This window comes from Puma concolor, chromosome F2, assembly GCF_028749965.1.
Source record: "Puma concolor isolate L17-30 chromosome F2, mPumCon1.1.hap2, whole genome shotgun sequence".
NCBI lineage: Eukaryota > Metazoa > Chordata > Mammalia > Carnivora > Felidae > Puma > Puma concolor.
The window spans coordinates 46,161,367-46,233,455 of NC_141684.1; positions in this window are offsets into that span (position 1 = coordinate 46,161,367).

Below are 72,089 nucleotides of genomic sequence, written 5' to 3' on the forward strand. Positions count from 1 at the left end.
TTCAAATCCCATTGGTTCACTGATATACAAGAAAGCGCCTGACTTTTGTATATTGACCTTGAATACTGCAACCTTGCCATTATCACTTATTAGTTCTGGGAGTTTTTGCTGTTGTTGATTCCTTCAGAATCTCTCTATAGATAAGCACGCCATCTATAAACAAAGGCAGTTTTATTTCTTCCTTCCCAATATGTATACCGTTGATTCCCTTAACATGATGATTTGATATGTGTACAGTTGTGAAATGATTACCAGGTTAGTCAACGTAGATCAGGTTAGTCAATGTATCTATCACCTCACAGTTGCTTTTTTGGGTGTCAGGAGAGAATGCTTAAGACCTACTCTTTTAGCAGATTTCAAGTATACAATTCGCTATTACTAACTACAGTCACCATGCTTTACATTAGTTGTTCAAACGTTTTCATCTTATAACTGAAAGTTTGTACTTTTTGATGAACATCTCTCCATTTTCTCCACACCTCAGCCTCTGGCAACCATTATTATACTTTCTGTTTCTATGAGGTTTTTGTTTTTGTTTTTAAGATTCTACATATAAGTGATGTCATACACTATTTGTCTTTCTGTCTGGTTTATTCACTTAGCATAATGCCCTCTAGCTTCATCCATGTTGTTGCATATGGCAAAACTTCCTTTTATTTTGTTATGGCCAAATATATAACAGTCTTAGACTGGAAAAAGAATATCTCTTACAATTAAGAATAAAGGAGGGAGGGTAGTTTTATAGGTTCCCCAGCAGAAAATTGATAAATATTCATTGTGGTGGTATCTAATTTCTCAGTGAAATAGAAGGCAATTTCTACAGAAATCTGGGTTTGAGGAGATAAAGTTTGGAGAGAATAAAAGAAATTCTGAGTTCCAAGGCCCAGTTGGGATTGTTAAGTGGGTATTTACTGTTACTCATCTCAATGATATTAAAATTTTCTTTAGCAGGATTTCACAGTCAAGATTCAGGCAAAGAAGAGGCAAACATTAAGATTGAGCCCTGTTTGGAGTTTGACCAACTAAGTGTAAAAGGATACACAGCCAAGTTTTCTTAATTTGCTTATTAAAAGCAGGAATAATGGATAGACACAAATTTTCTTAATTTACTCAGAAATAGTTGACTATCTTATCCAAGTTCAATTTCTCCCTGATTTTAACACCATAAAATTATGTATTTAATAGATCCCCTTAAGCCTAATGGCAACCAAGAATTGTAGCAGCTGTAAAGCAGATTTAATTAATGGAAGTCTGATTTAGTGAGGAATATGCAGTAGAAACAACCACAGAGTCTCTGGGACTCAACAGAGAAGTTGAATTTGTGTTCATTAAAAAAGAAAGAGAAGCAAGTTTACAAAAGTTTCAGTAGCAGCAGAGAGATTGTGAGAAATTCATGTTGCATGTTGACTTCTTACAAATGAGAGTATATTTTGATTTTGTGGAATCTAAGCCAAACACACTAGATGGATGTGTCCTCATTTGACATGAAAATGAACTCTAATAAATATATTTGGGTTTCAATAAATATAAATAAATATATATTCATATATATATATTTATTGAATATATTCAATAAATAGATTTGGTATACTTATTGAATATATTCAATAAATATATTTGGGATGTGTTTTCTATTTCTGTAGCTGGCTTTAATTCAAAGCAATAAAAAATAAATATATAAATAACACATAAATATATTCTCACTCTAAAACATTGGTTGATATAGAACTATACAAAGTAACAAAGTGTTCATCTTTCTTCTTTTCCCTTCTCTAATGTCATTCTCCATCCCCTACCCCAGAAGTAAAACTGGTGAGACATACCTATATTTGTATATAAATTCTTCCAAACATAGTTTCTGCGATTTGTCTTCTAAAAATACCATACTATTTATATAACCACGAAGAGATTATAAAATTAGTGTATATGGACTTCAACTCTAAATGTTCTTTTTTTAAATTAGACTCCATGTTGGACATGGAATGGGGCTCGAACTCACAACCATGAGATCAAGACCTGAGCTGAGATGAAGAGTCAGACACTCAACCAACTGAACCACCCAGGCACCCCCTAAGTGATCTCTTTTAATTTTTATTAATGTTTTTAATTTTGTCAACCTGATAAGAGAAAATTGTGTGTATTGTTTTTTTTTCCTGAACTAGTAAGATTGAGGATCTTCATTTTCTTTTACAGAGATTTGTATCTCTTCTGCATATAATCTTTGCCTGCTCATATTCATCTTTTCAATTATGATACTTTTATTTTTCCTAAAGATTTATAAAAGATTATGCATTGTAGATGTGAATCTTTACCTTTTAAATAGATAATAATAAATATAGATATGGCAGTTAAATGATAGCCTTAATGAGTTTCACATGGTATTTTTTTTATTTTACTTTGTACATAGTATCATTTATAATCCAGTAGCTTTTAATTTTAATGCATTCAAAGCCTCACTCTTTTCCTTTATGTCTTTTAAATCCAATATAGTAGGAATTTCCCCAAATTATACAACCATTTACTACATTTTCTTCTAATACTTAGACCTTTAATGCATCTTCAATTCATTTCTGTACCTCGGCTGACTTTTTTCCCTTTTTCTCCCTCACTTGGATAGCCAATTGTTTCTATGCTATTTGCTGAAGGCTCTACCTTTTCCCCCACTATTAGTATGAGTGTCCCTTACCATTAATGAAACACCAAAATACAAATGAATTTTTTTTAGATTTCTATTTCACTGCTATGTTTCTAAAATTATATCTTAATGATTTAATATTTTCATCTTTGTAGTATATTTTCATATGGGGTAGAAATCGTTCCTTATTTTTTTCCCCAAAGTTTTCTAGTCTATGCTTGTGTAGTATCTTTCAGAAGACCCTTAGAATTACCTTACATTCTTTGGAAAAACCCTTTTGGAATTTTTAATAGAACCTGTTAAAGTAATAGATAATTTGGTGGCAATTTATAACATGAAAATAGTAAATCTTAGTTTTTATGAACATGGTATTCTCTTTGTTCAGTAAAGTTTTATAGCCTTACTCATAAAAGTTTTGCAAATTTCTTAAGTTCATTTCTAAGTATTTTGTATTGTTATTATAAATATGTTAATTGGCTATTGCTGATATATTGGAATTTAAAAGTTCTTATTTGTAGCTGTTTTTCTTATTGAACTCTCCTGTTAGCTTTGATAGATTCTTATTTATTATCTTTGAATTTCTAAGATAGTGATTGCGCTGTCTGCAAATAACAATATTTAGAAACTTATTTCATTGCATTTTAGGAACTCTGCTTGCATAGTAGTAAAGTAGAAATTCTTGTCTTACTCTGATATCATTAAGAATGTTTCCATGTTGCAACAATATGATACTTGCTGTAGACTTAGGGTAAATACTCTTTATCAAGCTAAGAAAGTGATTTCCCCCCCCTGAGATTGCTAATAGATTTGGATTTTTAAAAATTCAAGCCTAAGTATTGGATTTTACTTATTAAGTAGTTGTTGAACTAAGGCAATTATTATTGTTATTTTTTAATGTACTAACAAATCTAGAGTGTTACATTTAGTTTTTCTTGGGAATTGCCTTTAGAATTTTTCTAATGTCAAATAATTATTTCACATGGGATAGATTCTAACTGTTCTTAATGTTTTATACTTTTCATATATTGATATATTCAATTTACTAATAATTTATTTAGTACGCTTTTTAGTTCCTTTCATAAATGAGTTTTGGCCTCTGGTTTTCTTTCAGTGTTCTTCTTGTCTGGTTTACATATTGGTATTATACCAGCCTTATTGAATTAATTAAAATGTTCTTCTATTGGGTTTTTTTTTTGTCTTTATGCTTTGAACAGTTTACAAAACATGGAAATTTGCCATTATTTGAAGTCTATCTAGACCTGTTGCCTTTTTAAAGAGCAAATCTACATTTTCAAAGAACAGGTTTACTGCTTTTTCTATATTTTCAATTGTTATTAGCACATTTGAATTTTCTATTTATTTTTTATTCAAATTTGTTAATCTATATTTTGTTAGAAAATTATCTGTTCATTTTATATTTCAATTGCTTTAAGTATTAATACTAATATCTGTTCTCCACTGTATAGCCAGCCTCTCTTTATAGATATGAAGAAGACTTTCCTAGGAAACATTTTTCTCTCCTCCAGGCAGACATGACAATTTTTATTTGTTCATTCCAGTGGGTTGATATTGAAGACATCCTACAAATATCAATTAACTCTGCCAACACACAGTAATTTTCTGACAAGATAGAATGGAAGCCAAAGAAAACAAAATAGGAGAGTAAATACAGCCTAAGAAGGTAGTAGAGGTAATGTTTTGTCACTGCAATTTTTTTAATGCTTTGCATGTAAGAAAGGCCATCACAACATTGAAGAAATTAAAGAGAGAAAAGCCACACTTACTGCAAAGCCTAAAATGAAACTAATAATACTGTATTCTATCCTTAATATTCAGGCTCAAATACTTTTAATTAATATCAACACAGGAATGGCATGAGATCTTTAGATCATTAATTATGCAAGAAAGAATTAATAGTTCAAAGCTGTGCTTCCTTTTGTTCTAACATGCTCCCTTCTCCCTAATCTTCCTAGTAGCATACCTCAGAATCACTGGAGAGCTCATTAAAATGAAGATCACTGAATCTCATCCCCAGAGTTTCTGAGTAGTGGTTTTGGGAGAGGGCTGGAAAATTTGCATTTCTGACAAGCTTCCAGGTAATCCTGATGCTGCTGGTCCAAAAACCACACTTTGAGAGCCACTGTTCTAAAGTAATAGCACTTTGATTTGGGTAAATGACCAGCAAAGACTTCCTTACTCAGTGTCCCTCGAAGTTGGTTGTGCCCATGTACCTGGGTTCCAGCCAATGGGTTGCAAGTGAAACAGATGTTTGTGCAATATCTGGAACACATCCTTCAAAGAAAAAGAGCATGTCTTCCCTTCTACTTCTGCCTTCCCACTGGTTGGAATGCAGCCATTGTGGTGATCGTTTTTTGACTCAGAAAAGATGAGAGGTGTCCTGGGGATAATGGAGCCCAAAACACTATCAAATCACTTTATCTATCCTGATTATGACCTGAACTGCTTGTTCAAGCCACTGCCATTTGGGATATCTTATGACTACAACCTAGACTGATTCTAACAAACACAAATATTTTGCTGTTCTAAAGTCTGCTTTCAGTACATCAGCCAGAGTAATCCTTTTAAACCTTAAATCAGACCTCTTCACTCCTCCACTCAAAATCCTTAATGGGTTCTCATTCTAGAATAAAAGCCAAGGTTGTTGTACTGGTCTATGACATTATGTAATCATCAGCAACACACCTCCCAAACCCCTCACCATTGCCTCCTCACCCTTGCTCGCTCTGCTCTACCTATGTGGGTTCTTACTGGTTTATGGCACACCTGTCAGTCATACTTCTATAATACTCCCTCCCTCCCTTCATATCTCACAGTATCTCCTTATTGAGACCTTCCTCAACTACTCCTACTTAAAATGCTATCCAGAAACTTCTTCCCTTCCCTGGCAGTTCCTATATCTTTTCCCTGCTCTATTTTTCTCTGTAGCACCAATCACCCTCTGACACAACATATATTTTATTTATGTTACTTAATGTCTATCCTTTTCCACTAGAATGCAATTCCAAAAGGGTGGGGATTTTTGCCTGTTTTTGGTCACTGCTGTGTCCCAGAACCTATATGTAACCTGCATACATAGTAGGTGCTCAACAAATAATTCTTGAATTAACAAATTCATGTATTATTGAATGCATGCATGCATGAAAAAAATGACACGCGGGGGGCACTGCTACATGTTCAGAAGATAGTAAACTTGTTAATAGCACTGAACTGGGAACGGATTCATGCCAGAACTTCAGCTCTGCTGCTACTAGTTTTTTAACCAAATGACCTTCTTCATCTGTGGAAAAATTTGTATAATTAGAATAAACATAATACCTACTAGCTGTGATTGTTGGGAAGATTGAATGGTGACATCACTAAAGTGTTTACTACAGGACCTGACATATAGTATGAGTTCAGTAAATGCTCAGTGTTATTATTATCTTGAGCCATTTTCCTTCAAAAAAAAATTATGGGAAGGAAAGTCTACAGAGAACAAGTGTGTTTCAAATAAGGGAGAACATGTCAAGAAAGAATTATCCCTCAACTCACCCCAAATAAAATGTTTGAACTCTGTCCTCCTTTCAACATCTTCCCTTTAACCTTTTATTTTTGACCTATGGATGTAAGGATTTTTACCATCCCTGACTCTTCACAAAGCTGGAATTCTTAACATGGGTTTCCAGAATGACCTTTATCAGGATCACCTGATACGCATTGAAAAATTTAGATTCCAGTTCTTGCCAATTTACTGAATGGGACTCTGAAGGGATGGAGTCTAGGAATCTGCATATAATAAGCTCCTTTAGTTACTACTACATACATTAATGCTTGAGGATGTTGAGTTTTGATTAATAGCTCTTCAGGTATTATGGCTAAACAGTCTCATGATGATATGGCCAAGAGCTATCTGAAACAAAGTTTTCTCCAAGCTCATCTGATTTCCTCATTAAGAAATAAGCACTCAAGCCTGAACTCACCATGGGTCTGTATACCACTCTGGAGAAACAGATACCAGACTTTACATGATTATTCATAAATGAAAGCATCTAAGAACATACAGCTATAACCAAGCAAATAAAAAAAGCCCTCCATCCAAGAAGTTACAAATATGAGAAGTTTACAGGAATGGGTGGGTTGGTTGGTGTATGTATGTATGTATGTATGTATTTATGTATTCATTCGTTCGTTCATTCATTCATTCATTCATTCATTCATTCATTTATATAAGCCCTACAACAAATGTGGGGCTTGGACTCACAACCCTGAGATCAAGAGTTGTATACTGTACTGACTGAGACAGCCAGAGATCCCATTTTTTGTTGTTTTCTCCTCAGCAATCCCCAAGACTCTCCATCTATCCTAACTCCTTAGTGAGCAACTCTGATGAGGTGAGAGAGGATAATGGAGTCTCCATTCTACCACCTGGTGCGGTTTTCTGTCCATTCTGTTGCCAAAGGTCAGTTGTCCTCTCTGCTCACAGTCTTCCTTTGATCACCTCCCATCATGTTGGACAATTTACATGGCCTGTCCCTCTGAATAACCAGTTCTAAGTGAGGTCCTGCATTAAAGACATGGACTGCTTCAGGGGCGTCTAGGTGGTTCAGTCATTTAAGCATGCAACTTGGGCTAGGGTCATGATCTCAGGGTTCATGAGTTTGAGCCCCAGTCGTACTCTCTGCTGTCAGCACAGAGTTCACTTCAAATCCTCTGTCCTCCTCTCTCTATGCCCCTCCCCCACTCATTCTCTCTCTTTCAAAATGAATAAATTTTAAAAAAAGGTATTGACTGCTTCAGCCATAATAGTACCTGACCTGATGGATGAATGGGACCTGAAAACTCCATGGCCCACAGTGGAAACCTTTGGATATTAACACAGCCATAGCCTCAAATCAAGAGCAAGATCATTATGTTATTAGGGGTATAGTCTGTAGTTGGCCTACCTGTCCCGTAGCATCTGCTCAACAAAAATATCAGTTTTTTCCAGTCCTTGTTTTACCTCTTTCTGGCTTCCTCTTTCACAACAGACCAAGCCACTGGTATTCCATAGAAATTTTGGCTGAGTCAAGCAGAGTGTGACAAGTTTAACTTAACAAGGGAAAGCTTAGAACTATTGACAAAGAAATGTCAGAACCAGACCTCAGGTGAAGTGGATTAGACTGGAAAAGGCAGAACAAGGGGATTTAAGCAAATGAGGAACTTAAAAAAGTGTTATTTATTTTGAGGCAGTGGGAGGGGCAGAGAGAGGGAGAGAGAGAATCCCAAGCAGTCTCCATGTCATCACCACGGAGCCCAATATAGGGCTCAATCCTAGAAACCATGAAATCATTACCTGAGCCAAAATAGTTGGCTGCTTAACCAATTGAGCCACCCAGGTACCCCAAAGCAGGAACTTTGATAAAAGTAGTAATATATTGGAGTTGTATAGCAAAAGAGAGTTCTTCTTTTTGAGGAATGACAAGGGAGAAATCTAAGTTTGAATACGGACCCAAAACATGAAAGTCAGCTTATGGAGAGAGAGAGCAGCAAGATACCAACATTATTAGCTAAATGTCCAAACTAAGGTCAAGTGGCAGAGTGTCCCCTAGGCCAGAGTGACCTGTTCCTTGGTGGAAATTGACAGGATCAAGACAGATAATGCCAGGAAGCTCTAACATCAGACATCAGGGATGTTGTCTTAAGAATCCTGACCCAAGGATGAAAACATCACAATGAGTAGCACTCAGGAGAATGAAGCAGGGGCTCCACTATAGAGAGCATAGGTAGTAAAATTCATGTGGTAAAGGCAACATGACATGTAAGATGGAACACTGCATACCCCTCAAAGGGTCTGTTTGGTCCCAAACTGGAGTTTGGGGCAAAACCCATGGGGAAATTTGAGTGACCCAACTACAAACGTTTGGGCTACCAAAAGTCCATTTCTAATAATTATATAAAATTAAGCCTTATAAAGACAAACATAGGAATGCAAATCCAATAAACTAGTTTAGCACTTGACTCAGGTAGTTTATAATAGTCCCAATCTAGAAATCTTTGGATAAGTATATGACATTTGGGAATATTGAGATCATAATAGAAAACATTCAAAGTTAGCAGTGCTATTTTTCCTGGAACTTTAGCTTCTCTTCTGTGAAATGTTTAACACATCTTCACAAGCTTGCTATGAGTATCAAATAAAATCATGTATATAAAAGTCTTTATCATCTAGAGGTAGATTATTAAGATGATGATTTTTGCATGTAATTGGTACACTAGTAGATACTGTGGAATGTCTTTTCTGTAAAATCGTAAGGAAAAGTGAGGAGGAGCTAAGGCAGTGGGTCTTGACAATTTATCTTGAATGGGAAGATGATAGTTCACAAAAGGCTACCAATCAATGTTAAAGATGGCAGCCATGGCTAAGATTCATGGACTTGGTTAAAGTGTAAGGACAAGAAATGAGGCAAGTCTATACTTAGGAAAACTATTCAGGAGGTTGGAGATGGTATCAGAAATGAATCAGAAAGCAAACACAAGATAGGTTAAAGTCTTGGTCAAGATAGAAACTAAGAACATCAGGAACCACTTAAAAAATCTTTTTTAATGTTAATTTATTTTTGAGACACAGAGCACAAACAGGAGAGGGGTAGAGAGAGAGGGAGATGCAGAATCCAAAGCAAACTCCAAGCTCTGAGCTGTCCGCACAGAGCCCAAGGTGGGGCTGGAACCCATGAACTGTGAGATCACGACCTGAGCTGAAGTTGGACACCTAACCAACTGAGTCACCCAGGCACCCCAGGAACCACTTTTACGATGCCAGCTCTGTGGTTTTGGGAAGTTCTCCAGATTTATGAGGTCCTATATATTCAGACATGCAGTATAATGAACACCATCTTGGTTGTTCCCAAATGGTACTGGTTTATACTTATTGTTCCAGTGAAATTCTTAATAGGATCTATTTTCACCCTCAAATGTTTTCTGGAAGAAGTGGAATGAGTGGAAAAATGAGAGCAGAGATAGAAGATAGAACACCAAATATGACTGCAAAGAGAGCAAAGAATGCAGGTGTAGCAGGGAAAACCCCAACCCACTGCTTTGGATTTAAGAAATGTTGCGTGATGTTTTACTCCTAAATGGTAATACTTGCCCTAAAGCATGTATTTTCTAGGGTGGAACAAATATTTCCTTCTCATTCCCCTTGATAACCTGCTTGTGGAAATTTGCCAGTCAGCACCAAACAGTGGACTATAAGTTTTGAGAACAAGCAGTACTTTAATATAATTTAAAAACTTGGGGGCTTTTAGTTTGTTTGTTTTTAGTTTTTTCTTTTAATGTAGCCCTACACTCTTTTCACATTGTCTGTTCAGAGGCACTACCCTGCAGTGTTTCTGACAGTTCATTCTTACTGCCTGAGTGTATAGAAAATTTTCCTACAATGCAACCTTTTCTTCCAGAGGCACTTAATCAAGATTTTGCACTATGGGGAGGTCACAGAAAACCAAAACAATAAAAGCAAAGAATGGTTTGGGTTAGAAGGCAGGTTAGGAAAACTGAATTTGCAATGGGAGCAAGACTCCAGGATATGAAAACAGGCTGGAGATCTATATGAGGTTGATTCAGAAGGTGATGCAGAAATGACTAAACGTGAATCAAAAGCAAATAGATACTATGAGCTGCAGTATGTCACAGAGTGTGAGGTCCTGCACTCTGCCCAATAATTTATTTTTCACTTGGATAAGGGCACAGATATCTAAGTCACTTATTTTCCCCTTAATCTTATTCTAATCCTTTGCTTGTGCTTGGCTTTGGGTAATCCAGATGAATTTTGTTAATGTGGTCCTTGAGGTTCACCCTGACCACCTCCTGGGTGCCAGGGGGTTCCACTACCTTGGCATGACACAACCTCAGACACTGGGGCTGCATCTCAGTCTCCTCCAGTCTTGACCCTATCTATCTTATACAGAAGAGCATCAGATGTAAGTGTGTGATCTTTGCAACAGTATGTGAAGATATTTAAAATTGATATTTGGTAGGGAATGCCTTCATTTCTTCCAGTGACATGGTTATCTATTTAGTCTCTCATTTAATTCCATGGGTGAGTCACATATTCCTCTGACCAGTTGTTTCTTGCATTTCCTGAGGGAATGACTCTCAGTTACAATGCTGGCAACTGAAAGGCCCTGCTGTGTTAAGACACAGTATTTGAATGCAACCCTGGGACCAAAGTACATGAAGAGGATGTACCCAGGGATAGAGCCCCAAACTCAACTTGGAGATCCCTCTCTTCTGTTCTTATAATTCCTAACAGGCAACATTCCTTGCTTTCTGGGCACTTTACAGGAAGTCTGAAGCTGAGAGGTAGTTCTCCATTTTGTGGCACCTGAAGAGCTTTCAGGCAGGTGGTAAAGGAGGTTGGAGAGAGAATGTTCTACCATAACTCATCACTAGAGAACTTCATGAGTCTAGGAAAGTGCTTTTCATCTTCTATCCAATTGTATTTCTTTGATAACCCTATAAGAAAACAAGGTAGATGGCACAAAAACAGACACATAGACCAATGGAATAGAATAGAAACCCCGGAACTAGACCCACAAACGTACGGCCAACTCATCTTTGACAAAGCAGGAAAGAACATCCAATGGAAAAAAGACAGTCTCTTTAACAAATGGTGCTGGGAGAACTGGACAGCAACATGCAGAAGGTTGAAACTAGACCACTTTCTCACACCATTCACAAAAATAAACTCAAAATGGATAAAGGACCTGAATGTGAGACAGGAAACCATCAAAACCTTAGAGGAGAAAGCAGGAAAAGACCTCTCTGACCTTAGCCGTAGCAATCTCTTACTCGACACATCCCCAAAGGCAAGGGAATTAAAAGCAAAAGTGAATTCCTGGGACCTTATGAAGATAAAAAGCTTCTGCACAGCAAAGGAAACAACCAAAAAAACTAAAAGGCAACCAACGGAATGGGAAAAGATATTTGCAAATGACATATCGGACAAAGGGCTAGTATCCAAAATCTATAAAGAGCTCACCAAACTCCACACCCGAAAAGCAAATAACCCAGTGAAGAAATGGGCAGAAAACATGAATAGACACTTCTCTAAAGAAGATATCCGGATGGCCAACAGGCACATGAAAAGATGTTCAGCGTCGCTCCTTATCAGGGAAATACAAATCAAAACCACACTCAGATATCACCTCACGCCAGTCAGAGTGGCCAAAATGAACAAATCAGGAGACTATAGATGCTGGAGAGGATGTGGAGAAACGGGAACCCTCTTGCACTGTTGGTGGGAATGCAAATTGGTGCAGCCGCTCTGGAAAGCAGTGTGGAGGTTCCTCAGAAAATTAAAAATAGACCTACCCTATGACCCAGCAATAGCACTGCTAGGAATTTATCCAAGGGACACAGGAGTACTGATGCATAGGGGCACTTGTACCCCAATGTTCATAGCAGCACTCTCAACAATAGCCAAATTATGGAAAGAGCCTAAATGTCCATCAACTGATGAATGGATAAAGAAATTGTGGTTTATATACACAATGGAGTACTACGTGGCAATGAGAAAAAATGAAATATGGCCTTTTGTAGCAACGTGGATGGAACTGGAGAGTGTGATGCTAAGTGAAATAAGCCATACAGAGAAAGACAGATACCATATGTTTTCACTCTTAAGTGGATCCTGAGAAACTTAAGAGAAACCCATGGGGGAGGGGAACAAAAAAAAAAAAAAAAAAGAGGTTAGAGTGGGAGAGAGCCAAAGCATAAGAGACTGTTGAGAACTGAGAACAAACTAAGGGTTGATGGGGGGTGGGAGGGAGGAGAGGGTGGGTGATGGGTACTGAGGAGGGCACCTTTTGGGATGAGCACTGGGTGTTGTATGGAAACCAATTTGACAATAAATTTCATATATAAATAAAAAAAATAAAAAAAAATATAAAAAAAAAAGAAAAAAAAAGAAAAAAAAATAAAATAAAAATACAAATGTCAAAAATGAAAAAAAAAAAAAAAAAAAAAAAAAAAAAAAAGAAAACAAGGTAGATGAAGAAACAGATACAGAAAGCTATGTCACAGGCCACGTGACTTAAATAGGTGTGTCACTTAACTAAGTGACCCATTTAAAGAGAGATCCATGATGAGAAGACTAGACTCCTTTTCTTAAAAAAAAATTTCATTTACATTATTATTTAATTACAAATTTTTGAAACCTAAACTCTGTAAATGCAGTTCCTGGGTCAGTCCCTGTTCCAACCGGGGACGGACATCAGGATGTCCTGAGGGCACTTTTAAAATGGAGATGCTTTGGCCTTACCCCACTCTCCTGAACCTATAGTCTCAAAGAGAGGCCTGGACAGGTGTGTATTTACAGAGCACTCCAGATACTAGAGTTGAGAACCATTAAACTCTGCCATATTGATTTAACAAGAAGAAAATCAGTCAAAATGACTACATGTAGTGACTCTTCTGTCATTTTCTAAGATCAAAAAGGACTTTATGACAAGAAGAGTTTTCCTTCTCTCAGAGATAGCATATTTAATCTTAACTATCCAGAATAATAAATAATTAATATCTTATTCTAGAAACACAATTTAGAAAGACTGAACCCTGGACCTATTAGAGAAAAATACTTACAGAAAATTTAACTTAGATTCACCCCCTCATACATAAACACTCAGGAATGAGCTGGTAGGTTACTTGAATGTGATAGCTTGGACGGTTTATAGCAAGAGAGGTATCTTGTGATAGCATTTTTTTTAACTTGAGGGCCTTTTTTTTGAGGGCCACATTTGAACCAAATATATATCTATATATCTCTATCTATCTCTATTTATATCTATATAAACCTTTGTAGTGGATCCATACATGAAGAGAAAACTCAGAGGTGATACATCAGATGAAATGAGATGTGACATAAGACTTCCACTTGTTCAGTGTCCTTTCTAAGGCTTGATGTTGTCAGTCTTAATTGTAGCCATTCTGGTGGGTATAAAGGATTTCCCACTGCAATTTTATTTGAATTTTCCAGATACTTAGAGGTAGTATTTTTTCATATGTTTATTGGGTGTTCAGATAGCATCCTTTGTGGAATTCTATTCAGATGTTTTTTCCCATTGTTGTGTTAAACTGTCTGCCTTTTCTTACTAATTTACATGAGTTCTTTATATATTTTGAAGATTAGCCTTTTATCTCTTGGGTGCTATCTTTTGATGAATATATTTTCTATTTGTAACCTATCCCAATATATAAATATTCTCCTGTATATTTGGCACTTTTTGTCCTGTTTAAAAAAGTTTTCTTTCTACAAAGAACATGGACTCTGGAGCCAAAGGGCCAGGTCCTGATGTCACTAACGTGTACCTTGAGTACATCACGCAACCTCTGTATACCTCAATTTTTTCTGATTACAATACTTCTATCTCATAGAACTGTTATAGGAATTAAGTCAATTGACATACATAAAATGAAGAAAAAAGTGCCTGGTACATGATAATACTACATTCAGCATTTGCTAAAACTTGCCTGTCTTAGGGCATAATTTCATAGACTCTGTTTGTTAATTTCTAGATTTCAGTATGCAGTTTTGGTTATTCTTATCTGAATAGATGATTTACATACCTATCTTTAATATGAAGACATGTGAACTTGTCACCTTAATTCCAATGGTCTTCCCCCTGACTCAACTGGAGAAAACCAATAAAGGATTTAAAACTGATCCCTAAAGTATCAGTGTGTCTGCTACAGACAGTGACTGAATCAAATTGATTCTCCTTCCCTTCATCTTGACTGTCAGTGACATTATACATTAAATTTAAAGTCTTGATTTCAATTTTCAGGTAATTAAAAGTCACACTCCCAGCTGCCTTTGAGATTAAGATACTCCTAACTTCTCATTAGTGTTCTTAACCTTTGTTAAGAACAAAGGAGAGGCTTTTGTAAGTTGCCTTGCCACCAATTTCATCCTAGGGCCATTGCATTTACTTCTGTTCTAACTTAAGGATGGCAGATCAACCCTTATATGTAGTTCATGTTCAACATGCTACCAAGGTAAGTTCCCTTAGGGAGAAAATTGGGTCTTATGGCATGTATGATTTCCCTGTCACATAGAGAACCATCAGTTAATGATATTGACTTAATGATATATAAACATACTGTGTATGTTTATATACATATATAACTATATTCGTTACTTCATATGCATTATATTACTTTAAAATTATTTTTATTATGTTACTTTATTTATATGCTTTTAGTTGAATGAATAATTAGATAACTCGCTTTTAGTATTTAAATTTCGATTAGGATTCGGTCCACTGTTGGGGGAGATAGGTTGGGAGGCATGGATTCTATGTAGTAAGCTCTTTTGATTCTAGTGTGATTCTAGCCCTGATTCACCTATCTTGACAGTCCAAAAAATAGTCGTTGACCACTTAATACTTCATTGTATTAAATATTAGTGATCACACAAGAAAATAAGAAGGTGTGTTTTTCAGCACTTTAAGGAATGCTAATACAGTTGAATGATACTTGTAGACAAGTACTTATCAAACTTTAGTTTTATAGAAATTGCCTGAAATACTGTTTAAAGTACTCAGGTTCCACCTGCAAAACTTTTGATTTAGTATATCTGAAACTAAATAAGTATGAACTAGATATAAACTAGAAATATGTACTTTAAGCAAACCCTTTGATAATTCTAAGACAGGATGACATAGGGGCCATAGTTTAAGACACACTGCTCTATACTGTAAATACAAACTTCAGAGTAAGGATTCTAACTGTTCAAACCTACTAAAGCCAAGCTGATGGACTCTAGCGGGTACTAAAAAATATCCTGGTCCATCTTGAGATGACAGCGGGCTTTTCAATCTTACTCTTATCTTGAGAATTAGATTGTAGAACAACTGGGGAATTCGAACTCTGACAATCTGATCCACAAGATTATGATGTAAGTACTCCCAGTACCTAAACCTATAAATGGTAGATAAAATATAATACATTTTAATGTATAGCCAAGTCTACCAGAAAGTTAATGGAAATCCACAATTGCCTGAAACAGAGACGAAAGAAAAAGGTAAAGCAACAAGCAAGTGGTCTGATAATGCTTCAGCTCGGTGATGTGGGGGTAACATATAGGCATTTCCTACGTAAGGCCAAGAATTGGAGCTGAGACCTTGCATAAAGCAGGATCTTTAGTAATCCACTAACTGAGGAAAATGAGTAGAAATATTCCCTACCCAGAAACTGGGTAAAAATATCTCTTATGAAAAATTGATGGCCAGGCCTGTGAGTCTTAAGGGTTTGGGATCTCATTTTGTATTATTAATGTAATTCTGGAGTTTCTAAGCCAAAAAGTGAATAAAAGAGTATGGATGACTAGTAGAAGAAAACACAAAACCACTCAGGAGGAACAGTTGCCCAGTCAAGACATAAACATTTCCTAAAGTATAAAACAAGTACCAATAAAGACAAGATCACGATCAAATTTTACAAAACACATGAGGATTAATCTATCATGAATTGAAAATCAGAAAAATGAAAACACAAGAGATTAAACACCTAGGAACTTGAAATAATAGAATGACAATCAGAAATAAAATACAAAATAAGTAAGTTTAAGTAATTAAGAAGAAAGAAGAAACTTGAGAGAATGAAACCAGGTAAAACTTTAAAAGGAAAAGAATGTTGTTGAAATTTAAAACTTAATGATGGCATAAATGGCATATTAGCAATAGCCAAAGAGCAATTAGTAAACGGAAAGATGTTTCTGAGGAAATTACCCATGATGCAGGACAGAGAAAGTAAATGACTGAAAAAATGAATAAGAAACAAAGGATTGGATAGAAAAAAGTCAATATTTACATAACATTTTTTCTAGAAGGAGAGAATAATAATATTTAAAGGTATAGCACCTATAGATTTTCCAGATTTGATGAAACTCACAAATCATTAGTTTGAAAAAACATAAAAAACATATTTTTTTAGAAATCCAAATCAAGTAATTCCATAGGAAAACTTTAGAAATTCCTTTAGTAAAGAAGAAGCCTTAAAAGCAAACTTAAATAAGAAACAAATTACATAGAAACATTTATGATTGCAGCAGACTTTTCAGCAGCAATAAAAGAAGCCAGAAGACAATATAGTAATGTCTTCTAAGTATTCAGGGAGAATAAATTCCAAGTTAGTAGTATAAACCCAGTTAGACCATCATTCCAGAGTGAGAAAGAAATAAAGGCATTTTTCAAATAACTACTAAAAGAATTTACCACCAACAAAACTATTGAAGGATTTTAGTTAGAGAGTAGGAAGCTGAACTTAGAAGAAAGGAGGAGGATGTAGGTGGCAATGTTGAAAAATAATAAAATACTGCATATAGGGATCAATCTCAATAAGCATTGACTAAATATGAAGTAAGTCAGACTGAGAAAGACAAATAACATATGATTTAACTCCTGTGGAATATAAAAAAAATGGATAAACAAACAAAAAGCAGAATCAGACCTTAAATACAGAGAACAACCTGATGGTTGGCTGCTAGAATAAAGGAGGCCAGGGAATGAGAAAAATGGGTGAAAGAGAGTAGGAGGTACAGGCTTCTAGGAACGGAATGAAGAAGTCACGGGAATAAAAGGCACAGTCTAAGAATCTAGTCAATGATACTGTGATAGCATTGTATGGTGACAGATGGTAGCTACCCTTGTGGAAAACATCTTATAATGTATGTTGTATACCTGAAAATACTGTAACATTGTTGTCAACAATACTCAAATTTTTAAAAATTGGAAAAAAAAGAACTGATGAAATAAATTAAAAAGAATTACTAATGTGGTAGATTAGATATAAATATAATAGAATCAAAATATTTAAAATAATTTGGAATGTGGAGATGATTGATCAGAAGTAAAGAATCCTAAGGTTCTTGTAGTATTTGTGAGGTGGATAGAATTTTTAGTAATTTCAGACATAATGAAGTCAAATATTCATGTTAAGTATTTAAAGGTAAAGAGTAAAGAGAGAAAGAAATACACTGTGTAACTTCCAAACTGATAAAGGGCAAAAGATAATAAAAACTTGTTCTTTTCAGGGCACCTAGGTGACTTAGTCTGTTGAGTGTCCTCCTTTGGCTCAGGTCAAGGTCATGATCTCATGGCTCTTGAGTTCAAGCCCCACATTGGACTCTCTCTCTGTCTCAAAAATAAATAAAAATTAGGGGGCAGGAAATTTAGGAAGATGGCAGCATAGGAGGGTGCTGGGCTCCCCTCGTCCTGCTGATCACTTAGAGTCCACCCACACCTGCCTAAATAACACAGAAAACCACCAGAAGACTAGCAGAATGGACTCTCCAGAGCCAAGCATAGACAAGAGGCCCATGGAAGAGGATCCACCTCAGCTAGTATGCCAGATCCCATCAAAGCAGCACCACAAGCCTGGCAGGTTGCAAGTAGCCCAGACAGGGACCACACCACTCCACAGTGAGTCCAGCTCATGGTAGAGGGGAAGATAAGGTACACACCAGTCTGACTGTGGCCCCAGCAGTGGGCTGGGGACAGACATCTGGTCTGACTGCAGCCCCGCCCACCAACACAAATTACTCCAGACAGCACAGGGGAAGTGCCCTGCAGTTCTGCGCCACCCCCAGGGACTACACTACCCAAAATGATGAAACGGAAGAACTCTCCTCAAAAGAAACTCCAGGAAGTAGCAACAGCTAACAAATTGATCAAAAATGATTTAAGCAATATAATGGAACAAAATTTAGAATAATAGTCATAAAATTAATTTCTGGGCTTGAAAAAAGGGTAGAGGGCAGCAGAGAATCTCTTGCTACAGAGATCAAGGGACTAAGAAATAGTCATGAGCACTAAAAAACGCTATAAATGAGGTACAAAATAAAATGGAGGCAACCACAGCTTGGATTGAAGAGACAGAGGAGAGAATAGGTGAATTAGAATATAAAATTATGGAAAAAGAGGAAGCTGAGAAAAAGAGATAAAAAAATCCGGGAGTATGAGGGAAGAATTAGAGAACTAAGTGATACAATCAAACAGAACAATATCCTATAATAGGAATTCCAGAAAAGGAAGAAAGAGAGAAAGCGGATGAAGATGTACTTGAACAAATCATAGTTGAGAACTTCCCTGATCTGGGGAAGGAAAAAGGCATTGAAATCCAAGAGGCACAGAGAACTCCCTTCAGATGTAACTTGAATCGATCTTCTGCACAACATATCATAGTGAAACTGGCAAAATACAAGGATAAAGAGAAAATTCTGAAAGCAGCTAGGGATAAACATGCTCTAACATATAAAGGGAGACCTGTAAGACTAGTGGCAGACCTATCTACTGAAATTTGGCAGGACAGAAGGAATGGCAGGAAATCTTCAATGTGATGAACAGAAAAAATATGCAACTGAGAATCCTTTATCCAGCAAGTCTGTCATTTAGAACAGAAGGAGAGATAAAGGTCTTCCCAAACTAACAAAAACTGAAGGAATTCATCACCACTAAACCAGCCCTACAATAGATTCTAAGGGGGATCCTGTGAGACAAAGTACCAGAGACATCACTACAAGCATGAAACCTACAGACATCACAATGACTCTAAACCCGTATCTTTCTATAATAACAATGAATGTAAATGGATTAAATGCACCAACCAAAAGACATAGGGTATCAGACTGGATAAAAGAAACAAGACCCATCTATTTGCTGTCTACAAGAGACTCAATTTAGACCTGAGAACACCTTCAGATTGAAAGTGAGGGGATGGAGAACTATCTATCATGCTACTGGAAGTCAAAAGAAAGCTGGAGTTGCCACACTTATATCAGACAAACTAGACTTTAAATTAAACGTTGTAACAAGAGATGAAGAAGGACATTATATAATAATTACAGTGTCTATCTATCAGGAAGAGCTAACAATTATAAATGTCTATGCATCGAATATAGGAGCCCCCAAATATATAAAACAATTACTCACAAACATAAGCAACCTTATTGATAAGAATGTGGTAATTGCAGGGGACTTTAATACCCCACTTCCAACAATGGATAGATCATCTAAACACAGGATCAATAAAGGAACAAGGGCCCTGAATGATACATTGGATCAGAGGGACTTGACAGATATATTTAGAACTCTGCATCCCAAAGCAACAGAATATACTTTCTTCTCGAGTGCACATGGAACCTTCTCCAACATAGATCACATACTGGGTCACAAAACAGCCCTTCATAAGTATAAAAAAATTGAGATCATACTATGCACACTTTCAGACCACAATGCTATGAAACTTGAATCAGCCACAGGAAAAAGTCTGGAAAACCTCCAAAAGCATGGAGGTTAAAGAACACCCTACTAAAGAATGAATGGGTCAACCAGGCAATTAGAGAAGAAATTAAAAAATATATGGAAACAAATGAAAATTGGATGTGGCGAAGGCAGACCTGAGAGGAAAATACATTGCAATCCAAATACAAAATCTTACAGGACACCTAAAGGAAATAGAAGCAGAACAGCAAAGACACCCCAAACCCAGCAGAAGAAGAGAAATAATAAAGAGCAGAAAAAAACAATATAGAATCTAAAAAAACTATTAAGCAGATCAATGAAACCAAGACTTGGTTTTTTGAAAAAATAAACAAAATTGATAAACCTCTAGCCAGTCTTCTCAAAAAGAAAAGGGAGATGACCCAAACAGACAAAATCATGAATGAAAATCGAATTATTACAACCAATGCCTCAGAAATACAAGCAATTATCAGGGAATACTATGAAAAATTATATGCCAACAAACTGGGCAACCTGGAAGAAGTGGACAAATTCCTAAGCACCCACACTTTTCCAAAACTCAAATAGGATGAAATAGAAAACTTGAACAGACCCATAACCAGCGAAGAAATTGAATCAGTTATCAAAAATCTCCCAAAAAATAAGAGTCCAGGACCAGATGGATTCCCTGGGGAATTCTACCAGACATTTAAAGCAGAGATAATACCTATCCTTCTCAAGCTGTTCCAAAAATAGAAAGGGAAGGAAAACTTCCACACTCATTCTATGAAGCCAGCATTACTTTGATTCCTAAACCAGACAGGGACCCAACCAAAAAAAAGAGAACTACAGGCCAATATCCCTGACAAATATGGATGCAACAATTCTCAATAAGATACTAGCAAATCGAATTCAACAACATATAAAAAGAATTATTCACCATGATCAAGTGGGATTCATTCCTGAGCTGCAGGGCTGGTTCAACATTCACAAATCAATCAATGTGATACATCACATTAGCAAAAGAAAATATAAGAACATATGATCCTGTCAATAGATGCAGAAAAAGCATTTGACAAAATTCAGCATCCTTTCTTAAAAACCCTTGAGAAAGTCGGGATAGAAGGAACATACTTAAACATCATAAAATCCATTTATGAAAAGCCCACAGCTAACATTATCCTCAATGGGGAAAAACTGAGAGCTTCCCCCCTGAGATCAGGAACATGACAGGGGATGTCCACTCTCACCGCTGTTGTTTAACATAGTGTTGGAAGTCCTAGCATTAGCCATCAGACAACAAAAGGAAATCAAAGGCATTGAAATTGGCAAAGATGAATTCAACCTTTTACTTTTTGCAGATGACATGATATTATACATGGAAAACCCAATAGACTCCACCAAAAGTCTGCTAGAACTGATACATGAATTCAGCAAAGTCTCAGGATACAAAATCAACGTACAAAATCAGTTGCATTCTTACACACTAATAATGAAGCAACAGAAAGACAAATAAAGAAACTGATCCCATTCACAATTGCACCAAGAAGCATAAAATACCTAGGAATCAACCTAACCAAAGATGTAAAAGATCTGTATGCTGAAAACTATAGAAAGCTTATGAAGGAAATTGAAGAATATATAAAGAAATGGAAAAATATTCCGTGCTCATGGATTGGAAGAATAAATATTGTTAAAATATCAATACTACCCAAAGCTATCTACACATTCAATGCAATCCCAATCAAAATTGCACCAGCATTCTTCTCGAAGCTAGAACAAGCAATCCTAAAATTTGTATGCAACCACAAAAGACCCTGAATAGCCAAAGTAATATTGAAGAAGACGACCAAAGTGGGAGGCATCACAATCCCAGACTTTACCCTCTGCTACAAAGCTGTAATCATCAGGACAGCACGGTATTGGCGCAAAAACAAACACATAGACCAATGGAATAGAATAGAGACTCCAGATTTGGACCCACAAAAGTATGGCCAACTAATCTTTGACAAAGCAGGAAAGAATATCCAATGGAAAAAAGACAGTCTCTTTAACAAACTGTGCTGGGAAAACTGGACAGCAACATTCAGAAGAATGAAACTAGACCACTTTCTTACACCATTCACAAAAATAAACTCAAAATGGATAAAGGACCTGAATGTGAGACAGGAAACCATCAAAACCCTAGAGGAGAAAGCAGGAAAAAACCTCTCTGACTTCAGCCGCAGCAATTTCTTACTTGACACATCCCTAAAGGCAAGGGAGTTAAAAGCGAAAATGAACTATTGGGACCTCATGAAGATAAAAAGCTTCTGCACAGCAAAGGAAACAATCAACAAAACTAAAAGGCAACCAATGGAATGGGAAAAGATATTTGCAAATGACATATCGGACATATTGGACATGTCCAAATCGATAAAGAGCTCACCAAACTCCACACCCGAAAAACAAACAATCCAGTGAAGAAATGGGCAGAATACATGAATAGACACTTTTTTTTTTTAATTTTTTTTTCAACGTTTTTATTTATTTTTGGGACAGAGAGAGACAGAGCATGAACGGGGGAGGAGCAGAGAGAGAGGGAGACACAGAATCGGAAACAGGCTCCAGGCTCCGAGCCATCAGCCCAGAGCCTGACGTGGGACTCGAACTCACAGACCGCGAGATCGTGACCTGGCTGAAGCCGGACACTTAACCGACTGCGCCACCCAGGCGCCCCGAATAGACACTTCTCTAAAGACATCCAGATGGCCAACAGGCACATGAAAAGATGCTCAATGTCGCTCCTCATCAGGGAAATACAAATCAAAACCACACTGAGATACGACCTCATGCCAGTCAGAGTGGCTAAAATGAACAAACCAGAAGACTATAGATGCTGACAAGAATGTGGAGGAATGGGAACCCTCTTGCACTTTTGGTGGGAATGCAAACTGGTGCAGCCACTCTGGAAAATAGTGTGGAGGTTTCTCAAAAATTAAAAATAGATCTACCCTATGACCCAGCAGAAGCACTGCTAGGAATTTACCCAAGGGATACAGGAGTGCTGATGCATCGGAGCACTTGTACCCCAATGTTTATAGCAGCACTCTCAACAATAGCCAAATTATGGAAAGAGCCTAAATTTCCATCAACTGATGAATGGATAAAGAAGTTGTGGTTTATATACACAATGGAGTACTATGTGGTAATGAGAAAGAATGAAATATGGCCCTTTGTAGCAACGTGGATGGAACTGGAGAGTGTGATGCTAAGTGAAATAAGCCATACAGAGAAAGACAGATACCATATTTTTTCACTCCTATGTGGATCCTGAGAAACTTAACAGAAGACCATGGGGGAGGGGAAGGAGAAAAAAAAAAAAGGTTAGAGAGGGAGGAAGCCAAAACATAAGAGACTCTTAAAACTGAGAACAAACTAAGGGTTGATGGTTGGGGGGAGGGAGGGAAGGGTGGGTGATGGGTACTGAGGAGGGTACCTGTTGGGATGAGCACTGGCTGTTGTATTGAAACCAATTTGACAATAAATTTCATATTAAATAAATAAATAAATAAAAATTAAAAAAATTAAAAATTGTTCTTTTCAATAGAAAGAAAAGATGAGCAAAAAATGAAAAATATAAATCACAACAGAATATATCAAAATAAATCTAAACATATAAGTAACCCCTACTACTGTAAATAGAGTAGAAATAGCAGTTAAAAAAAGAGCTTCTCATATTGAAAAAAACTTAAACCAGCTACTGTACTACTCTACAACAAATGACAGGAGGCTTGAAAGTAAATGAATAAAAAATGATACAACAAATCAAGACCATTATTAGGGATAAAGAAAGCCATTACACACCTGAAAATAGACAATTCACCATAAGAAAAACAAAATAAGCTTGAACTTGTAGACTCTGAACAAGAGATCATTAAAATTTGTGTAAGCCAAAAATGTTAGAATTACAAAGAAACACTGATAAATCTCCAATTATAATGGATGATTTTAACCTATATTTTCTGGTTACTGATAATGAGAATGCAATGGAGGCATTCGAAAAAGTAATCAGTGGCTAAGACATCTAGCTGTCCACCAAGCATTTATGCTTCTTCCATAATGTGGAGTCATCACTGTGAAGTGGCCATGGCCAGGACTTCATTTCCCAGGCCATTGACACATGGGCTATGACCATGTGCCCCGAAGGTATGGAACAAGAAATCATAAATTAAATCGTCATTGAGGTATTATTTCCTGCCCTTCAGGTTGACAATATTTTAGTCTTGTAACAGCTGTTGATTAAGAATACGAAGAATTGTTTATGCTAGTATATTTGGTACAACTACTTGGGATCACAACTGGGCAATATCTTGCAAAGCTGAAGATGTTAATATTTAATGACCCAACAAGTCTATTTCTAGGTATTTTGTCAGCAAGAAAGCAAGGAGATTTGTAAGAACTATAAAAAAGAGATTTGCTTCAACAGTATTTATTGTGGCAAAAAGTGGAAACAATCTAACTGTCCATAAGTATGAAATAAATACACTTATTTATTAATACAATAAATACCATAAAACAATTATAATGATTAGCTAGATCTACATCGATCATTAATAAATCTCAAAAATAGAATGAAGAGTGGGAAGATCAAATTCAAAAAAGATATGTCCTATAGGATATCATTTTTAAGCAGTTCAAAACATAAAGAGTAGTATACAGATAATGAATACAAACATATGTAGAAAGTGTATAAAATCATGCAATGAAATATTACACATAAGGCTCGATATAGAGCTACCTCTGGAGGCCACGAGAAGGGATCTCTAATTTTTCTTTCTTTCTTTCTGTCTTTCTTTCTTTCTTTCTTTCTTTCTCCTTCCTTCTTTCCTTCCCTCCCTCCTTCCTTTCTTTTTCTCTTTCTTCCTTCCTTCCTTCCTTCCTTTTTCTTTTCCTTCTTTCTTTCTCCCTTCCTTCCTTCCTTCCTTCCTTCCTTCCTTCCTTCCTTCCTTCCTTCCCCCTTCTCCCTTCCCTTCCCTTCCCCTCCTCCTCATCCCCTCCCCCTCTCTCTCTCCCTCTCTCCCTTCCTTCCTTCCTTCCTTCCTCTCTCTCTTTCTCTCTCTTTCCTTCTGTTTCTTTTGTTAGAAAAGTCCAGAAAAAAAGTGGCAAAATATTAACAACTCCCAGATCTGGGTGCTTATTTTCTGTGCCTTACCATAAATTTGAAACATTTCAAAATAAAATATTACTAGGCCTAGCAATATTACTAGGTGTGAATAAACCAGACACAGTTAGCCCATATCTTTTATGCAGAGTGAGGTCAGATTTAATAGGTCCAAAATACTCCTGATAAGCATAGTCTGAAATTCTTAATTTTAAAAACCATGCACATTTTAAAAATCAATACACAGGTAAGGTATAATCATTTTTATTTACTAATCAATGAAGTCTATGCTCTGGGTATCTATTCTAGGAAGTAAAATCATAATCCTTTGTATAGAAGATAAAAAAATCTATGATTTTTTAATGCACATAAAATTTTTCTTTTAAAAAATATAAAAGTCTTGATAAAACAAAGGAAAACTCAAAACTTTGGGTGATACCCATGTATAATTGAGATTCCTATTGTAAAAATGGGAGATTAAATTACTTACTACCATTATATAATGTTCTGCTTACCTGTGGGACTGACTGACAATACCCTGGGATTTTGTAGAAGCAGAAAACAGACCATTGGTGGGGACAATACGATTCAAGTTCAATGTTATGCATTCTTCATCTACTATCAAAATTATGGTCCACTTAACAGCAAGTACAAAGCCCTATTTCTTTACCTTCTTTTTCTTCTTCTCCTTCTCTTTTCTCCTCTTTCCTTCTTCCTTTCTTCCTCTCTACTTCCTTTCATGCTGTTGTTCTGCTTCAGTTTTTGTTTCTTCTTCTGATCCTTTTTCTGCTTCTTGTTCTTTTTCTTCTTCATCAGTTATTTAGCACTTACTAAATACTAGAAGCCATGTTTTATAAATGTTATCTCAATTTTAACATCAATGAATTCTTTTCTTCTCATCAGATGATAGAAGTGAGGCTTCAAGAAGTGAGGAACATGTCAAATCATACAGGTAAGTAAGTGAAAAAGTCAGGAACCCAGTGAAAATGTAGGCTTTAACTCCTGTGGTATAAGGGCCTCCTGAAAAGATGAACCACTGAAGGAACCATGTGAACTGAGAATCTTTGCCTAGTCTTATTTTTCAAAAAGAGAAGTCCATATCCTGACTTAAAGTAGAAATCTGTTTGAAAGAGCAACTCTGGATTAGAAACCAAAAGCCAGAATTCTGATACTCTTAAGCAGAACTTTTGGATGTCATTTAGGACCCTTTCTATGTAGAAGTACCAACTCAATGCAGCTCTATCAAGAGATAATTTGTTCACTCAAGGTCCCTCTAGTGATCCAAGGTAAAGAGTTTCTTTCTTCAGGCATCACTATATTCATGGGTCACACAAAATATTATCTTATTCTGCCATTTGATGGCTTCCAGAAGATTCAGATTGATTCCTTGGGGCAATAGGAAAGCTATAGCAGACTTTGATTTATAACTTCCCAATTTTAATTCATAATAAAAGATCAAGAGACTATTTTTTGCAGGTTCTGTGAAAGGAACACTGTAAGAGGTGGCTTAAGTCATACAACCATCCCTAAAATGATCAATATTCTCTGGAAAGTATTTTGATTGTCTAGACCTTTGTCAAGTGCTATATGTCACTGGAGTGAAGAGAATAGGCCTATGTAGACCAGAGAGGCCATAAAGACTGGAATGGATGCTGGGAGGTAAGAAAACCTATCCTTTATACCTAATAAAGCTCATGATCCCACCCTCATCTCTTCCCCTTGAACCCTTACCTCATACAATCAGCCATCAAGTATTGCAGATATTACCTCTTAAATATTTCCCTTCCTTTTGATTTCTATTATAGCTACCTTAGTTATCTTGCAATACTTACTTATAATTTTATTTTTTTTCCAGCAAGTATTTACTATCTGTAATGTACCAATCCCTGGGTTAGACAGAAAGGATATAAAGATGAATCAGACATGGATTTGGACATTCAGGAGCTCACAGCCCACACAGAAGAAGGCACTGATTATTATAATACAATGTATTATTATTTAAATATATACAGAATGCCATGGGAACAGAATTAAAGGGATAAAGAAGGTGGCACCTAAGTAATGGGTGTTATTACAAGAAGGTAAAGGTTAGAAGAAGAGGGAGGAGGAGGAGGAGGCGGAGGAGGAGGAGGAGGAGGTGGTGGTGGTGGTGGTGGTTGTGGTGGTGGTTAAGGGTAACTGAATTGTCTACATTGGGCAAAAGTACTGAGATAAACAACAGAGTCAATTTCCTGGCTTCCATAGTGCACTATAGTTACATAGTTTCAATAACGTCACCATTCAGGAAAATGGGGTAATGAGTACACAGGACCTATTATTTTTGTAACTTCTTTGAGTCTACCAGTTATTCCCCCAAAAAAGTTTTTTAAAAAATAGCATAGTATCCAAAGTGTTCTAAACTTGTTCAACACTGTCAGAGCATATGCTGAAAGTCATGGTTTGCAAGAAGATGTAGCAGGAGAGGTGTGCAGATGTCATTTTGAAAAGTAGGTTCATTAGCTTGGACTTTCTACTAGAACCACTAAAGAATTTTAAGGTGGGGATGGACTTGGATCTTCTATTTGCCTCATGTTTTACATGTATATCCAAGTGGATGCCAATCCATACTCTCTGTAAAAGTTTCCCTAAAACTTTAGTGCTTTACTTGCTTTTTTCAGATCTTTTGAACTGGTTGGTGGAACTTTCAGCTTATCCTCTGAGCTACCTCATCAAATCTTGCAAGGTCTCGGTTTTTCTCCATGTAAGTCTTGAAGCAAATTTTGTCAACCTTCTATTGTGAGCTAAACTCAGGATAGAAAGTAATCACACCAGTGGAGAAGTCAGCTCAGATAAAAGCATCATTACTAAGGGCATGGGCTACCAAGAGCCCAGCAACAAGGAGACATGAAAAGCAATTTTCAATGTGTTCTAGAAGTTTATTCATTAGCTCATCCACTTATTGAAAGACATTTATTGTACACCAACTCTCAGGCCTCATTGTAAGTGTGGAAACAGAGAAATGAGTACAATGTAATTCCTGTCCTTAAGCCATCGTCATTGAGGGGTCATGGACATAAAATAATCCTGTAGAGGGTAAGAGCCATGATTATGGTTTATAAAAGGCATAGTGTCGGCACAAAAAAAGATAATCAATTCTGCCTAAGAGAGTTGGGTCACCAAGGAGGCAAGGAATCTAATCTAACTTATGAGGCATAGAAACTGGGCAGTGGGTAGCAGTGACCTGCAGTATATGAACTGTATTTGTCTTTCTGTCCTAGAGGGTCATCAATTTCCCATGTTACAAAAGTAATCTGATATCCCTTCCAGAGAGGAATGTGAAAGACTTGAGCATGCTTTCCTGTGCTCCTGCACATTAGAGAGGTTAGAGGTTCTAAGACATAATGGCAAAATAATTCTGGAGAGAAAATATTTTCTAAGAAATGAAATAATGTAAATATGGGACAACTATTTTAGATGAGGGGAAAGACAGAGGAAAAAAGGGAAAGGGGGAAAATCAGTCATTCATTCACTCATTGAATATTTATTCAGCCCTACTTTATGAAAGCACTATGGCAATATCTTAGCATTTTGAGAATTACAAAAATCAATCACTGACTTGACTCTCTAAAATACCATCTTCTTAGCAGGCTCTGCTGCAGCATCTCAAGACTTCCCATCCAAATCCAAATGAAAACACAGCAAAAGGAACTATTATCTTAAAGAAGAAAATAGTTTAAATATTCTTTATTATCTTTGTTGGCTTAGAGACCTAGAGACTCTACTGGCTCTGTAAATGTGGGTTGTCATTTCTTTACTGGGTAGGTTTCTCAGTAAACAGGTTTAGACTTTAGGTTTGTCAGAACAGCATCCCAAAACCGTCACCCTTGCACAGCCAGAGAGATAGCCTAATGTTATTAGGATGAGGTACAGAGGTATAAGAATGAGGGAGGAAGAGGGGCGCCTGGGTGGCGCAGTCGGTTAAGCGTCCGGCTTCAGCCAGGTCACGATCTCGCGGTCCGTGAGTTCGAGCCCCGCGTCGGGCTCTGGGCTGATGGCTCAGAGCCTGGAGCCTGTTTCCGATTCTGTGTCTCCCTCTCTCTCTGCCCCTCGCCCGTTCATGCTCTGTCTCTCTCTGTCCCAAAAATAAATAAACGTTGAAAAAAAATTTTTAAAAAAGAATGAGGGAGGAAGAGGAGTTGAAGTGGAGATCTGCACTCCCAGAGCTTTAGATCTAATTATTAAAGTGACTTAAACATGGGAAAAAGCCCTAGGCTTCCCAAGGCTTGGTGCAAGTTACAGGGAGATTTTGGATGTTTGAAGTGATATTCAATCACTTCAGTAAGAAAGTCCCACCTAAGACATGTAAAGCTGCACTAGATACAGGACTTGCAATCCCAGACTGTTTAATGGGAGTAATTACAATGAGCCTTTCAATTGAGTATCTGAAGGTATCAATAAGCAATTAGGGGAATGACTGGCAACTCACCTCCTCCTCTTATCTGTATAAATACCACTGGAAGAATAAGTAAATAGTAACTATAAAAGAACATATAAATGTATTCTGGTATACACAAAGCAATAATATTAAAACACTGGTGATGGGCTTATAATACATGAAGATGTAGTTTACATGAACATTTTAATACGAATTAGGGGAGTATAGGAATTATTTTGGAACAAAGTTCTCCTATAATATTGAAATTAGGTTGATATTAATCCAAACTAGAATATTTTAATTTAGAATACTCATTGTAGGGGTGCTTGGGTGGCTCAGTCGGTTGAGCACCGACTTTGGCTCAGGTCATGATGCCACAGCTCATGAGCTCAAGCCCAGCATGGGCTCTGTACTGACAGCTCAGAGCCTGGAGCCTGCTTTGGATTCTGTGTCTCTGTCTCTCTTTGTACCTCCCCTGTTTATGCTCTGACTCTCTTTCTCTCTCCAAAGTAAATAAACATTTAAAAAATTAAAATATTCATTATAATCTCCAGAAAATAAGAAAATAACTACAAAAGATAGTAACAAAGAATAAGAAGTCAGTTAAATAGTACACTAGAAAATATCTACATAACACCCAAGAAGGCATTAAATATACAATAGAGGAATAAAGGACATAAGACATATGGAAAACAAATAGCAAAGTTTCAACATAAATCTTACCTTATCAGTTAATTATATTAAATGTAAATGAATTAAACACTCCAATCAAAAGGCAACGAATGGTAGAGAATGTTTTTTTAAAAACTGTTTTTTTAATGTTTGCAGGATGTGATATTCCCTATTCCATTTCTGACCATGCTGACTTGTGACTTTTCTTTTTTTATTTTGTCACTTGTACTAGAGGTTTACAATTTACTGATTTGTCATAGAACCAACATTTTCTTTCTTTGGTTCAATCTGTTGATGTTTTACTATTTTCAATTTCATTGATTTCTGCTTTTATCCATATTATTTATTTTTGTTTGCATTGGGTTTGTTTTACTCTACCTCCTCTATTTTCTTGGGTGGAAACTTGGATTATGGATTTGAGGCCTTTCCTAATTTCTTAAATTTTTTTATTTTTTTATTTAAATTCTAGTTAGTTAACATACAGTGCAATATCAGTTTCAGGAATAGAATTCAGTGATTCATCACTTACATACAACACCCAGTGCTCATCACAATATGTGTCCTCAATACCCATCACTCATCTAGCCCATCCTCTACCCACTCCCTTCCATCAACCCTCAGTTTGTTCTCTATCAATGAGTATCTTATGGTTAGTTTCCCTCTGTGTCTCTCTCTCTTCCCCTTCCCATATGTTCATCTGTTTTGTTTCTTAAATTCCACAGAGACTTTTCCTCATTTCTAATGCAAATATTTAGTACTTTTATTTTCCCCTCAGTACTGCTTTAGATATATCTCACATATTTCAATATGTTGTATTTCATTTTATTTAATGCTATGTGTTTTTAATTTCATTTGAGACTTCCCTTTGGCCTATCAATTATTAAGAAGCATGTTGTTTAATTTTATGTGTTGAGAGATTTTAATATTGTTTTTCTGTCATTAATCTCTAGTTTGATTCCATTACGGTCAGAGAGCAATCCTTTTCTTTCCCTCCTGGTATAGAACATATCTACATTCCTGAGACATTCCTGCAGTTAGCTAGGGATATGGAACTCAATTCTGGCCAATAGAAAATGGGTGGGAATAGCATACACTATTTTCAAACCTTCAGTTCTCCATATTCTTCTCCCTCCATCGTCTGAAACCATAGAAGCATGAAAAGAGGATGACAAAGTTAATTGATGTGTCAAGCCTGGGATCCCTAATGACTGAGTAAAACAGAACATCCCTGTGATCATACTGGTTATAATATAAGTGAGCATCACTCAGATATTCTGGACTTTGAACTGTATGCAGTAATGGGATGGGACTCTGAATTGTCTCCCTTGTGAAGGGAAGAATGAAATTTGGTGGTCAGAGGTGTAGAATGTGGTAAGAACAATGCCATCTATCAACCAAATAGCATTTCCTGCTCTGCCTGGCCTTGCAGTTGGACTTTATTTTCCACTTCCTTTGCAATTAGGTGGGGACATGGGACTGAGTTCTAGATGAAAGAATAATAGGTGGAAGTCATATACAACTCTTCCATGCCCAGAGCCAAAAAAATACACCTCTTCCACAATTCTTCATGTTCTTTCTTTTTCTATCTTCTGGATAAAGCAAGGAAAACAGAAGACTAGAATATGTCAGTTGAATGATGAAAGGAGCTTGTACCCTAAAAGACTATGTAGAGCATAGTCTCCGGTGACCCATATTTAACTCTGATATGAGTGATTAGTAGATACTTATTCAATAAATGTTTACTGAGTCAAGCCATTGAAATTTTGGTATTGTTTGTTAGACGAGTTATGTACCCCTTACTAATAGAGCATTGTTGGAGACTGTGTTTAAACATTAGGGTGAATAATACATAGACACGTCCTTCAAAGAGATCACGATACAATGGATGAATACACACAAAGAGATAACAATTATTAAATGTTATAAGTACAAAGATGATGTACTTTATGCTAGGATAAAGATACCTGACCCAGTATCTGGGAGTTAAGGAAGACTTCTTAGTAGACGCAATGCCCAAGCTTGACCGTAAATCAGAAAAACCCACAGAACACAGGGTGTTAAGGCAAAAAGACAACAAAAGCAAACAGAAGCAGTAAATGACAATGTGTTTGCTCAGTGGACTCCAAGCAGAAAGGCCTTGGTGAGTATTAATTTTAAGGTGAGAAAAGACAGGAGAGGTCAATCAGATCATGATGAATACGTGTATTGGAGAGAGAGGAGAATGGCAGAACTCATATAGTTTATAAATCCATTTAACTTCTAGGATTGTCTCAAATCGTGCAGATGCTGTTGATGCCCCAAGATGTGTCAGTCTTCCCAAGTCCTCTGTTCTCACTGCTAATCCTCAAGTCCTGGCTTACAGCTCTTCCTTTTCTCCTACCCCACTGTGGCAGTCTCTGTGAACTGCCAACTCTCTTCATGTACATAGAGGGATGAATAATTTACACATCCATTTTAAGTTTCCTTAGGAGAGGTTCCTGATGTGAATTAGAGTCTTCCAATCAGAGGCACTCATAGAGGATTTCGATTTTAAATTTAGTTATGTGTAAGGAGAAACTAGGAACCTTAGCCAATATACTCACCTAAGAAGTTCCTAGCACATATGAAATTGACATTGTGTTTTTGTGGAAAAAGATTTATTCATTCACCTAAGTTATTGAGGCCTTATCATGGGCTGAATACTGTATACAATTTTTTGTACTTTCATAATTTCATTATCCACCTAATGAACAATACTTGGATTAACAATACTTGGATTATAGAATATCCTGTATGAGGTTCAAATGAGAAAGAACACATACATATAAAGCAACTTTAAATGTAAAGCACAATTACACTTATATAATTATTAGCTGCAATATTTATCATGCAGCTAATAAGTAAGTATGCATACTTAAAGGACTTTATAAAACTAAAATATTTCCTAAAAAAGATTGGGTTATAAAGTAGATTTCCCATCACTAGAATTGTTCAGAGACTAAATAATAACTTAATGGATGTCACATGAGATTTCTGCATGCAGTGTGATTTGATTAGATGATACTCAAAGAATCTCTGCTTGTCCACGTAAGGAATCCACATTTCAGCCCCTGCATCATACCATCAAAACAAAGCAACAACAATTTGCACGGGAACTCTCTCCAAGATTCTCAATCTCCTTTATATATATATATGTGTGTGTGTGTATATATATGTATATATATGTGTATATATATATGTGTGTGTATATATATATATATATATATATATATATATATATATATATACACACATACATACTTTTGGAGGTAGCATGTGGCTCATTTAAATAAACAGATGTTACTTGAAGGGTTCCTTTATCTGTCTTGTTCCTAATTATTCTTGCCCTAATATGGCACGTCACTTCCTTACATGGCAAGCATCTCTTCCTGGTGCCACCTCCACCTCCCCCATTCCAGGGGACTGTGGAAGAGCAGTCAACAGCCAACTTGATGGATCATGAGTGGTCTAAGTTTTCATCTTTTCCAGGTGGCTGGACCCATCATCACTGGTAATTATAATACCAGAATCTAGTTGAAAACAAAAACAAACATACAAACAAACAAAAACAAAAAACCAAAGCTTTGCAAAATGACATCTCAAATTGGACTCCGTGTATGCTGTATCATTAGTTACAGCTCATTGGATTGTGTTGTGATGGCAAGAATGGTTTGGTGTGTCCCCCATTTGAAGAAAAATGATTTTCAACCAAGAAAGCTAAACCTTTTCATGTTCCTAACACATTTATACAATCAGTTTATCTAATCTCAGGTAGCATGGATTGAATATTTTGATGCCCAGGGACCACAAAAGAACAACAGCAATAAGCTGAAGGAAGAAATGTTCCTGGGGAAGTATGGGTGTCTCTTTGTCTAATGAACCATTCATATAATTATCAAGGTTATTTGTAAATGTACTTTCTGAGATCACTGCCTACAGGAGAGACTCAAATCTGGTTCTTTGGCTGGTACCAATATCAAAATGTGCCCCCCCCCCCAAATACCGACTTAACGAGAGCATGAAAACACTGATCTGTATGGCCAGGACCTAAAAGAATCTAGCTTCCTCCTAATGAAAACCAGGCACTGGGCCAACTCCTTTTATATTTGGTTTTCATGAGAATCTGTCTGTGGGGGAGCTTTGAGTGTTTTTAGTGCAATAACAAGCTTGTGTTCTCTGAGCCAATTAGTATGTAATTAGGTGTTGGCTAATGAGGAGGGGGATAAAAGGTAGAGCTGTCGAAGAGAGTCGGTGTGGGTGTGATTCTTGTGTATGCAGGTGGCAAAACGGCACATGTTGAGAACTAAATTGAATTTCTAAAACCCAGTAATTTGTTATATGCTATTAGCAAGCATATAACAAGTCCTTCTGCAGCTTTTTCACATCTCCATTGAAATGTGTTTTTATCCCTCTCTGCAAAATAAGGGTGTTCAGCACATGTATGTTAACATTTTCCACTCATTATTTTCTAGAAGTTTAAAGTTAGGCTTGGCTGTGATGTTTAATAAGTATTTGAGTTACCTATTAGAGGGAGAAAAGGCAACCATTTATTTATTCTTTCACTAAAAGCACACGTACATTTCTTTAGGGTCTACTCTGTGCCAGACATCAGTGGACTAACCAAAGATCCCTCCCCTAATGGACCTTTATATTCTGCAGGGGAAGGACAGATAGTAACAACCATAAATAAGAAAAATATATAATAGGGGAGCCTGGGTGGCTCAGTTGGTTGGGCGTCCAGCTTTGGCTCAGGTCATGATCTCACGGTTCGTGGGTCCAAGCCCCGTGATGGGCTCTGTGCTGACAGTGAGCCTGGAGCATTCAGGTTCTGTGTCTCCCTCTCCCTCTGCCCCTCACCCATTCATGCTCTGTCTCTCTCAAAAACAAATAAATTTTAAAAATAAAAAAGTTTAAGAAAAAATGGCCAAGTAATCTTTGACAAAGCAGGAAAGAATATCCAATGGAAAAAAGACAGTCTCTTTAACAAATGGTGCTGGGAGAACTGGATAGCAACATTCAGAAGAATGAAACTAGACCACTTTCTTACACCATTCACAAAAATAAACTCAAAATGGATAAAGGACCTGAATGTGAGACAGGAAACCATCAAAACCCTAGAGGAGAAAGCAGGGAAAAACCTCTCTGACCTCAGCCGCAGCAATTTCTTACTTGACACATCCCCAAAGGCAAGGGAGTTAAAAGTGAAAATGAACTATTGGGACCTCATGAAGATAAAAAGCTTCTGCACTGCAAAGGAAACAATCAACAAAACTAAAGGCAACCAACAGAATGGGAAAAGATATTTGCAAATGACATATCGGACAAAATCTATAAAGAGCTCACCAAATTCCACACCCGAAAAACAAATAATCCAGTAAAGAAATGGGCAGAAGACATCACTAGACACTTCTCTAAAGAAGACATCCAGATGGCCAACAGGCACATTAAAAGATGCTCAATGTCGCTCCTCATCAGGGAAATACAAATCGAAACCACACTCAGATATCACCTGGCGCCAGTCAGAGTGGCCAAAATGAACAAATCAGGAGACTATAGATGCTGGAGAGGATGTGGAGAAACGGGAACCCTCTTGCACTGTTGGTGGGAGTGCAAACTGGTGCAGCTGCTCTGGAAAACAGTGTGGAGGTTCCTAAAAAAATTAAAACTAGACCTACCCTATGACCCAGCAGTAGCACTGCTAGGAATTTCCCAAGGGATACAGGAGTGCTGATGCATAGGGGCACTTGGACCCCAATGTTTATAGAAGCACTCTCAACAATAGCTAAATTATGGAAAGAGCCTAAATGTCCATCAACTGATGAATGGATAAAGAAGTTGTGGTTTATATACACAATGGAATACTATGTGGCAATGAGAAAGAATGAAATATGGCCTTTTGTAGCAACATGGATGGAACTGGAGAGTGTTATGCTAAGTGAAATAAGTCATACAGAGAAGGACAGATTCCATATGTTTTCACTCCTATGTGGATCCTGAGAAACTTAACAGAAACCCATGGGGGAGGGGAAGAAAAAAAAACAGTTAGAGAGGGAGGGAGCCAAAACATAAGAGACTCCTAAAAATTGAGAACAAACTGAGGGTTTATGGGGGCTGGGAGGGAGGGGTGGGTGGGTGATGGGTATTGAGGAGGGCACCTGTTGGGATGAGCACTGGGTGTCATATGGAAACCAATTTGATAATAAATTTCATAATAAAAAAAAGAAAAAATATATAATATTTTAGAAGATGATCAGGTAAGTTTGAGTGAGACAAGGGATTCAATAGCCCCCAAAACTGTTCAGGGAGGTGTGCAAGTTTCTAAAAAGAAGTCAGGGTCTACCTCACAGAGTAGGCAGAATCTGAGCAAATACTTGAAGAAGCCATGGAAGCAAAAGTTTGGGGGGGAAACTTAAGAAGTAACACTAATATGTGGTCTCCTGTGCCCCATATGGCCAAAGATTCAGTAAGACCACATCAAAAAAAGAAAATCATCTTGTCCCCCCCTATTCCTTTTACATTTGATGTTTTTGAATGTCTGTGTTGGTAGAGGCACTTTTGTTTCTGTGGCAGAAAGAGGCTCCTGTTCTCTGAGGTCTTGGATGAGCTCAAAAAAAGGTGGGAGGAAGCTGGGACAAGAAAGGAAAATTACAGCCTTTGTGAATGGGGAGAAATTCTGGTTCACATTGAATGGGTAGGCTGAATAGGTTACCTTTAGGCAGCAAATGTTTTTAACTCTGCAACTCCTTCCCAAGGATGGCGGACACTCTTCCGTGAACCAACATTTCACTGTTTCTCCTGTTAACTCATTCTTCTTCTTCTTCTTTTTTTTTTTTTTTTTTTTGTAATCTTCACAATTAGGAAGATATTCTTCTTAGCTCTCCTGACTTTCTCTTACTGCTCTTCAGAGATATTTTAAGTGAAAATATCCAATGCAGTATAAAATACTTAAAAATGTAAGATGCTACTTTACTGTTAAAAAAAAAGTTAAATGGATGATAAATATGGTTGTCCTTTTTATCCAGGCAAGAAAGATAATAATTTGATTTTTGAGTTAATCTGATGAGTCTTTGTAGTTGAAAAAAGCTCTATAATTAACGAAAGCCTCAAATGGTGGTAAGTTCTGATATCTGGGTCTTGTTTTCAGCCAGACTAATTCAATGAGGCATCATCCCCACTTCCCATCAAGGGACTTCTCATATTTGCCTGTGCCAAATGATATGCCAACAGCAGGAAGCAGAATAAAACCAAACCCTTTTATTCATAGGTTCTTTGCATATCACCACCTGTTATTATATTCATGCATCATCCAGGAAACCACATTACCAGGACGTGTTTGTTTCTGCTTGCTGTGCGCCCAGCAAGCTGATAATCTAAAACTAATGTCTCTTCATTATTTATACAACATTTAGCAGAAATGGGACAGGCACCAGTAAAGAGTGTTTATATTTTGGTTTTGGTTTTAATTTTTACTCAAGAGTGCTTCTTTATTGGAAAGGGAACCAATTTACATGTCTCCAATTATGTAAGGAATTGCATGTGAAAATATGGCTTAGTCGACATCATAGATCTAAATTATTTCAGTCATGTTTAATCTTTTTTATAACCACCTCTTGTGGCAGTAGTCACACTGAACTGCTTCTTAAATGTACTCATTGTGAATACCCTTTCCAGTCTAACTTTGCTGTTTCGGAACTTTCTGCTAACTTATTGACTTCCCTCAATCATCACGGTTAACTGCAGGTACACATTTAATGTTTGAGCAGATGGTCTTAATTTTAATACTGTCCTCTGTGTATGTAGGTGATCCAACCGACTGACCAGCCATGGGGCAAATATTTGATTTTTTTGTCCAGTAATGGGTATAGATTTGTTCTGGTATACTTATGTCCTTGCTGGGTAAAGCTGAGGCCTTGAATGAATGTAAGGCTGATTAGCCTGCATGGGGCACTGGCCACATGCTATATGATCGTGCAGTTGTTAGCACCATGGTTTAATCTGCTACATAAATGGTTACAGATGTTGTGTTTTCTACCTAAGTCAAAATTGACCTTTGTAAGGCATACCAGACACTGTGCTAAGCACCAGACATAAGACTATTTTCTGAACTCTGATGAACTGATGAGATACTTTTATCTTGATTTGGAATGAGAAAATAGAGACTTAAGGGGATTAGGTAATTTGTCCAAGGTGACAATGAGAGTGTATAGTGGACCCTGTATATAAATCCAATGTATTATAGAGCCCTCACTTTTTTTTCTTTCCACACTAAACTGTCTCCTTAACTGAGGGCATAAATAAACTATAGCCCATACCCCATGGTCTAACATTGTAAGGATCAAAAATAAGCTAAAGCATCTATACTAGAACTAAAATGTCAAGTCATGGGGATTTATCCTTGATCAGGAGAACCTCAAAGCTTCGAATCAAATTTTCTTCTAAGAGTCATCCATAGAAAATCTAAGCCATCATGCAGTAGATTGGATATTTAAGATACTTTCTGTAAGGAAAGATTCATTAGGAAATTGATTTACTAAATGGCCATGGAAACACCATTATATCAACTACAGTTTAAGTGAGCTGACCAATTGGTTTCTTATGCCTCAGAGGCAGGCTGCTTGCTAGAATCTCATTTATTGAGTCCATCAAATCATGGTTTAGAGTGTATACCAAACAAAAGCAAAATGGTCTCAGTTTCAAAGATGAGCTTATTAGAACTTGGACAATTTAAAGGATAGATTATTCTACTAATATTCATTTTTTAAAAAGTCATTCCAAGATAGTCTTTATATTCTTTGCAATTTTGACAGAAAATAATTTTCTTCAATTAGAAAAATATGGAAGAGGGGCACCTGGGTGGCTCAATCGGTTAAGCATTTGACTTCAGCTCAGGTCATGATCTCAAAGTTCATGGATTCAAGCCTCACATCAGGCTCTGTGCTGACAGCTCAGAGCCTGGAGGCTGCTTTGGATTCTGTCTCCCTCTCTCTATGCCCTTCCCCCACTTACTTTCTCTCTCTCTCTCTCTCTCTCTCTCTCTCTCTCAAAAATGAATAAACAGTAAAAAATTAAAAATACATATGGAAGATATATATAGAACATAATACATTTGAAAGAAAAGCAGAAAACAAAACTGAAATTCATTCTTTCATCAGCTTTGAAATGTTAAGTTGTCATCATAGAAAAATGGCCAAATATATAAAATTTATATATAAAATTTATATGTATTAATAATATATTATACAGAGGATATATATGTGCGTGTGTTATATATATGTTATATATATGTATATGTTATATATGTATATATGTAGGATACCCTTCCGCAGAATCTTGGAATGACTAAATTACATTATACTATTTGGGTAAAGGGATCCACACACTGCATTCCATACAGCAAATGCTCAATAAATGTTACTCACAGTCTTTTTTCTAGCTCAGTTCTCTCTCAGACAATGAAAGCACAAGTCAAGTGAAAGAAGGAGAAATCAGCAGAAGTAGAAGCAGTTTTAATCTTAAAAGGTCTTAGAAAAATACAGAAAACAACAGGAAAATATGATTTCTTTTTTATAAAAATAACTGGGGTGCCTGGGTGGCTCAGGTCTTTAAGCATTCAACTCTTGATTTAGGCTCAGGTCATGATCTCATGGTTGTGAGATTGAGCCCAGCATCGAGCTCTGTGCTGGATGTGGAACCTGCTTAAAATTCTCTCTCCCTGTCTCTTTGCTTCTCCCTTCTCAAAATCATCATCATCATCAACATCAACATCTGGGTGTTCTTCAAAAATTCAAGAAAAAGAAAGTTAATCCATTTAATAATACAACACTTAAAGCTCACAAAGGGAGTAAAACATTCCCCCCAAATGAGTAATAATAGTATTTTAATTGCTAAATGATAGAACTGTAAGACCCCATAAAACTTTTTTTCCCTTTATTTCCAACAGAGAAAACCCCAAATTTTGATGTTGAAGACGATAGCGTCTAATCTTATAGGGAAAGCTTTTTTATTGCCACTGAATATCATCCACATAATATTGCCTTTTAAGATGCTATTGTTGAATTATTTTAAGCTATGTTTTATTTTCCCAGCTCTAAGAATAAATAAAGGTATCATCTCCTGGAATATTTCTACCATGTCATCATTTGAGTACCAGATACAGACATACTTCTAACCAGGGCTCCACTACTGGAAAGTTTCTATTTGATCTTGCAAAAGTCGCTTCATCCTATTTCTTTTCTGTGTTTTAGCTTTCTAGCATTATTAGGGTTTAACAATGCCTTTAGTTTTGCAATTGGGATTTTTTTTTGATATGGCCAAATGGCAATTTACATTCTTAGAAAACTGGAATTAGAATATTTGTGGGGTGACAAAACAATGGAATACGACCAAAAATCTAAACCAGAAGAGTTCAGAATAGCTGATGCCCCCTTCCTACCTCCAGCCCCCACTCCCTACTCACACATTCCCCATAGCACCCACAAGGACTGATGTGTTTTAAACAGCAAAGATAGAAAATTTTCCAAGGACCCTGAGCATTGCCAAGCTGAGCCCATCCTTACTAGGATGAGGAAGAAACCCTTGCTCCTAAACTTTTGATGCCAAATACTTTCTTCTTTCTACCTATGTTAGTCCAAAGAAAAACTGAGGCTGTGAACGCACAAACCTCTTCCTTTTCTTATTTATGTGTGCCACAGAGAGTGTGGTTTAAGATCAGAGTTGCCTAGCACCTTGTTCTGGGTGTTGTCACTTATCGTGTAGCAGGTGGTGCCCAGGGTAACTTGGGGCTGTGGAATGACCTAATAGGATTAAACTATAAATGATCACTCTAGTTGAAGAATTTACAGGCAATTGTATTATTTCTACTTTAAAGAGTTACTCTTGACTTACATCACGATTTTCACAGTGGGAAAATGGCAACTAAGTAACTTGAGCTAAAAAAGCAGGGGTTTGGTGTGTGTGTGCCCTCTCTAATCCCAGGTTTTTTTTTTTTTTTCTTATATTCTTGGAAACTGCTATATCACATCATTGTTTTAGGTGCAAGTAGTGTTGGAATGGGAGAAAAATTATTTCTTTTAAGGGAAATGTTACAAATCCTTTATAACGATAATTTCGTTGGGCCATATTTTAACGTTTATTTATTTTTGAGACAGAGAGAGAGACAGAGCATGAACGGGGGAGGAGCAGAGAGAGAGGGAGACACAGAATGGGAAGCAGGCTCCAGGCTCTAAGCCATCAGCCCAGAGCCCGACGTGGGGCTCGAACTCACGACCGCGAGATCGCGAAAACATGACCTGAGCTGAAGTCGGACGCTCAACCGACTGAGCCACCCAGGCGCCTCTGGGCCATATTTTAAAAATCACACGGGAGAGACATCTAAAATGTCACATGGAATGCTGGTGCATCAGTCAGGGCCATGGTATCCAACAAAGTGCTCAGCAGGTGTTTTGCAGAGAAATTAATAATCTGTGTGCATAGGTATGGGTGGGACTAAGGGTATCAACAAGGAGCGGAGCACCCAGGAGATTAGAACCTATTGCCACCCTATTACCTGAGGGGGCAAAAAGAGAATATGATGTCAGTAGGGCCCAGTGAGAGGCAGAACCCAGAAAGGAGCATCACATGACAAGAGAAGCCACTGTCAGAACCCCAAACTTGAAGAAGAGAGAGAGTAGGGAAAGAAGCCCCTTGACCTCTCGATGCTTTCACTTCTGGGTATGCTCCCCATGTCTTCCACTGGTGGTTCCATCCAGAAGCTAGAGTGTGAGATGCCCAGTTTATACAGTTCACAAGAGTCAAATTCTTAGGGCAGAGAACTGGGCAGAGAAGGGCAAACAGATCAATGAGGGGTGGTATGAAATGTAAAATAGTCACATAACCCCTCAGTGCTGGCAAGCCATAGCATTTGCTTTTGGTCCTGCCCAACATTGTTTTTTAAGTTTATTCCTTTTACTTTGGGAGAGAGAGAGAAAGCTGCAAAGGATAGAGACAGGGAAAGAGAGAGAATCCCAAGCAGGCTCCACACGCCAGCACAGAGCCCAGTGTGGAGCTCGAACTCACACACTGTGAGATCATGACCTGAGCTGAAATCTAGTAGGATGCTTAACCAACTGAGCCACCCAGGAACCTCACATCCTTTTCAATATTTTTAACCATGTTGTTAAGAAATAGTGTATCAGATATGTGAATAGCAAAAACTAGAAATCTGTGATGAATCAAGTCTGGATGCAAAATTATCTTGACAGGTAGAAACCAATAAAATGAAACTAAACAGGAAAATTAGATAAATTTCCCACTGATGATAATCTTTGCAAGAGAAAGGGGAAGGTGGGAAAAGTGCTTGATGGCACAACATGTCCTAAAGACATCACTATCAATTGATGATGGCTCATGATTGCTTACAAAATGAATGAAATTTGAGGTTGCACTTCCAGCTGCTGCTAGACATCTCCAGCTGCTTGTCCCACACACCTCAATCTCAGCTTGCCACAGCCTGATCTCGTTACCTTCTCATCTCCCTCCAGTACTGTCTGGGCTCATGTGTTTTCTTTTTGATTAACAGTATATTGTCTACAGGGTATTTCAAGCTAGAAGCCTTGGGATTATCTTTAGTTTCTCCTTTACATCCCACATTTAATGCATCAACAAGTCACGTTGATTCTGTCTCAAACATCATCGTGTACCCTATTTCCTTTCCACTGTCACTGCCTTTTTCAGGCCCTGATATTTCCAGTCTCTAGACTCCTACCATAGCCTCTTCATCTTCCTGACTTCAGTCCATTCTCCCTACAGCTGCCAGTTACCTTCAAACAAACAAATGGCCATTGGCCAGTCTTAGAAAAATCCTCTGCTCTCACTGTGGTAGACAGGATTAAGGGTGGGCTTCTTTAATTATACAAGACATTCCAGTCTTATTTCCCTATAGGACCTCTCTCCCACCACACACACACCTTTGCTCCAGGCACAAAGAACTGTTGTTCTGCAAACATTTCAAGCCCTTGTGCATTTGTGCATCTTTATTATCTTTGCCCAAAGTACTTCCATTACTCTGCCATTTTTATCCCAAGAAATTCCACTCAGCCTTCAAGACGTCTCCAAAAAATCTACCTCTGATTTCCTTCTAGAAAGAATATGCCCACAGCTCTTTGCTCTAACCTGTGCAATAACATTTGCCAACCTGTTTTTCTATCTGTGTATATCCTTCTAACCACCACTTCGAATTCATCTTTACTGCCCTACCACTCAGTAAAATATATGCCACATGGAAGATGTTCAACTCAATCGTTGTTGAATTATTAGTGCATTAATTAATTAATTACATTGTCTAGAGTATGTAAGATAATGGTCTCCATTATGTTACCTTGGTCAGGCTACAGGTAGAGTATTTAGCTTGATTTGGCTGTTTTATTTTAAAAGCTATACAGACAAACTAGTTCATTATCAGAAAAGGACAGATGGCCTTGAGGCTCTGTCATATATTGCCTTCCATCATTATTTCTCTGAAATAGAAACAAGATCTTTATTCTGTAGCCATCTCCTATTCCAACATCTATAACAATATTAGGACAAAAAATAGTCTTCATGTTATAAAGTTGACATAACAGAGAAAATGCATGCAAAGTGTTTATATGCCTAACATAATAAGTATTCAATAAATGTAGCCATTTATTATTATTATTATTGGGATTTTATTAAGATATTAAATAGAATATTTAGGGGTGCCTGGGTAGCTCAGTCAGTTGAGTATCCTACTCTTGACTTCAGCTCAGGTCATGATTTCATGGTTTGCTAGTTCTAGCCCTGCATGGGGCTCACTGCTATCAGCACAGAACCTGCTTCGGATCCTCTGTCCCCTTCTCCCTCTGCCCCTCCCCCACTCATGTCTCTATCAAAAACAAGCATTTAAAAAAATAAATAGCACATTCAAATATTAAAATCGTATACCTTTTGCTTATAATGTTATTTTTACCAATGTATAGGAGTCCTGCATAAGGCATAACTACCTATGCATATTATTAACTCTTGGCTGAGATAAGGAGCAAAACAGTCCTTCTTTTTTTTTTTTATTTACTTTGAGAGAGAGAAGTGAGTGAGTGGGGAGGCGCAGAGAGAGTGTGAGAGAGAGAATCCCAAGCAGTCTCCATGCTGTCAGCTTAGAGCCCAATGTGGGGCCAGAACTGACGAACCTGAGATGATGACCTGAGCTGAAATCGAGTCGACACTCAACCAACTGAACCACCCAGGTGCCCATAAGAACAGAAAAGTTCTTATGTTGTTCATTCCCTCTGCTTTAAGGTTGGATTGCTCTTTAACCACGCCAGATATTATTATTTAGCTCTGTCCCAATCAAACTTATGTTAACTGCAAGCTATGGAAACACACTCACTACAGTTAACACAATAAGTGAAGGGCAGCGAGAGGATACCAGGGCTCTGCCTGAAATGTGAGGTCAAGAAGGATCATCAGGTTTCACAGGAATTGGTAACTCTCTGTTCCCCATGGTATCATGGTCATTTGTTCTTAAGTTTCTGATTCTATCAGTTGATTTTCTTTCAGACTTCATGATGGCTTTAGCTACTTTTCATGACAGATGATGAAAAATGACACCCACCTCCATAGAGTTGGATTGCTGCCCAGCTCAGTATGTTGGAAAAAAGACTGGGCTCTCTGAATTTCAAGGGTACATTCATAGGAATGAAAACTGGTCTTGTTTGAGTCCATTGTTTCTCTGTGACCAATCTGCTATGGCCAATAACAGAGAGAACAAAACACCCTATAGGAACCCATCCCAGTCGTGAGGAGTGTGATTTTTATAGAAGGGATGTGTGGGATGGCCAGACATTGCAAATCTGTCTACTCCACAGTGCAATTGCCCATGATCCTCAAGGCAGAAAACTAAATGAGGATTAATCTAATTTTTTTAAAAATTTCATGTATAAGGCATTCTTTCTTAGGTCTAAATTAAATACTTTCTATTATTGCTTAATAACCTAAGTTCTTTTATTTTTCTGTTCATAGTGCACACGAAATTGCCTGGTCATGTTATCTTTTCAAATAAGATTACCAGTTTCATTGTAGCAAGAGAGTCTGGAAAATTACTTCCATTTGAATTTCCAAATGTCTAAAGATAATGAATTGTGAAAGTTCACTAATTTTACTGTCCTAAGTAACTCTCTGGAGATCCCTGGGCCAGGAAGGTCATTTGCTGATATCTAGAAAGAGAAGGGCACACTGAGAAAATGGTGTATACATGTGGAAGAGGCCGTGGGTTATAACTAGACAGAGTATACTATAGCTGCCATTAAAAAGACAGACAGAATGGAATTTTAAACAGGAAAGACAGTGATCCTCTTTCCAGTGATAACTGGAGCTGATGCTGTGGGAGAGAAGAGCCGTGCTAATAGTGTGAGACAGAAGGATAAAATTATGTATTTGACCCAAAGTACATAGCGAGTGACATAGAGTCAGGGATTCAGGTAGATCGGACCACATAAGAGAGATTGGCCTCACATAAAGATAGAAATTGTCTTAGTGTTTCTAGCAAGAAGAGCACGAATAAGACATTTCCATTAGAGGAGAAAAGTCTGGATTCTCTCAGGAAAAGAAATGCAAGATTTACAGTATTGAAAAACACAGAGTGACCCAAGAATTAACTCTCCTCTTGCCAAGAACAATGGGAGAGCCAGCTCCAGGTGAAGGTGATATCTGCAAGGTCAGGAAAGGATGGCCTAAAGGCAGTGGTACTTGCAAGGGCCAGAGAAGAAAGTTTCTTTTATTCATAGTCTTCCAGGAAACAGAGCATATACCAAGAAGGCAGACCGGCAGAGGGTAAACAGCAGCAAGGACTGATACATGGAGGAAACCTGGAACCAGGCCAGTCACCTTGACAATGGTATAAACAAGAAAAGGCAGGATATACCAGCAGTGAAGTTGGGATTCTATTTAGACCTTGCTCTGTCCAGACTAAGGCATATTCATAGACTTCCATGTGTCAACCATGGATGGAAGAGGTAAAGCCAGTACTGAGGACAAGACTAGCTCCAGCCTTTGCAGGGATGGCAATAGATATTCAATTCAGGCTCTCCTGGATGAAACTTCAGGAATTTAAATGTTATTAGATATCTATGTACATCAGTTATCTCACCTACCAAACTAGGACAGTAATTATCCCTATTTCATAATGCTGTGAGAATTAAATATGTAAACTGTTTGTAGTAAGCAGAATGCATATATATATATATATATATATATATATATATATGACATATAAGTGACAAAATTTAGAATCAGTTATAAGCATGAGAGAGAAAACACAAACCATAATATTCTTTGAAATTATAAAATACTTCTCTGTATCTCCTTTTCCGTTTACCCACTATTTAGATGGGACTAGCAAAAATGGGAATTTCAGAACTTATCTCTAAAGAAATAGGCTTTCTCAAACATTGTAAATGGTCTGAAATTTGGCAGAAACTTTTGAAGTGCTATTTTAAAATGCTTATCAAAATCTAAATGCATATACTTTTTGATTGAGGAATTTAACATCTAAACTATAATATAATGAGGCAAAGCTACTACGTAAGGATTTTCATTGTAGTGTAGTGTTTTTCTGCAGTAATGCATTAAAAACATCACCCAAAGAGCAATCCATTCAAAATATGCTAGGTAAGTTGCAGGATATCCATAAAATTAAATTCTTTGTAAATATTTAAATGAATAATAAAAGTAAGCTTCCACTTCTAGCCAGGGTAGAGTAATAGGGACTAGATTTACTTTCCCACCTGCATCAAAACATAGACCAATATATGAAACAATATATTTGTAAGCACCAACACCAGGCAGTAAGGAATAGTGATCTCTGAAAGGAGGAAGAAAGGAGATGACCCCTACTATTCCTTTAGCTTACTGCCTTGACAGACTTCCCAGAGTAAAGTCCGTGCAGGCAAACCCAGCAGAGTCTGGTAGACCATTTGCATTAAGCATATATTGCTGAGAGTTTGGGAGGACCAAAGCAGTGAGAGTTCATAGGACAAAGTACTGGAGTAGAAAGAGATGGACAGAGAACTCAGAGTTCTGGAAAAGTTCTTCCTCAAGAATCCAGTGGAGTAAAGGACAGTGCACGCACAAGAGGAAATGGTCAGTGCATATACCAGAAAAGAACCATACACAAAGATTAGAAGTAACAATACCTTGTGCTTATCCAGGGTCAGGAATAATGCCCGTTCCTACCAACCAGACTAAAAACCTCAAGATTTACAAGGCACTGGGTATAAGACATAGAAATGTGGAATTATGAGCCCTAAACTTAGCAATACTTAAAAGTAAAAATTGAGATGATCAAATTGTTTCCAAGTAACTTAAGTACATCGCTGAAAAAAAAAAAAAACTCAAAAGTATTTACAGGAACAAAGAAATACATAGCATCCAACAAGGTAAAGCTCACAATATCTATAATCCAATTAATAATTACCAGGCTTGCAAGGAAGCTAGAAAATATGACCCAGTAGCTAAATCAATCACTGGAAAACAACCCAGAGATGACACAGATGTTAGAATAGAAAAAACTATGAAGGCAGTAATTATAACTGTATCCCTATGCTTAAAGGTAAAGCATGTACATAGAAAATATTTTAGAATCCCAAATTAAACTTCTACAGAGAAAAACTACAATGTCTGAGATTTAAGGAAAAAAAAAAGAAGAAATTACTAAAAGAGATTAAATTCAGATTAGACAAGGTAAAAACAAAAAAAGTGAGCTTGAAAACATAGCAATAGAAACTATACAAAATGAAAGACAACAAGGTAAATTTTAAAAAAGTAGGGGCGCCTGGGTGGCTCGGTCGGTTAAGCGTCCGACTTCGCTCAGGTCATGATCTCACAGTCTGTGAGTTCGAGCCCCGCCTCGGGCTCTGTGCTAACAGCTCAGAGCCTGGAGCCTGTTTCAGATTCTGTATCTCCCTCTCTCTCTGCCCCTCCCCTGTTCATGTTCTGTCTCTCTCTGTCTCAAAAAATAAAATAAACGTTAAAACAAAATTAAAAAAAAAGAAAAAAAAAGTAAACAGATTATCAGTGGGCTATGGAACAATTTCAAGCAGGTTGGATGTCCATGCAATCTGAGTCCTTGAGAGAAAGGAGAGGACAGAAAAATATGAAGAAATAATGATCAAAACGTTCCTAAATGTGATGAAAAATACAAACTCACATATCCAAGAACCTTAATGAACTCCAAGTATTAAAAAAAATGAAGAAAACTAAAACAAAGGGTGGTTTTGAATGAAGAGCTGACCAAGATAAAGATAGGGAGCTTCTGAGCATCCCTTCTCCCATGGATGTACCAAATATGTAACTACACAAGAAGCAATTCCCCCTGAAAGAGATCTAGACTAGCTCAACAACTCCTACACATTGGTAACTAAGACAACACCCACATCTAAATGGGTAGGAAAGGTTGAGACACTCTCTTGCAATAAACCCCACTTCTGGCACAGCACCATACTATCAGGAAGGAATGCCGAACTCTCAGCTTCTCCCTGAGGAACAAGGAGTCTGGACCCCATGTAGGGCCCTTTCTTTAAGACAGCCACTTGAAGGATGGGCTCCGAAAACACTTAGCCCTGAAAAGCAATGGGCTTGTGTTTAAAGCCCACAAGACTATAGCAAACAAAGGAGCAATTCTTAATAGGTAGTAACACTTAATGTACTATCCTCCCCACCCCCAGGGTTCAGCCTAGAGGAAGAAGGCAAAATCACCCATCTCCCAGTCTTTCCATGAAAGAGGTTTATGTGCATAGTTTTAAAGCAGCTGCAGGAGGACCAGGGCTTAATTTGGCAGGCTCCTAGGGGCCTTCTTCCAACCTGCTCCAAGTTGTCAGTATCTTCCTGGGAGAAACCTGTACATGACTACACCCCAGCTTTTATGGCTGTCCCCCAAGGGATGGGTCCCCAGATCATCTGGCTCTGAGAGCCAATGGGGTTTCCATTCACAAGTCCCACAAGACTATATAGCAAACAAAGAAGCAGTTCTTAACCAGCTATCCCCTCAGAGCTCTCATCAGTGCAGAGGAGGCAGGGAATAAACAAAATAAAAACAAAAACAAAACCACCCGCTTCCCAGTCTTTCCCTTTATCTGCGTGCTTTCAAGGCTACTGCTTAAGGGCCAGGTTTTTCATTTAGCAGGTGTCTAGAGGCTGGCTACAGTCCTTTCCAGGTCCAGTGCCAGTGGAACTTTCCCTGCCTTCTCCCTGTAGCCCATGCTAACAATAAAACCAAGTTCCCAGTCTCTCGCTGAAAGGAGCTTGTATACATGCTGGAGCCCCAGATTTTGTGGCTGCTACCCAAAAGGTGGGCCCTGGATCACTTGGCACCAATAGGCAGCGGGGCTTACATTAGCAAGACGGTAGCAAACAAAGCAACAATTCTTAATGGCCTAAGGAGCACTCTCCACCAGATGCAGCTATATTCTGGAGCCTACCACAAAGTGGGCGGGTAAAAATGCCTGTATTCCAGGTCTAACTGGGAGGGTATTAACTGCATACTTTCTCAACTGTTGCCTAAGATCCCAGCTTTCTAACCAGTGTTCCTCTAGGTGCTGACCGTGATCCTCCCCTTTGGGACCCTGACAGGTCTTGGCGCACTCTTAACTTTGGGCGCCACTAAGAACAAAGAAATTGGAGAGATAATGAGGAGCTTGGGCTGTGCTGATCAACAGGGATCATCTCCTACTCAAGACTGCTCTGTCAAGAGGGAAAGAGGCAGCTGTTTCATCTAGTGCACAGAAACTGACACTAAGTGTCAAGGAAAATAAAATAACAGATGAATATTGTACCAAACAAAAGAGTAAGATGAACCTTCAGAAACAGATCTTAATGAAAAGGAGATAAAGACTTAAATATAAATCTGAAACCACAAAACTCTTAGAAGAAAACATGGGGAGTAAGTCCCCTGATGTAGGTCTTGGCAATAATTTTTTGGATCTGACACCGAAAACAAAGCAACAAAGGAAAGAAAGAAAGAAAGAAAGAAAGAAAGAAAGAAAGAAAGGAAGGAAGGAAGGAAGGAAGGAAGGAAGGAAGGAAGAAAGAAAGAAAGAAAGAAAGAAAAAAAGAAAGAAAGAAAGAAAGAAAGAAAGAAAGAAAGAAAGAAAGAAAGAAAGAAAGAAAGAAAGAAAGAAACTGCATCACACTAAAAAGCTTCTGCTCAGTAAGGGAAACCATCAATAAAATGAAAAGGCAACCTATGGAACGGGGACAATATTTGCAAGCCACATATCTGATAAGGAGTTAATATCCAATATATAAAGAAACTCATGAAACTCAATAGTGAAAAGAACTTTTTAATTGGCACAGAACCTGAATAGACATTTAAAAAAAAAAAAGTCATACAAATGGCCAACAAGCACATGAAAGGCATTCAATCTTATTAATCATCAGGGAAATGCTAGTGAAAACCACAATGAGATACCATCTCGCACCATTAAGATGGCTATCATCAAAAACACAAGAGATAACAGGCGCCTGGTGGCTAGTCTGTTGAGCTTCCTCTTCAGCTTACGTCATGATCTTACAGTTCGAGCCTGCATCGGGCTCTGTGCTGACAGCTCAGGGCCTGGAGCCTGCTTTGGATTTTGCATCTCCCTCTCTCTCTGCTCCTCCCCCACTCAGGCTTACTTGTTCTCTCTCTCTCTCATTCTCTCTCTCAAAAAAAAAAAAAAAAATAAGCATAAAAAAAAACAAGAGATAACAAATGCTGGTGGGGATATAGAGAAAGGGGATCCCTTGCACACTGTTGGTGGGAATAAAAACTGGTACAACCACTATAGAAAACAAACACTATGAACATTCCTTAAGAATTAGAACTACTCTATGATCCAGCAATACTATTTCCAGTTAAATGTATATCCAAAGGAAATGAAATCATTACCTCCAAGAGATATCTGCATTCCCATGTTCATGACAGCATAATTCAAAATAGCCACGGTATGGGAAAAACCTAAGTGCTGGTTGATGGATAAACAGTTTGGGGATAAACTGTTTGGGGATGAACAGATAAAGAAAACAGTGGGCTTATATAACAATGTGATATATAAATATATATACACATACAGTTACATATGGGTGCAAAGAACCCATGTAGTTGAAAACCCACATATAACTTGACTCCCCACATATTTAACTACTAATAGCCTATTATTGAATGGAAGCCTTAATGATACCATGAACAATTAATACATATTTTTCACACTATAAGTATGATATCCTACATTTTTACAATAAAGTAAGCTAGACAAAATGTCAAGAAAATCATAATGAAGAGAAAATATATTTACAGTACTGTTTCAAACAATATCCATATTTAAGTAGACCCACTCAGTTCAAACACATGCTGTTTAAGGGTAATATATAATTTTCAGCTGTGAAAAGAAGGGAATCCGGCTTTTATGACAATATGGATGGACCTTGGATAATCTACTAAGTGAAATAAAACAGAGAAAACCAAGTTTCAGCTGATCTCATTTACACAGGAAATCTAGGTGACTTTGTCTTAGATGAAGACTTTTTAGATTACGGTGCCAAAAACACAATCCATGAAAAGAAACTGATTAGTTGTACGTGCTTAAAGTTGGAAACTTCTACTCTGTGAAAGACACTGCTAAAAGAATGAAGAATGAGTCACCGATTGGGAGAAATATTTGCAAACATATATTTGATGAAGGGCTTGTATCCAAAATACACAAAGAACCCTTAGAACTCAATGATAAAAAAAAAAATAATCAATCCAATTAAAAATTGGGCAGAAGATCTGAGCAAACACCTCCCTAGAGAAGATAAACAGATGGCAAATAGGCATGAGAAAAGAAGCTCATCATTGTATGTCATCAGGGAGTTGCAAATTAAAGTAACAATGAGATGCCACTACACTCCTATTAGAATCGCAAAATAAGGAGGAAAAAAAAAACTGACCCTAAATGTTGGTGAAGGGGTTGGAGCAACAGGGACACCCATTAACTGCTGTTAGAGATGCAAATTGTATGGTTGCCTTGGTTGATTGACAATTTCTTATAAAGCTAAACATACCATACAAGCCAGCCACTGTACTCCTAGGGATTTACCCGACTGAGTTGAACATTTATGTCCACATAAAAACCTGCACACAAATGCATATGGCAGCTTTATTTATAAGTGCCCGAAATAAGAAGCAACCAAGATATTTTTAGTAGATGAATAGATAAACAATCTGTGGTATCTTCCTACAATGGAATATTATTTGGGGATAAAAGGAAATGAGCCATCAAGCCATGAAAAGATGTGGAGGGTCCTTAAATGCATATTACTAAGCGAGTCGGAAATGTCTATGTACTATATGATTTCAGTTATGTGACATTTTGGAAGAAGTAAAACTATAGAGACAGTGGAAAAATCAGTGGTTGCCATGGATTTGTAGGGAAGGAGGGGAGATGAATGAATGAAGCACATAGGATTTGGGGACACTGAAACTATTCTGTATTAAAACCCTAATAGGGGTTACATGTAACTATATGTTTGTCAAAAATCCTTAGAGCTGTAAAGCACAGAGAGAACCTTAATGTAAACTATGGACTACAGTTAATAAAAATAATGTATCAATGTTAATAGATTAATTTTAACAAATGTACTATATTAATGTAAGACATTAATAATAGAGGAATTGAGTGTGAGTGTGGGGGATGACGGGTAAATATATGAAACTCTAACAGCTATCTGTTCAGCTATTCTAGAATTCTAAAACAGAATTAAAAAAATAAGTTCTTTCAATTATTTTTAAGAGGGGAGAGGTGGGCATATATATCTATTTGCATATCCCATAGACTGCTTCTGTGTATAATAATATGGAAAAGAGTGAAAATAGTTCTTCCACCTTGAGGTGGAAGAACTTGAAGTCTGGGGTGGGAAGGACAGGATTGTACTTTCCACTGTGAGCCTCTTTATACCATTTGAATTTTTAAATAAAATGTCTTGGGGCGCCTGGGTGGCTCAGTCAGTCGAGTGTCCGACTTCGGCTCAGGTCATGATCTCGCAGTTTGTGAGTTCAAGCCCCGTGTCGGGCTCTGTGATGACAGCTGAGAGCCTGGAGCCTGCTTAGGATTCTATGTCTCCCTCTCTCTCTGCCCCTCCCCTGCTCATGCTTTGTCTCTCTCTCTGTGTCAAAAATAAATAAAACATTTTAAAAAATTTAATAAAAAAATACATAAAATGTCTTAATCACAAAAAATAAATATATAAATAAGCAGGAGCCAACCAGGATTGTCGATCATTGACAGTGGATTGACCAAAGATAGTTTCGAGGTTTGGAGGTTGAGATCCAGTGAAATTGCAAGAGGAGACCAGACCATGCCAGGAAGCAATGCCCAGTCAAGCAGGGCACCTTCTCAGCATTTGTGCTCCTGTTCACTTTGTAGGGAGTCATGGGTACAGCTCAAATAGGTGATTTCTATTAAAATGAGACTGTGAGAGTCTCGGTGGTAGGGCTATGTTTTCCACTCCTTTTCTCCCTCCTGTGATGGCTCTGTACCCAGTGGCCACTTAGGGCTGCCTGTGGTCAGTATACTCTCAGCATGCTGGTACTCATGAAAACCTTGTTGACTAATGACTGCAACTCTGTTATCAATTCCAAGCCTGCAGAGCTTTTAAGATCAGAACAAAAGAATGAATGAATCAGAAATGATGAAAGGTTGTAAAGCTTCCTGGCTCAAGAGAAGCCTAAGAAGCTGTGTTGATTGAACTCAGAGAAAAAGGATGTCTCGGTGCCTATTTTAGAACAGCTGAGTTAATAGGTATTCTGTATTTGGATCTATTTGGTAAGGTGGAGAGAGGCAGAAAAGATGAAAAATGGACCTCTTTGGTTTTATAAAATACTTGTTCCATGAAAAAAACAGTGTTTTCTTGACTGAGTACGTTGTCTCAGTGTCAGTACCATGGATAGTGTCCTTCATGTGTACCTTCTTCATCAAAGTTCCAATTGCTAGGGCTGGGCTTTGATGACTAACTTCTCCCCCAAACGCCCTCTTTCATTTGTAGTCTTCTAAAACTCGTCTTTCTCTGGCTTCCATGACTTTTGGTTTCATTGATTCACTGTTACTAACATCCCAGAAAGAATATTTGCCCACTTAAAAAAATGATATCTTATCTCTTCCTATCATAAAAAGCAGTAGAAAACTTTATGCTTTCCAAATGGCCTTTTGTTACTCATTTAATTAGATAGAATGAGCATAATCAATACCTCTAATTGCCATACATCCAAGTTGTTATGTATAGGTTATTAATAACCTAGTAATGACAGCATGTTATTATATGCTATGACCTATGACATGCATAGGTCATTAATAACCTAGTTTAATGACATATTTTTAAGGATCTCACAGATTAAGACTTTTATTAGTAATACAAATAATGCAAATGATATTTCTTGGTTTTAGTAGAACGAAATGCTTCTCTTTGCATATATACAAATCTGATTTCTTAGAAGTACTTCGTAAAATGGGGCACCTGGGTGGCTCCGTCGGCTAAGTGTCTGACTCTTGATTGCAGCTCAGGTCATGATCTCACAGTTTGTGAGTTAGAGCTCTGCATCATAAATAAATAAAGATTAAAGTAAATATACATTAAAAAGAGAAATAAATATTTCCAAAAGTCATGAGGTCTTCTTTCTTGTAGTCACAAATAACATCAGAGATCATAAGTTTTCTTACAGTTTTCTTGAAAGTATGAAAACTCCCGTTTATGCCACCTCTTTTGTACTTTAAATATCATTCTACCTTCCTTATTGCCTTCTGTTCAAAGGATTATGCCCCAGATTTCTCCCTGGCTAGCTCTTTCCCTCAATGTGAATTTTATTTCATTTATTTCTTTACCGGCCATTTGCCATCTCAGTGAAACAATGTGCTCCCACAGAGACATAAAACAACTCCAGCGAGATGCAAAACTGCAAAATTATGCTTGTCTCAAAAGTATGCAAGCTAACGTGTCCTGACTCACACTGCCTTGTAGAGATTTACAGACATCAGAGCTTACAGGTGCCATGCTCCCTTTGTCCCTTTCTTCTTTCACATAAACCTCCCTATTCCCATTTTGATCTGCTGGTAACCTAGTTTAAATGACCCATTTATTCTTATATCGTAAATGAGCACATTGTTGTCTAGCAGTTAGTAGTCCACTTGGAACAAACTTGGCTTTATGAATGTTTTCAATATGTGTTGGAGCTTTTGCACAGGACCTAAATCTCCCTTCTGAGATTCGCACACTGTAACCTATAAAGACCTACCAAGGACTCCCACTGCTGCCTTCTTCAGATAGCCCTAGCAGGAAGCATGTGATTCACCAAGCATAAAATTTCATTTGCTGAGATTTAAATCTAACTTCCTTTAGCTGATTCTACCTGTGTTATTTCACTCTGACCATGTTGGGGAAGATTTGTATTCCCCTTCCAAAACAGTTGAGTACTCAGATAGTTTTCCACTGACTCTGCTCTCAGACATTTTATGCAAATTCAATTTCTATGATAAATGAATAACTGATATATTTGATTCTCAAATCCTAGGACAGGGAAAGACTCTAAGAGATCAACTCAAAATGAGAATTCATCTGGTGTTCAAAATCCCTAAGATGCTATGCCTCCTATACAGATTCCTTAAGCTTTTCCAGGCATATTCATAGTAATAGAAGAGGTAAGAGTTAATTTATAAACATATGACTTATGATTACAGTTTTGACAATGGAAGTGGCACATTAAAGTCTGAAAAATATCTCAGGATATAAAATGTTTCTCGGGGCTCCTGGGCTCAGTCGGTTGAGCATCTGACTTCGGTCTAGGTCATGATTCTGTGATTTGTGGGTTTGAGCCCCGCATGAGGCTCTGTGCTGACCGCTCGGAGCCTGAAGCCTGCTTCAGATTCTGTTTCTCCCTCTCTCTGCCCCTTCCCTGCTCAAGTTCTGTCTCTCTCTGTCTCTCAAAAATAAATAAATGTTAAAAAAGATTTAAAAAAAATCAAAATAAAAATAAATAAAATAAAATATTTCTCTTCAACTTATTAAAGATCTCATGCCAGTGAGATTTAAATGTAATCCTTATTTTAAAAATTCAGCTTCAATTAATGTTTTTAATAGAGGACCTTGTTACCAGAATACCTTATAAATAAAAATTGAAAGTTGTTACTATTCACCTTGATTTTAGCCCAGTGAGACCCATGTTGGATTTCTGAACTATAGAACTACAAGGTAATAAGTTAGTATTTAGGCTCTTAAGTTTGTGGTATTTGACAAATGGATGGGTGGGATGCCAGGCTTTGGTGGGGGAATCTCTATTGACATGTTTCGTCTACTGACAGAGTACTATTCCAGAATTATCTGTTTTCTTCACACTCCCCTACTTTCCTATCAGGTTCTCAGCCCTTTAAACCCTCCCTGCCAGTCGCATTCTATCTCTGAATTTCAGCCTCTTCTTGGTTCCTGGACTGTCTCCCTTCACCATCCCAATCTCTCTCTCTCTCTGATTCTGGAGATTTTTAGCCTGAAGCTATTTCTTCCTGCACCCATTTCCACTGCTGGGAAAGGTCATTTTCTGAAATGTAGAGAGCACAGATCTTTTTAAATCAATTTTTATAATGTTTATAAACTCTAAATTTGGGAGCTCAGGGAACAAAGACCGAGTTGCCTCTTTCCTTACTAAAGCACCAATTGTATATCTGATATATTCATTTTAACCACTTCTGCTCAGCTGTAGCAAAATCAATCTTGTAGCAATTTGCACGAGCCATGAAAATCTTCAAAAAGGACAGACAAGGGTTCATTTATTTCAAAAGAACAGAGACAGTCCTTAGTTGCCATCAGCCCCAAATTATTTTTTTATTTGCAACAGATGCACTAAAATGTTTTTGTGGATAATAATACTACCCAAATGGAAAAGGAAAATAACTTAAATGACTTGAGGTTTTCAAGTAACTTCTCAGCATTTAGAGTAGCTAAAAGAAGAGCATTTTTGAGTGAACCTGAATGAGAATTCTCAATTTGTAAGTGGGCAGTATGAGTTGTAAAGTGTTGTAAAGTGGACACCTTTCTGTTCCTGTTCTTCCTCCATCGAAAGGTTAAACCTAATGATGTCCATTGCAGTGAAGAGGGCTCACCCCAGTGGCAGAGATCTCAACTCTAAATTGCTAAGTCCAAAGAAACACTGTTCTTGATGTGAAACAAAAAGATTGGAGATGGCTGGTACTTCACCCCCACCCTTCCAGAGAAAAAGCTTTGATGAAGGATATGGCTATGGAGAGGGGAGAAGGCAGAGAAGAACATAAGGACAGACAAGTACCAAGTGAAAAACTGAATAGAGTTCATACACCTTGAACTCTTAGAGCAGAATCTGAAGGGGATGGGAAAGGAGGGAAGAAAACACAAGAAGGCCCTTCATGAAATTTGGGGGCATTTGAGAGAGGAGTCAATATCAGATAGAGGAGTTTCCTATCTGCAGCTTGAGAGAAAGAGTCCTGCAAGTGGTTTCTGCCCACCTGGATTTAGAAGAAACAAGAGAGATGGCCGCATGACACACATGTCATGAGATGGGCCTCAGACTTTCACTTCCTATAGTGGGGTGAATGGTGGCCCCCCAAAAGATATGTCCACATCTTAAACCTTGGAACCTGTGAATGTGACCTTATTTAGAAAAAGGGTCTTTGTAGATATAATTAAGTTAAGGATCCCAAGATGAGACCATCCTGGATTGTACGAATGGTCAGAAACCCAATGGTACTATCCTCGTAAGACAGAAGAGAGGAGGCAGACACGGGGAGAGGAAAAGGCCATGTGAAGATGGGGGCAGAGATTGGAGTTACACAGCCAGGAGCTGGGAGAGGCAAAGAAGACTTCCCCCCCAGATCTTGGACTTGTAGCCTCCAAAAATTTCAGAGTAAATTTCTGTTATTTTAAGCCACCCAATTTATGTTAATTTGCTAAGGTGGCCCTAGAAAACCAAGATACACCCTCTCTCTAGGGTTTGAGGACCTGAGGGAGATATAGAGGGAATTTTTAATCTTTCTGTGCATCTGGAGTCAGGAGGGAAACTATGGCCAGCTCCAGTGTGGGTGTGCTGCTAGCGTGGGGAGAAGGGCCAGGACCCCCAACCAGGGATGAGAGGAGAGAAGCTGCATCAACATGGAATCTTCTATAATCTGAACCTCTTCTGGAACCAAATGTGAGACCCACTAAAGCTACCACTGGTATCACTTACTCCATGAGCACAGGGCAGAAGGACATTGATTATCGAGAACAGTGTGGGACTGGGAGGCAGAGGAGGAGGTCGAAGAAGTGCACATGAACCTCCCCTCACCACTAACTCCAGCATCAGGTGGCTGTGTAAGATCCCCAGTGAGGTCATCAGTACCAGCAAGAGCAGGTGTGGAGCTCAGCTGGGCCAAAATAATCATTACGGATTTGACCAAGAAGTCACTGAATTTGGACGGAATTTATTTATAACTACCTAGATAAAGGTGAAGCCAAGAGACAGCCTTGAGATTTAAAAACAGGATGGACAGATATTTCTAGAAACAACTACTAACTTCGGACCCTTAAATTCTGTTTCCTGTTATAACTGAAACTGTGTTTCTACCTGTAACAACAAAACAAATTATTCTAACAATTTAATAGTATATAGTTACACTTAAATAGTATAAAAATACAGTTGAATTTTGTGAAATATTGGGAAGAGTGATCTAGCAACAGAGCAAGTATCAAGGAGGGCCAGAATTGTGCTTAAAAAGGAGAAAGAAATAACGATAGGGAGTATAAGTAACTTTTTTTAACTTGCCCAATATCTCCTATTCTTTGGCTGGCAGAGACTCAGTTTTCTTTCAGCTATTTACCTTCCTTTGCAGGGACCTGGGCCCAAGAGAGGCAGTCCTATCCTCAGTTCCGAATGCAGTGGAGGGTAATTTGTCAAAGTCAATCATGACCATTTCTTTTTTCAGCAAGTCACATGTTAAAGACAGGTGGTGCAGTCTCAGACAATGAGACATAAGAGGAAGTCTGTTAGGAAGTTTCTGGGAAAGGGTCTTTGGTAATAAATAGAAGCATGGAAAAACTTCCCTTCTTCATTTGTTGTATGTTGTAGAGACTACACATGATGTTGGCAACTGTGTCATTCATGTCCTGACCAGGAGGGCCAAGAATGACAAGCAGGTGATGACAGAGAAGAAATATGGGGGGAAAACACTGGGGCCTGAAAATTGAAATTGAATTTCTGAATTACTAGCTCCAGACAATTCTATCTCCAGACACCTTATTTTTTTCTTGTCCCTTACAGTTAAGAACATCCTAACTAATTAGAAATAAAATGAAATTATTAAATCCTGATATAAACTGATGGATGAAAATGTGAATTGAAGAAAAAGGAAAGGGATTCTCTACCACTTAATTTTGTATTAAATATGGCAAATCGGTGAATACTAGCCACTAAAAAGTAGGCCATAGTATGAAATAATGAATTCTTATCTAGTAATATGATAAAGAAAATATGTCTGTAAAAATTGATGCCCAAATGAAATGCAATAACTTTGAATAAATTCCTACACAGGTATCTATTGTATATGCAAATATTTCCTGAAAACTTTAAAGGAATGTTAAAGACATCTTTGTACATTCATTGACAATAAATATTTCCCTGAATGTTAGCACACAGCAAGCAACAGAAAATAAAATGGAATGAATTTAATAGAAATTAGTTTGAACAAAAAAAAATAGAAAAATGTCTATGGCTTTTCAGCCATGGATTACCATAGGATACTACTCCATTTAAATCTAAAATGCACTAATCCAGGTACTAATCTAGTCTGTACAGCTTCTGGATTGCACTTTTAGTAAGAGAAATGTTCCAGGGTACGAAACTTCATCTTTGTCTGAATTCCCATGTTCAATCACTTGGAAATTGCCTCATATTTACCGTCGTATTCCACACTACATTTCGCCTCTAGCATGTGGCAGGTGCAAGAATATTTCTTCAACACTTGTGGGGAGGATTTTGTCATAAAGCCCACAAAAAGTGAACCCTTTCAGGATTCATGGAAGCTAATGCATCTGTAAATGCCTTAGGAAGTAAAGTGCTACACTAAAGTGTATAAGTACATGTAATTAATTATCTTACTTCAGTAAAGGGTTAGACTTTGAATCATGTGATAACTCTTGAAAAACACACAGAAGATATGATTTCAAATATACACCTATGGAACAGTTGCATAGCAAAATGGTAACAGCTTAATGTTTGGTGTTTTCAGTGGCTGCATAATAGATAAAGAGTATTAATGGAACGTTCACTGTGAGCTCTGGTCTGGGGCAATGCGTCCAGTACTTTGTGGGAAAAGAATTGGTGTTCCAAATGACCTAGGTGGATTCATAAGTGATACAGAATAAGCTGAAGAGGTTCAATAAACAAATCTTCAAGAAATTGTCCTGTAGAGGGTTGCCTGGTGGCTTAGTCAGTTAAGCATCTGACTTCGGCTCAGATCATGATCTCATGGTTTGTGAGTTCGAACCCCGCGTCGGGCTCTGTGCTGACAGCTCAGAGCCTGGAGCCTGCTTCGGATCCTGTGTCTCATTCTCTCTCAAAAATAAATAAATATAAAAAAATTAAAAAAAATAAAATTAGATTTCCCTGTAGAAGGAAAATCCAGTAATGGGGAAAGAAAGCAAACTTCACTGAAGTTACACCTCCAAGAACCTTTATCCATCTATGCCTTCCAGTTTGATCATTTAGCATACCTACTGCACTACTAAGTCAAAATTAAATCCAGTGAAACTGTATCAGCTTCATGGATGATCCAACTACTTTTATACACAGCTATTCTCATATTTAGAAAATGATTAGTATCATATTAAGAATATGATTAAGAATATCTTAGATATTCTCCCTATGTAGTACTCCTGGCTCACCAAATAGGGTATGAATCCACTGAGGGAAGGGACCATGTTTTATTATTCTTTCTCTCTTTCCAGATAAATATATAGAACATACTGAATGCTGTACCTTGGTTTGTGTAATAAGTTAAAAGCATAAGCTTAGAAATTTGTCAGATGAAATTTCAGGCTGGCTCCGCTACTTATTTCCGTGTAAATTTAGACAAGCCATTTAACTTTTCTGGGTATCACTTTTCTTACTACATATCACTGGAAATACTTTATGTAAAGCTCCTGGCAGAAGTAAGTGTTGAAAGAAGAGAGATTTTTGTTTTTACTGTGTTATGACCAATAACAGTAAGAGGAATGGAGTCCACAAGATGTGGACTCAGAAAAGGACGGGGAGGACCAATGATGCAATGACTTTGACTACTTTGAAGATCATAACTTTATCATCTACCTAATGTTTGAGAGAAAGAAAGACAATTATAGAACAACATGGAAGATTGTGGCCAGCTATAAAGGACTTTAAAAGAGGTGTTATAATGTTATAAGAGATTATAAAAGTTACACATTTCCTTGAAATAACTTAAAGGCAGTTTGTGGAAAAGAGTAAGGCAAAAAAAAAAAAAAAAGCATGTACAAATTTTTGTGGCAAAAAAAGTCTAAGATGAAGTAATTAAAGAAACGTAAACATAAGAAAACTGAGATTCATCAAAGAGGATGCTCTAGTTAGGAATAATATTGCAGCTGAGAAAAGGAAATAAGATATAGTTAAGGTAATTTACAGTGTCAACTGAGATGAAGAAAATGACTATGGCATATATAAGGAAAAGGGATAGATAGCTTAAGTGTAGACCTCATTAAAGCACAGCTCAGCCCCTATATGGTACTCAAAACACTGTTATTTTAGCACCTTTCAATGATATGCCTTTTACTACCTCTCATCCACAGTTTGATTTATAGCTTCCCCAGAGAAGTTTGAGTACTTTTCCATGCCTGTCTTTTGAACCTACCCTTGGCAAGCTTTTCAAACTGTCCTATCTTCTGCTCTTCATCTAACTCTATCTTCCCCTTGTTAATTCATCCATTCTTTCAAACTCATCTCAAGACCTGTCTCCTTTAGGAAATCTTTCTCATCTTTTTTGTAAAATTAGACAATATTTACTGTTTAAGTATATGACTTCTGAACAGACCTCATATCTATTCACAATCCAACTTTTGAAAACAAAGTCAATAATTTAAGGATGAATCATGTACATTACTCTTGGTTATTGGATGGAACTTAGTCTAGCAGTCAGTCTTGGATTTCATTGGCCATTAAATAAGCCGACAGCTTATTATTATTGCTCAAAGTTGATTACAACATATTCCATAATGTGGGATAATGATCTTTTAGTAATCTTTCACTGTATGGAACCACTGAGAAATTCTCTTCATAAAATCCTTTGTTCACCAGCAATCTTTAAAACTTTGCTACACTCAAGCCATTGCTGGAAATGACATCTAGTCTCCACCTTGTCAAAAAAAAAAAAAATCAGGGAATGCCTAGGCAGCAGTTACTACTTGAAAAAAATCTGTCAGGGAAAAGCTTGTTCTATGCTTTAATAGGAAATGAGCAGTTTCCCTTTTTCTGATTGCAAAAAATTAGTCACACTCTCATCAGCATAATGATGCAACATTAATGTTCCTTATACTTACTTTCTCTGATTCATAAAAGAAATAGGGCTCTAGTGATGTTGGAACCTTTGGAGAATGGGCTTGAAAAGCAGTTTCAAGTAGAAAGCCATCAGAAAAATGATTCCTTGAGGAGAATTACTCAAAGGAAAAGCTACAGGAACTCACAGTGACTTTTGATGGCCCAAAGCCATAAAACAAGGATGTGAAAGCAAATTAAGAATACAGATGTGTCGGAGAGAAGTATTCTAATTATGGGCTTACAAAATTTGGTTAGATTAACTCTTAGTCATAACATCTAAGAATTAGTAAGAAGCAAGTGCTTTTGTCTCTAAATGTGCTTTCCTTTTATTTCCGCACCACCACCACCCCCCGCCCCGTGGGACTTAATGTTTCAGTTGGTATTAATAAAAATTTCTGACTTAGTATAAATTCATTTTAAAGAATAAAATAATTTTTCTCATTCCCCCAGGCTTTCTATGAAGATCACATAATATGACTGGTGAATAGTCCAACTCCAGATAAAATTCTGATTGATAAATTAAACTATACTAAAATTAAGGACTATAAAAAAGAGAAGCCAGGAAATAGAAGAAGATATTTATAGTCTTGCCTCAGGTTCTGAAAATATTAAAAATACACTGCTCTCATGAATCAATATGGAAAAGACAGACAACTCAGTAGAAAAATAAGCAAAAGAAAAGACATTTCACAAAGAGCACATCTATACGACTCATAAATGCATGAAAAGCTGCTGAACCTTATTAGCCATGATGAAAGTGCAAACTAAAACACGATGCAATAGGGCTATATATCCACCAGAGTGGCTAAATTTAAAAAATTAAGACTGACAATGTCAAGTAAAGGTGAGGATGTGGAGAAACTAGAACTCTCATTTCCTTCTGAGAGTGTAAATTGAGACAGTCACTTTGGAAAACTCTTTGTCAGTATCCTGTATAGCTTTAATTTTCTTTTAAGTACTTCACTACAAATGGCCATGTGTATGTACAGCAATTTACATCCCATATGCAGTTAATTGACTTTGTAACCAGGAATTCACGCTCAAATAGTATTTAAATAGCATTTGAAAGATCCTAACCAGTAGTCTTCTCTCCAAAGGCTAACAAGTACTTCAAAAAAAGAAATCCTTTCTAATCAGCTTCAAACTAACAAAAAGTATCAGAAATAAGTTTTCATTAGTAAAATGAGTGATGTTCAAGACATGTGGTTGACTTAATATGTTGTACAGGACCTGTACCTTTCCAAGTATACCTAGCTTAGCTGGAAGGTTAGCTCTTCCTGCCATCAGAATACTGTCATTTTCTTCAGCATGCATTTTTCATTCAAGGTGCTTGTGGAATCTCCAAAAGAACAGAGGAGAGGGACTTCAGGAGCCAGCATCACAGGTTAGATAACCATTTCACTTGCCTACAAGTGTTTATATGGGTGGTAGAGTTCCATTGGAGACCTGTTCTCACTGTAGTGTACCACCCTTCATATGGCAAGGTTGTGGGAGACAAGAATTACTGCCCCCTCCCACCTCTAGTCCTCTGAGACTGCTGAAATCTATGAAAAATAACTTGACAATCATAAAAGTCAAATTGGCTTAGGTCAGTTCACAAGTAGAGAATAAAACTCCTGAAAGTTGAACTGGAAGCATTATAAGTAGACAATGGCAAATAAAGCTATTAAGGAACTTCGGTCTACAAAGCGTCAAGGTCTTCATTTAATTGAAATCATATATGGAGTCCATAACAAATATTAAAAGGTATCCAATAAAAGAGTATAATCAAAAGTTAGGATTACTTCAACAAATACTTATTAACCACCTGATACATTTCTGGCACAGTGCTCAATGTGTCAGGAAAATATAATGTTAAGACTCTCCCCAAAGCTCAATGAGGGAGAGAGATGCCTCCATTAAAATCAATGTAGGGGCTGTAGCCACTCTGGAAAACAGTGTGGAGGGTCCTCCAAAAGTTAAAAATAGATCTACCTATGACCCAGCAATAGCATGGCTAGGAATTTACCCCAGGGATACAGGAGTGCTAATGCATAGGGGCACTTGTACCCCAATGTTTATAGCAGCTCTTTCAACAATAGCCAAATTATGGAAGGAGCCTAAATATCCATCAACTGATGAATGGATAAAGAAGTTGTGGTTTATACACACAATGGAATACTACGTGGCAATGAGAAAGAATGAAATATGGCCTTTTGTAGCAATGTGGATGGAACTAGAGAGTGTGATGCTAAGTGAAATAAGTCATACAGAGAAAGACAGATACCATATGTTTTCACTCCTATGTGGATCCTGAGAAACTTAACAGAAGACCACAGGGGAGGAGAAAGAAAAAAAAAAAAAAAAAGGTTAGAGAAGGAGGAAGCCAAAACATAAGAGACTCTTAAAAACTAAGAATAAACTGAGGGTTGATGCAGGGTGGGAGGGAGGGGAAAGTGGGTGATGGGCATTGAGGAGGGCACCTGTTGGAATGAGAAACCAATTTGACAATAAAGTTCATATTAAAATAAATAAATAAATAAATAAATAAATAAATTAATTAATTAATTAAAATGACCTAAGTTCTTAAAAATAAATAAAATAAAATCAATGTAGGGAATGTGATAAGGGATGTACACAGTGCAAAAGGCACCCAGAGAAGGAGAGACTTAACTGGTATCATAGTGAAGGTGGAGTTTTATTCTGGTCAAGAGAAGAGGAGGACTAATACTGTTTATTAGAAGGAAAAATATCATCTGCAAAGCCTTTAAAAAAAAAAACCCTCCAGAATCATGTTCGAAACATGAATGCAGGAAGCCAGACTTGTCTAGAGACAATGAATGTAGTAGGGGAGGGGAAGGCAGCACCAAGTACATTCAAACTTCTCTAGGTTAAAATTACAATTCCTCTGCTTTTCGAGCCTATTAACCCAACAATTTCACTAATCTCTCCATACTGCATCTTCCTCCTTCACATAAAGGAGATAAGATCATATTGCCTTGTAGTTGTTGTGAGGACCAAATAAGTTAAAATTTAAATTGCAAAGAGCACAACATGGCATATAGTAAGCATTCAAATACCATACTAGCTATTATTGTTTTTATAAGCGTATCGTGTTCATTTGCAAGGAATTCCATAACAAAGCACCACAGATTGAATGACTTCAATAACAGAAATTTATTTCCTCACAGTTCAGAGGACAGAAGTCTGATATCAAGGTGTTTGCAGGATTGGTATCTTCTGAGGCCTTTCTCCTTGGTTTGTGGATGGCCATTTTCTCTCTGTCTTTATATAGTCTTCCCTCTGAAAATCTTTGTCCTAATCTCCTCTTATATTGGGTGAGGGCTCACTCTAATGACCCCATCTTAATAACCTCTTTAAAGACTCTTATCTCCAAACACATCACATTCTAGGGTACTAGGAAGGTGAGGACTTCAACATATGAATTTTAAAGGAAACACAATTTAGCCCATAACAAGCAGAGCAGAAATATAGCGGGGTATGTATGTTGGTAGTGCAAAAGGTTTAAACTTTTTTGTTCTGGTTTGATTTGTTTTGTTGTGTTTTCTTTTTTAATAAGGCACCCTAAGTTCAGGTCTTGATGACTCCTCTAATCAACCTCTCTTACATTTTATCAGTGACTTACATGTCCTGAAGGCTGAATACAAAAGAAGTGAATGGATGGGGAATGGAAAGGTAGAGAGTAGTTTATGAATTGGATATGCCAAGGTAACTAGGATAAGAGATCCAAAATGAAAGCAGCTCTTTTTCAGCCTCGGTTTGCACTGCCAAAGCTTCATCTTGTCTGTAAATTGAGCTCTTGGATTGCTGGGGCATAAGAAATAGGCAATACGTAGACGCAATCATTTTATCTTTTTGTTGTTGTTTTATATTTGTATTGCTATAGATTGACAGAAACTATGTGTTTTTCCCTACCTTTTATTAGTTTTAGGTTTACAATTTAGTGATTCAACACGTCCATACAACACCTGGTGCCCATCACAACAAGTGTACTCAATCCCCATCATCCATTTAACACATCCTTCCACCTCCCCTCTGGTAGCTATAAGTTTGAAAACAGTATGGAAGTTCAAGTTAAACATAAAATTACCCTATGATCCAGCAATTGCACTACTAGATATTTACCCAAAGAATAAAAAATACTAATTCAAAGGGGTACATGCACCCCAATGTATAGCAGCATTATCTACAATAATCTATAATAGCCAAATGATAGAAATAGTTCAAGTGTTCCCTGACTGATGAATGGAAAGAGAATATATATACATACAGGAGTATGCACACACAATGGAATATTACTCAGCCATAAAAAGAATGAAATCCTGCCCTCTACAATGACATGAATGGAGCTAGAGAGTATTATACTAAGCGAAATAAGTCACTCAGAGAAAGACAAATACCATATGATTTCACTCATGTGTGGAATTTAAGAAACAGAACAAATGAGCACAGGGAAAAAAAAAAGAGAGAGGTACACCGAGAAACAGATTCTTAACCACAGAGGGAAGGAACTGTGTTTGAAAGAGCTTGCCAACCATCTTGAGTTTTGATTTTGTCTTGTGAATGATAGAAAACTGACAGCTGTCTCTAGGTAAAAAATTAATATGGTTAAGTTCAATTTTCAGAATTGTAATCCTGAAAAAAATGGAGGAGGTTGTAACTGGAGGAGAGAAAAATTAATGTCAGAGAGGCCAAACATGGCATGGTCCACACCTATCATAAAGTAAAGGCCATGGAGGAAAGAGGAACAGCTGGATTCAAGAGATGATCTCTTTATTCATGAATAATATTGTGTTATATATTTGAAAGCTGTTATGAGAGTAAATCTTAAAAATTCTCAGTACAGAGTTGTACACCTGAAACTAATATTGTGTGTTACCTATACTTCGGTTAAAAAAAAAAAAGTTCTTTTCACAAGAAAAAAATTGTAACCATATGCGGTATTGGATGTAACTAGACTTATTATGGTAATCATTTCATAATGCCTATAAAAATCAAACTATTATATCATATACCTGAAACTAATATAATGTTATATGTCAATTACATCTCAATTTTCAACAAAAGAGAAATACAGATGATCTCTGACTTCAAATGGGCATGATTTGAATGAATGACTAGTAGCAATTGCTGATCATAGATTGCAAGTGAAGAAATGGTGTCACTAACCAGGACAGAGAACACAGGAGAAGTGAATCTGAGGACAGCCCTATACAAAAGGCCATAGAAGCATTTTTAGACATGTTGAGTTTCAGGAGCTATGAGACAACCAGATGCTGACAGAGGTCAGCTTGTACATGGATTTGGAACTCAAGACTGAGATGTATATTTGGAAATCCATTACTTTGTGATTATTAATCTTGGAATTAATAATCCTAACCAGGAATAAGAGACACAGAGACAAGAAAGACAGCTATGAATATTGGTATCTAGAATGAAACAAAGGCAGTGAGCAAGACAAGGAAGTGGTAGCAAAAAAAAGATTAGTCAGGAAGGCAGGAAACAAAATGGTTTACACTAGTCAGTAGAAGTTTAACACATCCTGGGTTGTACTTCATTGTCTTTCATTCTCCACCCTAAGATATGTACAAGTCCTGCTTTCTTTCAGGCTCCTGATGCAGTTAGGGTAGTGGATTCTGTGGATTCATGTGGATTCTGGAACCAAGCTACTGAAGTTCAATATCCAGCTCTACTATGGACTAGGTGTGTGACCTTGGACTAATTACATAACCTCTTCTTGCTTCAGTTTCTCACAAAATAAAAGTAACAGTAGTACCTATGACATGAAGATGTTCATAGGAAATGAGAGGCTATATGTACAATATTTAACATTCAATAAATGTTGGTTGTTATTAATAGGGGCCAAAGGTATCATATTATTATAAGATGGTTTCAACTTAATATGCCTTACAATGATACTCCAGAGAAAGTCCACTGAATTAGTATACAAGGGAATAAATGCATCTTACTCCTTCCGATTTTGTCTTTCCTGGAAAAAAATCTGCCCCAGGAGTTTTACTCAGCATCATCTCTCACTTTATTGCCACTCAGTTAAGCCAGGGTAAGAAAATAACTAAATAAAAATTTTGAGGCAGGATATTTAAATACACAAATCCCTACTTGCGTACATTCTAATAATTAGGAACAAAGGGACTCTTCCAGGTATCTGTTTAGACTACTTGAATGGCTTCATTTCTGAAGGAAAACTCACATTAAGCAAACTTGGCTCTACATTATCATGAGGTGTTCTCATCATTCACCAATTAATGATGCCCAAAGTATAACAGGCATACAATATTTATTTTTGCATGGACTTTACATTCATATACAATAACCAGTTAAGAATAAAACCCACAAAAAAACAGTGGATTCGGGGCAGCACCTCAGGGATACATCCACACTTCTATATTAACCAGAGCTTCCTTCACAGTTTATGAAGGGCTCAGTCTTCTCATTTATTTTTTAGCATTTCTCCACAGACATTTCAGAGAAAACAAAGAGCTTATAAGTATGTTCTCCCCTTCTTCATATATGAGACAAGAGCACTGAGATCTGGAAATAATTGAAATCTGGGTACATCGGGGTAAGAGAGAGGCCAAGTCTGTCCTTGGCTGTCATTCTTCCCTCCTGAACATTCCAGCCCATGATGTTATTGTGGAATGCAAGACAATGGTTTTGCATTGGCAATTTAGTTCCTCATATTCTCTGCAATGGCAACTCACTGTTCTAGCCCTCTCACAATGCCTGCTACTTTCTTCCCTTGTATGTTTCCTTGATCTCCTTTTCATCCCTCCCCAAGAGCAACTAATGTTTTAGATAAGACTATTTCAGTTCCTTTCTTTTTACCTCATCAAACTCTGATATCAATAGAGCCCAGGCTTCAAACTGTGGCTGAGTTTCTTAGGACGTGCAACCTTCCCTAGAGCCATGGACAGTGGAATGAGGCAAACAAGGCCGAATATAGATCAGTAGACCTGCAACTTGCTGGCCTCTGAATGTATGCCTGACTCAGTTTCCATGTGTGGATAATGACGTTTCCTACTCAGGGAAGGATTAAAACAGTGTAGAAAAGAGAAACAGATATACAGGTCTGTGGTAAATACCAGAAGGAGAGAGGCATAATGTTCTCTCAGCAACCATTGTGTTAACTCAGCAGGAGGTCAGGTAGAAAGTTTTTCTGGTAAACAGCTGCTCCTATTTGTTTACCTCCAGCTCTATTTTTCCAATCATTTTGAACATCTTTTGGAGAAGATTAAAATTCATGGACTGAATCTAAGGGATCAAATTGCTAATAACATATGCATTAAATCCAGAGGTCATCATTTGCTCTAGATTGAGGACATCACTTGAAGTTGGATGTAGAGAGCTATTACAAGTATTCCATGGTCCATAGTTTAATGATGATCTTTAATTCATGAGCTGGTCTAATTAAAAAGTCATTTTCTCAATTAAAATTTGTAAGCATTAATTTCAACTAGGTCATATTTTCATTTTAGCTAGCAGTTTTTCAAAGATCTGATTTTTTAAAAAATGCCTATATTACCTAGTCTAATAATTTACCATTTACATCCAGTGGATGAGAAAAGACAAATCCAACAAAATATGTTTGAGGATATGAACGGTTAACTATTGTTATTTTGTTACAACTAAATATGCTTAAAAATCCTCAGTGTTAGGGGCCATATATTCACAATCCTCACTCCCCATCCGATAAACAGCCACCCCCTAACATTAGACCTAACAGGTACTTTAATATAAGAGATAATCACCACTTGCTAGGATGGGCCAACAACAGAGGTATGTACAAGATATAGAAATCATAAAGAAAATAGAATCAATGATTTAGGCTGGAGATGTCGAGGTAGGAAAGGAAGGAATGGATAAAAGGGTTATCAAGCCCTTTCCCTGCTGCACAAGACTCCAGCTTTTTGTTACCCCCTAAGTCTGTTACTTGGAAGCCAGAGATGATGGTATATAATAACTTTATCACTAGGTAAATTTACCTTATGATAAAAATAACCCTGATTGGTAAATTGCATTTAGACTGGGAAAACAATAAATGAACTATAAATACCAGATAGGGGAACCACAGCTTTGAGCTTTCCTGACTATAAGTGACCCCTGAAAGTGATGCCTATGAATTTTTTCAAGAGCTATTGACCCTGTGAGGCATACGACTTAATCTGTGACAGAGCAGCACCCATGTTAGCCCCGAGTGGGTCTCCTCTCTTTAGCCCTGAGCCACCCCCTGGGAGATGACAGCTCACGGAGGACCATGGATTGCTGTGTCAGTTGTGTATGGACTCTCACTGTTGCTCTGTTGGTAAGCTGTATCTTCTGAGTAAATTGGTGCCAACTGTGACCGGGGCAAGCCTTGTACGTCTACAAGTCTTGGGGAGCCTTAGACAACCTCCTTGGTGGGCAGAGCAGAAAGGATGCCAAAGGTATTGGTAAGTCAGAGAAGGCAAGGAAACGGTGCTCTAGGATGTGGTGGAAAGTGCCCAATAAGTGGCTTTTTTAATTGCAATGTAAGGTTCTGCTATTACGCTTCTTATTGCCTAGGCATCCACTTCAGACACACTGCCAGCTATGCAACCGAATGAAGAGCTAGCCCGCCCTATCCATGAAGTTCCCCTTTTAGAAGGTCCTAGTTGACCTAGATAACTGACCTTTTCTGCAACCCTGTTTTTGCCTTACTGTGCGTGTTCCCACTCGTATGTTTTAAATTCACCAATAAAGAGTGAACCTGTGAAACCCTTAACCCTTTAGGTACGCCACCCTTAACCCCAGTAAAGGCGGAACCAGGTCCACATTCAGTATCTCAGTCTCTCTCACCCTCTCCCTCTCCTTCCCCCCTCCTCTCTCTCTTCCCTACAACCTCACAGTGTGGCCTGGCTTGCCTTGTACCTTATACAACTTGTAATAAACCTTGTGTTTTGCGTTTTTGTTTTTTCTTCAAAACTTTCTAATGGTTGTTGCTGAGGCGCATCTTACAGTCACAATAAGAGAACAACAGGGCTGGTCCAGCCACAATGCTGGCTTCAGATGGGGAAATGTCTGTGGGCACTTGTCACATGTAGTGCTGTCCCAGAGGAGTGCCCAGGTAAGACTTGGAGTCGGGCAGCCGGAATAGATTGAGGGGTGGGAAAAAGGTATTGATTGGAAAGCTACTTTTAGGAGACACCAATTAAAGAGAAAATGAGAGAGGGCCAGGAGTCTAGGTGATTCCCAGATAGGGTGTGAGTGATATTTTGAGTAATGCTAATGAGCCTGTTATCCTGAGCTTTAGCAGAGAATTCCTTAACAATAAAATATTATATTCTCAATGTTTCTCTTTATCATTATGCTCA